Source organism: Rhipicephalus microplus, chromosome 6 (assembly GCF_043290135.1).
Source record: "Rhipicephalus microplus isolate Deutch F79 chromosome 6, USDA_Rmic, whole genome shotgun sequence".
In the NCBI taxonomy this organism is placed as follows: Eukaryota; Metazoa; Arthropoda; class Arachnida; order Ixodida; family Ixodidae; genus Rhipicephalus; species Rhipicephalus microplus.
This window is the reverse complement of record NC_134705.1, coordinates 133302520-133372069: the sequence shown is the minus strand read 5'-3', so window position 1 is coordinate 133372069 and position 69550 is coordinate 133302520. Positions and strand designations below refer to the sequence as shown.

The 69550-nt window shown below is 47.1% G+C and overlaps 2 protein-coding genes and 1 non-coding gene across 3 annotated transcripts in view; all 3 read left to right on the top strand.

The window, feature by feature from the left end:
• Window positions 1–8928: 8928 nt before the first annotated feature.
• Window positions 8929–39622, top strand: LOC119168447 (uncharacterized). The gene is made up of 10 exons (XM_075866632.1): window positions 8929–9020; window positions 10309–10364; window positions 13910–14098; window positions 14944–15009; window positions 16358–16626; window positions 18684–18793; window positions 29041–29134; window positions 30974–31150; window positions 32393–32512; window positions 37986–39622. Exons 1-10 carry the CDS (start codon window positions 9010–9012, stop codon window positions 39402–39404), a joined length of 2511 nt encoding a protein of 836 aa, XP_075722747.1. The 5' UTR covers window positions 8929–9009; the 3' UTR covers window positions 39405–39622.
• A 12428-nt stretch (window positions 39623–52050) lies between these two features.
• On the top strand, window positions 52051–52123 carry TRNAR-UCU (transfer RNA arginine (anticodon UCU)). The gene has a single exon. It is a non-coding gene; the product is annotated as a tRNA-Arg (tRNA).
• Window positions 52124–66861: 14738 nt separating this feature from the next.
• Window positions 66862–69550, top strand: part of LOC119167343 (chitinase-3-like protein 1) — an 11535-nt gene continuing 8846 nt past the window's right edge. Inside the window, exons 1-3 of the mRNA XM_037418808.2 lie at window positions 66862–67031; window positions 67284–67342; window positions 69252–69446. Coding sequence (XP_037274705.2) covers window positions 67294–67342; window positions 69252–69446 — 244 coding nt within the window. The 5' untranslated portion in view covers window positions 66862–67031; window positions 67284–67293. The remainder of the gene's footprint in view (window positions 67032–67283; window positions 67343–69251; window positions 69447–69550) is intronic.

Sequence of the window (69550 nt, the reverse complement as noted above, 5' to 3'; positions counted from 1 at the left end):
TGATCTCGCAATACAGCTTGACTTTAGGGCGTCCATGCGTGGATAGTTCCCCCTACAGGTTCATTTTTCATTGGCAGCCTCTCTAGGTTCGGGGATTCATAGTAACCCACGGGTGCTGTGAGTGTGACCCCCGCCGTAATTACGCGCCCGGACACTGCTGAAATCTTTCTGTAAGCCAGCTTGTGATAAGAACGGCAAGTAAATTAAAGGAATCAGAAAATCATAATATATTCTGCTGAGAGAAAAAAAATCACAGCATATTCATGGACTGAATGATGTTGAGAGGGCGAAGCTCCGGAGAGAATCAACGATAAACCGTGAATCTTCCGTGTAATTCACAGAGTCGATCATCATTTAAACACGTGAGAAACGCTGTGTGTACATGCCGTGCCGCTTGGGCCTCCCGCTCTCGTACGGCAGGATTTTGGTAGCGGTGTCGCGACGCTTCACGGCGCGCCAACAGCAAGCAAATTTTATTACAACGCTCCCCTTAGCCTACATCGCCGCATTAAACCGAACGATTGCCTTCCACCGACGACACGCGCTATATGTGACATCATTCTTATTATAACATCTCGCATCTTTCATTATCAACTACCACCATCTAGTTTTATAACATCTCGCATACATTCATCAACTACAAGTACCGACATCTGGTGAACACTCCAAGTGCCACCATCTAGTTTTATAACATTCCACATCAACTACCACCATCTAGTGAACACTGCAAGAACTAAACCAGAGGTCGCGACCTACTACTACTACAACTAAATAACTCAGAGGATGTACAGACCCACGCCTTAAGAAGCTTTGCCCCTAATAAAATGCCGAAGGCGATTGAACTTCGTCTTCAAGTGTGGAATGCGATAGCGTCCTGAGACCCTGTTCGCATGGTTATTTTAGACGCTAACCTCGCTCTGATTATCTGTGAACCCTTGAGGCGTTCCGTAAGGAAGAGCATGTCTGCGCACTTGTAAGCTGGCCCCTTCGAACTATAATCGAATGTCTGCTGCAATAGCAGTTGCGAAGTGCGCACAACGGCGCAACTCTTCCTTGTGCGAACTGGCTAAGTACTCATACACGTCCGCAAGGCAACATGCCCATTTACGCAGCTGCGCACGTTTTTGACACCTCGGTAAATATTCATTGGAAGCACAGCGTAGAAATAGTTGACAAAGAAAACAATGTAGGACTCCGTCGATGTACTGCTCCATTGATCGCAGCCCAGCATACCAATTGTCTATCTATCTATCTATCTATCTATCTATCTATCTATCTATCTATCTATCTATCTATCTATCTATCTATCTATCGATCTATCTATCTATCTTTCAGTCTTTTTTGTTTGTTTCTTGATACAGCACATTTATCTTAATTTCTCATTATTCCTTTAACACTTACATCGCCGCGTTTGTTCCCCTCGGTGGATCAGTGACTAGGGTGCTCGGCTGCTACCCGAAGGTTGCGGGTTCGATCCCAACCGTGGTGATGGCATTTCGGTGGAGGCGAAATGGTAGAGGCCCGGGTACTGTGCGATGTCAGGGCACGTTAAACAACACCAGATAGTCAAAATTTCCGGCGGCCTCCGCTACGGTGTCTCTCATCATCATATTATGGTTTTGAAGCGTAAAACTGCGATGGGATGTGCGCGCGAAAGATTGGCAGTGTTCCCGTGTGGTGTGGGATAGAAGACGACGGTGGCGGTTGCTCTCGTGTGAAATGGCTTGAACGCGGCGAGCGGCGGTAAAAAAGAGAGAGAGGCGACGGGAGAGATGGTGCCAGGCGTTCGACGGAGCCAGGTTACAGGTACCGACGGTCGACGCCTGGGACACGGTCCACGCGTTGTTGAGACGACGTCACTATGGCCACAGACGTGCCCTGTCTGCAACACCATTCTTCAACACTTCTGGTTCCTTCACCAACACTTCAGCTGCCAGTGGCCTCTTCAAGCTAGAGTTATGTATATGCTACCTTTTTATGCTTAAACGTAGCAAATACAGAAATTCTACTCCAATCTAGCCTGAACTGCTCACATCTGTGCAGCGTCATCGTATCGCCCTAAGTGCTCGACTCCTCAATGGCTGAGCTTGTGTCAGCCTAGAAGCACTCTTTCAAGACGCTACGTTTGTGAGGTATTCTTAATAGCTCATTGGTTTGTGTTTGCTTAGCTTGCTGTGTACGTCTGTGTGCTCGTTTATATTTATTGTTTTCATGAAGTGTAACCAAGCACCTGACAGTACTCGGGTATTGATGTGGAGGTCGCACGTTTGATCCAAGTCACGGCGATCGAATTTCGGTGGAGTTCAAATGGTAAAGGCCCCTGTAGTGTGCGATGTCAGCTCACGTTAACAAACACCGAATGGTCATATTTTCCAGAGTCCTCCCCTATGGCGTCCCCAATAAATATAGTAGTATTGGGATGTAAAAACCCAGATCTTATCATTATGTTTGTCGGCAAAAGAACCAGCACTGTGGCTGTGATATCACAAACCCCGCAGTCTGTGTGTCATTTTGCGCCTGCATGAGCGTCGTATCTCTAACAATAAACAATAGGCCCGAGATGCAAAAAGTAAGTAGGTCAAGGCGCTCACGCACAAAATCAGAGCTGCATACAAGAAAAGTCATCCAACAAAGTTCTCTCGCGCAAGACGAGATGATCGAGACTTCTAAAATGCAAGCACGGCTATATTTGGTCTGAGGAGGCCACCCACCTTAGGGTTGAAGTACATAGAGCCTTGTTCAAATAAAGTTTGTTTCATTCGTTCCATAAGCCAATATCACGATACAATGGCGAAGCACACCATAACACGGGGGACACTCACATTACGGCCCCTATTTTAACACCAAAGTGCAGAGTCGGAGAGAGTAGCCATGGTTAGCCTCCCGGCCTTCTTCTTCCTCTCTCCCTCACACTCTGTCTCTCTGTCACTCATTTGTCCGCAGGGTTTCTTTGAAAGCAGCCCGAAGCCTTAGTACACAAGGTTTCTAGCATTTCGCAGCATGGATATGCTCCCGCCACGGCTCTGAACCTAACCCGCGTCGTCTGCTAGCAGTCACAACACTGCTGCCTTTCATCCACCAGTAACCAAGTCATTCGAGCTCCTTTGAACGCGACAGCGTTAGTGAGCTCGTGTGGCAGAAAGTGTGCCGTGAGCGTCGGCACCGTTGCTTGTGAGGGAAAAATTGTCCGTGAGCGAAAAATCGAGAAAGAAGCAAATCAAATAAAGAATAAAACTTTCGGTCCTAATGAGGATTGAACTCGGGCCGTTCGCGTGACAAGCAGGTGTCCTACTACAAAGCCAAGATGTTACTTGCAACTGCTTCTTGAAAAAACTCTACATAAATGCCATGTAGTGGAAGGAGTCTCCTTAACGCATTTATTTTGACAGGTTTCACGACAAAAACGAGCCCGTTAAGCGATTTGTAGGCTCATTTGGGAGGCCATCAAACTACGTCAAAAAAGGCCGGGATAGTGCGACCATCGTCGTTAAAAAAAATGGCAGCATATCCACAGGGTGAATGATGGAGAGTGGGGTGAAGCACCCGTTTGTCCATTCTTTCTTGCTTCTCTCCGTCCATGCGTCCATCCGCCCGTCCATGCGTGCGTCTGTTCGTGCGTCCGCACGTCCATCCGTGCGTCCGTCCCTGCGTTAGTCCATGCATCCACCCCTGCGTCCGTCCATGCGTCCATCCGTCCGTGCAGCCATCCGTGCGTCAGTCCATGCATCTGTCTGTGTGTCCGTTCACCCATCTAGTCAACACTCCAAGTACCTCCATCTCGCATCTTTTCATCATATATTCCTCATATAAAGCACCGCCATCCAGTGGACATTCCAAGGACTAAATGAGAGGTGGCACACGCACACTTTCTTATGGCTTACGCTTCGTGCCTACTTCCCACATTTAACCACCTTGAGTTGATGGTATATACTAGTTCACTGTATTCATGGCACTGCGGCCAAACGCACGCTAAACCTTTCTAAAACCAAGGAGGTTACGCCCAGCGAGTATAACATAACAACCCTTTCTTGTCAGATAGGGCTCAATGTACATGCTCAATGGCTGCCAATGGGGAATGAGCGACAGGAGAATTCGGCTTTTAGTTAACGCGCAGGCTGCGAATTTTTTTTTTATTGTTGAACAGCGCACAGGATAAATCTCCCACTGGCACCACCTTGCAGGTCAAAATGTAAGACTGGTTGCGCACTACGACGAGGGACGAACAGGTATCGATTTCAAGAGTGTCGCCCCTAACACACGGGAACTTTCAAACAGCTCTAAAAATGCACAACTATGTTCATCTAACGAAAATCATATCATGTCTTTCCAGAAGCATTTATCAAGAACACAGAGAGAAAGAGAGAGAATGAGAATAAAACATTTATTTGCGACCGAGGAAGGAGTGTCGGTGAGTGAGCTGCTTAGTCCGGGATCCTATTGGCTCGATCCGCTGTCCTCACTGGTCTCACAAACAGCAAACGCTAGATAATGTGCTGTCAACTGTGAGGCATTGTGAGATCCTTTATGGCCTCTAAGATGGCAAGCACGCCGCGTGTATCTAGGAGGCCATGCGACTCTTCCTTTAGATCAAAAACCTGTGCGTACCATTCGCACGCGCTCACGCGTGCGCGTGTGTGCGTCTGTGAGCCAACTGTGAGGCATTGTGAACGACGTGTCTCGACAACAGCAGAGCACCGTTCTAGCAGAGAGAAATTGCCACACTACACAGTCTCGCTCTTCAATGAGTGCCTGCGGAACATTCATGTGAAGTAGTGCCCCACTACAAACGAGCCATAACGATGCTAACGTTCAAGCACGAGCAACTGGGAGCACTAACCACACTGCCTTATCTGCGGCACTTATTGCAGCATCTGTGTCAAATGGTTCTCGATTACGAGGGAGGCCACACACGACCGAGGTGCAAGGGCGCACTAGGGGCCGGATTTCGCTATCGCGTTCAACGCTTAAAGGCGAAGTTTAGGGTGCCCCGGCTGTCTTTTTTGTGTTTTTTTTATTTCGTGCGATAATGGTTACGGACACCGGCGGTGGCAGCGGCGGACAACTTGCATTGTAAAACAAGCGTTTTTAAACCTGACTGAGCTTTCAAAGATGAATTATGCACACCATATGAATATGCACAAAGAATGAACCTAGAAGCCTGATTTTGAACCGATTACAGTTCATTTACGGCATATCTGTTAATTGGGGTTCAAGATGAACGATGTACGTTGGAGCGTCAGCCTGACAAGTGGTATGTACGCTAGCATTATGACATAACGTAAGTGCCGCCTAGGAAATCGTAGTGGTTGACTAGCAACCGAAATGGTGCTAGTATAGTGTGATGGCAGCATGGTACGTCTTGAGACAATGTGCCAACAACAAATTAGAACGACTGAAACGATTGAACTGGAACAATAACGACTGAATAGGTATGCATGCAGGGGTTAAGATGGCGAGAAATAGAGATAATGTTTTGTTTGTTAGACTGTACATTCAATGGCCAACTAATAAAGCACATTTCTACATAGTCAAGGTAGTGCCGAAATAATGTGTGAACATGAGTTTTGGCTACTGTACGGTACATTGCATAGTCATCTTCAAACATGTGTAAGGAACATTATCCTGGCTTCGGTAGACTGTTAACATTGTTTGAAAAAGGAACCGTCCTAAGGCATACCCTCGCTGCATGACTGGCACGACAGGTATACCGTTATAAGAGTATTAACGCACACAAATCGATAACCTTAGTCAGGGTTGCTAGTATACATGCAGCAACGTAAGTAAGTTTATTTACAACAAATAAGAAAGTTTTCTAATGAGAGCCGCAAACGTTTTTGGGTTGCCATAATTATCATCGAGGTCACTGCGCATGCGGGAAACCCAAACAGTGCTACAGTTTTGCGTCGGGGATGCTATTTCTCGAATTTAGCACGAGCCTCTAGACCTTTCCCAAAATCGTTGCTCCAAATAAACATTACGGCATTTAATAAAGCGAAAGCTCTCATCTAAGACGAAGTCGACTAGATTTATGAGCACCTGACTGGGTTATGTATGAATAAAAGCTGACATAGGCTATACAACAAAGCTCACACATACGACAAAGAATGTCCGAAGACTAGTCCGTCTTTTTACCAGATGTCTATCTCAGAACACGTATAGTTTAGCGCGGCAAGGGTGGCTACAAGTTGAGTTGTCTTTGCTGATAACTTCAAGGGTGTGGGCTCTCAAAATTGATGGAAAATACCACTAAATTAATATCCACTAAACCTGGCAAATTGAAAATGTGAAGAATACGTGCAGCAAAGGTAATTTTCTGTAAAATCTATTCGTTATTACTAAATCTTACTTTGCCCTTTTCGCCACCGTGGCGCTGCAAGAGCATTATGCCAACGCTGAGCGTGAAACCCTATTCGGAAACTCTTGCCTCCTCTTTGCCCAAAGCCAGCACAACCGAAGCTCTTTGGCGCCCCAAACTTTTAGGGCCCCCACATATTTGAAAACTCTAATTTCTGGATTTATTGTTTGAGCGGGACAATATCATGTGCTTTAGAAAGATAAAAAAAGTGCATCAATATGAATACTACAGCCAAGGTGAGAACGTAGATCGTAATGCAAAATATCGAGTTGAGCTTCACAAGAATACTTTTCGGAAAACCCATGTTAGAAAGGGCGGAAAACAAGTATTCAGTTTAAGAAGTTCTTGATTAGGTAGTTATTGACATGCTTCATAATTGGTTATCGCATTAGGTAGGGTTTCTGCACAGCGCACTTGTTCATTTAGGCTTCTGTATTAGACACTACTAAAAAAATCCACATAGACACGCTACATGCAGTAGGTTTGTAGTGCACGCTCTGGGTGTACGCTGGCATTTACGCAAAGCGGTCATAATTGTAAACAAGGGCGTATGACCTTGTTTTCATCTGCGTTCTTTGCTAGGTCCCATCGGTAGCACACACACAACGACGCCCGTGTCTTACACAAAGAACACTTCGCCAATAATGTCCCGCAAGAGCATTACGTCATGCTACGAACGTAGATCAGAACAATAATAATATTCACGATATGTTACTAAACTGCTGTATCGTTACAAGGCACGCTGCAGCGAGAAACCACGAAAAACTTGACCGCCTCTTATTCATTACCGTTCCCTCACATCGCACAGCACACAGGTTTCTATAGCACTTCGACTCAATCACAATGAGGCTGCCCTAGCCTGGATGTCATTCCGCTACCTTCAGGTTAGCAGCCGAGCATCGTAAACATCGTGTATCATTGTAACTACTTTCACTGTTGAACCCTGGCTTTCCCAAGTAAAAAAAATAAATGCCATAGCAATGAATTGGAGTGTCACGCGAAGAAGGACAATCACATTGGAACATTCAGCGCACAGCTGAAGCAAGAAGCACGCAAGAACACACAGAACGAGAACGAGCCCGAGATAACTATGTTCACAACTCGACATTTAATGCACTGCTCAAACACAAAAGACGCACGAAACGTAAGGGCAGGTATACACAGGATGAACATGAACTATAACAAGTCTCACAGATGTCATTTCGCTGTTTGAACAACGCGCACCCTACGCAAACTGGGCCTCAGCAGGGAGCAAGATGACTGTAGTACGGCATGTAACTTCAACGCGACCTTTCCGGTGGAAGTGCAAGACGTAGAAACCACTCACCCTCACGAGATAAGCAAACGCCCACGTGAGACCATGCCTCGTTGAACCAAATGCACGTCCAAAACGAGTGCACACGTGGCATCGAGCGGGGCACCGAGCACGCTATTCGCGTCTCTCGCTGGTAGTAAAGAGACCACGCAGGAAGCCCAGCGAGGTTGGCGTACCACCCGCGGTAAGTGGTGCACGTAAGTACCTCGCCGTTAGTGGTGGTGACGGCAAAATCCAACCGAGCGTGTCCCTGCCACTGGTAATGCAATAATTAATCATTTTTACAAAGATCTATAGCTTTCCTATACTCCTAAGTTAGCGGTTTATTTCCCTGTAGTCATATGTTCGTCTGTGCAGTTTACGTGTAATATTAGGATATATTATTAGAATAATGATGGAGTGAACTTTATTGCCCAATTACTAAAATCAACAAGGAACACTCCGCTTCACTGAATTTTTTCGATATTGAGAAAAGTAGCGATAAAAAACACTGCATAGATTTCAGCGTTGCTTGTAGTATATCGGACATTTAGACCCAACACGGCGGTCCCGTGGCTAAGGCACTCGGCTGCAGACCCACATGTCGCGGGATCAAATCCCGGCCACGGCGACCACGTTTTCGACGGAGGCAAAATTGTTGAGGCCGGTGTGCTTAGATTTAGCTTAAAGAGCCCCAGGTAGTAGAAATTTCCGGTGTTCTCTACTACGGCATTTCTCACAATCTTATCGTGGAGACGCTAAACACCAACAAACATCCTTATACATATTAATCGGTTCCATTTAGACAACCACAATCAAGTGCGTTTGAAGACCAAGAACTGGCACTTCACATAACTTTTTGCTTTAAAATAATAAATTCTTAGCGCGACCTAACATAAAATGAAGCCTTGCTTGTACAGTTTCAATAGATTCAATTTTAATTTCACCCTCATCAAGCTTCATCAAATAAACACAATAATCAGCAAGAAAAAAGAATGGTGCCTCTCTTTCAATGCAATTATATGCGCCTTCCTCACCCTTTATGACGTCTAAGCTTTTTCCCAGAACAGCGTGCATATGCGAGCTAAACTGATTCATTGATGAAACACTCTACGTGTACCAGATAGGAATTCGAATCCTATCTATAAGAAGAGCCGATTGCACGAGTTGCCGTCGGATGAGCCAGTGATAAAGGTTCGATAAGAGAACACAACAATTGGCACTGGCGCAAGTTGCAAAATTTCTTAGAGCCCTGTGCAATAAATAAGGTGAGTGTCAGCTGATTGTGCGAGCTGCACCTTTTGGGGGCATTGCCCAATGTTTCGTCCGTGGTGAGCACTTCAATATCCTGAAGGTAGCCATGCCGTGCAGGTGAGCGCATAGAATTCTACTCTGGGGTATGACACTTAAATGATTGATTGATATGTAGAGTATCCCGTCCCAAAACCAGCATATGATTATGACAAACGCTATAATGAAGGACTCTGGAAATTTTGACCACCTGGAGTTTTTTAACGTGCACCCAAATCTGAGCCCACGGGTCTACAACATTTCCACCTCCATTGGAAATGCAGCCGCCGCAGCCGCGATTTGATCCCGCAACCTGCAGGTCAGCACCCGAGTACCTTAGCCACTAGACCACCGCAGCAGCGCAACACTTAAATGAGCACATCCAGTCGGACAAGCCACCTATAGAATATTTTTTTTTTCTTCTCTGTGCGGCAGTGATGGCTGGGGGCGGAACTTACTCGTGTTCTTACATAGTGGCTAGCGCCATTATAAAGTAAGCTTATCAAAGTGTAATCGTCGACCAAAGGTCCAGATTCCTCTCATGTACTGATCGAACAGTCGTGAAGCTTGTGCCAGAGAACTGTAATACATCCGAGGCTCTTTTTTTTTCTAAAAAAGCCAAATGCACTTTCAATGAAACTGAGAAAAGGGCACTTTTTTTTTACTGACAATATGATTGGGCCCGCTCAAACAACTGTTTGCCAGTACGCGTCATATCTAAATTTTATGTGTAAATTATTCAAACATACCGTGTTGGAGTGAACGGAGAACGAGATACTGTTGCGCTAAAGTCAATAAGATCGACTATAAGAGGCGGAAAAAAGGGCAAGTCAGCCTCTCACTCTTTACAATCGAGTTTTGTCATTGAACATTATGTCTTTCAGTAAGCGCCAACTCGGGCTAGAAAACATAATTGTGTAAAGTAAACAAGATTACAAAGCGACTAAGACACAAAGGAAACACATTGGGTGGGACCATTCTGGTTAATTTGATCACGCTTGCTTGCGCAGTGCTGTATTAATGAATGTGGGTCAATTTCATTGAAACATTTGGAGTACTTGCCTCATTTTTTATTAGAAAATACCTTTTTGAGCTCATGGTACAGAAAGGCATTCCCCCATTCTGATTCTAACTGCTCCGGAAATTACAGATACTAAGGCGTGCCTTACGTCCCATAAAACTTAGCATAGTTTCGGTTTCTTAATTGGGCTCTTTTTAAAAAAAACGCCTCAAATTATTTATTTGTTTTAGTCCACTGTTATGTAGACTTTTCCGAACTTATTTTGAAAGTTCAGTCATGTTTGGGCCGTGATTTTCACTCTTTCAGAGCAATGCTGTCTTACCCAGTCATCGCTCTTTTATGTTTCAGGTCTTTGTGTGCGGCCTTGATATTCTTCGCGGTCGCGTGCGCCAGCTGCTGTCATGGTACGTTACAGCTCCCGTAGAATAATCCCGGCTGCGGCGGCTGCATTTCCGATGGAGGCGGAAATGTCGTAGGCCCGTGTGCTCAGATTTGGGTGCACGTTAAAGAACCCCAGGTGGTCAAAATTTCTGGAGCCCTCCACTACGGCGTCTCTCAAAATCATATGGTGGTTTCGGGACGTTAAACCCCACAAATCAATCAATCAGCTCCCGTAGAAAAGAATTATGATAGCGTGAACGGTGTAGCGATCCTTGATCGTGGGCCGCAGGTCGGGTGAATGAACGACCACGATAGCATTTGGCCTGCCTTTATCGCATCAATACAGATGTTTCTCAATCACCATCACCTTGTAAACGCTACGCCCACACACTCCGCGTTTGCTTCTACGACGTGTTAAGCTAAATCAAATGTTCGTCCATTGGGTTCACCTTACCAAATTGGCTCACACTAAAAAAGACGCCATAGTGGAAGGCGCCAGATGATTTCGTACACCCGAGATTCTTCAACGTTCTCTCACATCGAACATTACCTTTGATATATGACATGACATGTCATCGCCTCTAGAAATTCGCTTTAACGAAAATGTGACCACTGCTGCCGAAATCGAACCTAGTATGTTTGCTTTCTTTAAACTCCCGTGCGAAACCAAGATTATCTGGTCTACAAGGACAGAAGGAAGCGTGAACTGAGGAGCATGTTTCTTCAGGCACATTAAAGTCTTGCAGAAACTAAACTTCAAACGCAAACTTCCGTTTCATTTTGTCTTTTCTATCGGTGCTCTCTCACGCAACCTTAACTTCAAAATCGTCCGTTTGTGCGTACGTTTTGTGCGCCAATGTGCATGAGAAACGCGCGTCATGTTCCCATTTGCTTGCCATTATGTGCGTGACTTTCCTACTAGTTGCTACAGCATTCATTGCGTCGCCTTTGCAGCAAAGCTGCGACTTTTTTTTTAAGAATGAAGAACTCGACATACACACACCCCTGTTTTACGTCATGCAGTTGTAGTCAGTGCTAATGAGTCAGTCCAGATGTGTAAGTCAGTGAACTAACCAAGACGTGTGTGTAAGCATACATGCTTATCTTGGCTAACCAATGTCCTGCCGAGGAGAAACGGCACAAAGCCCCCACAACACTGCAGTGTTTGCTGCTATCGCTTAATAATTAGAAATGCTTTAAGTAAAGCTGGGACTCGTCGATTGTAGAGTCTCTCGGAGCAAGTAAATCGCAAAGTAAAACGTATACCGCAAACCCCGTGAAGTTCGTGGTACCGTAGTGCAATGCAATGCGCACAAAAATCCCATTCTTCAGTTTTGTTTCCCGCTAACAGGTGGCACAAAAATGACAAGCGTGTCCTGTAACAGTGACATCAGTGGTCAACAGGCTGGCGATGCAGATTATGAAGAAAAGACTGCACGTATGGATAGAGGATGATGGGGTGCTGCGGGAACTGCATAATGAGTTTAGGAAGCACAGGAGGTTGGAAGACAATCTGTCCTCATTGACGCAGTGCATCGAAATAGCAGAAAAGGAACACAGGCTCCTGTGGCTAGCATTTTCTGATATCAAGGGAGCGTAAGATAGGGTGGTTCCACAAGAATTGTGGGGAATACTGGTCACACTAGGCGTGGAAGATGTAGTCACTAATCTTTTAAAGGATATTTATAAAGGTAACAAGGTAGTTATAAAAGGGGAAAAACAGGTATCCAAGCCTGCAGAGGTAAAACGGGGGCTTAGGCAGGAGTGTCTGCTGTCACCCTTATCGTTCATGATGTACCTACAAGGATTGGAGGTCAAATTAGAGGGAATTGGACTGGACTTCAACCTCTCTTTCGTCAAACAAGGAAAACTTATTGAACAGGCACTACCAGCATGGATGTACGCAGATGATATAGTGCTAAAGGCCGACAACAAGGAAGATTTGCAGCGGTTGGTGGACATCTGCAGTAATGAGGGAGATAGGTTAGATTTCAGGTTCGGTAAGGAAAAATCAGCAGTCATGATTTTTAATGACAATGAAGGTAGTGAGCTTAGAATACAGGAAGTCACGCTAGAGATAACAGATAAATACAAATATCTGGGCGTATAGATAAGCAATGGGGCCGAGTACCTAAGGGAACACGAAATATACGTGACGACTGAAGGTAACAGGAATGCAGCGGTAATCAAAAACAGGGCACTGTGGAAATACAATAGGTATGATGTTGTGAGAGGAATATGGAAAGGGGCCATGGTTCCTGGTCTAATGTTCAGCAATGCGGTCTTGTGCATGAGATCAGAAGTTCAAGCAAGATTAGAAATTAAGCAACGTGGAATAGGTAGGCTTGCCTTAGGAGCTCACGGGAATACACCAAATCAGGGAATACAAGGTGATAAGGGATGGACATCATTTGAGGGCAGGGAAGCTGGCAGCAAGATCAATTTTGAGAGGTGATTGAGAGAAATGGGGGAGGAGCGTTGGGCTAGAAAAGTATTCAGCTACATGAAGAATGTCGATATAAAATGGAGGAAGCTAACCAGAAAATTGACTGGTAAATACTTAGAAAACAGCAGGGGGCCAAACCAAAAACAATAATCGTTTAATAAGAAGGTGAAGGAAGCTGAGACCGATATGTGGAGAATCGGCATGATTAAGAAGACCGCACTATAGATCTATCGAACTTTTAAGCTCGAAATTGTCAAGGAAAGGATGTATGACCATACTACGAGCAGTTCTCTACTGTTTGAGGCCAGGACGGGAAAATTGCGAACCAAGACATATCGGGCCAAATACGAAGGGGTAGACACGGTATGCAGTGCGTGTGGAGAGGAAGAAGAAACTGCCGAACACTTGATAATGCTCTGTAAAGGGCTTCACCCTATAGTTCAGGACGATGGCAAAGAGTTTTTCAAAGCACTGTTGTTTAGAGATAGGAAGGGCAAAATAGACTTTAAGCGGGTAGAAATAACTAGAAGGAGGTTATCTGATTGGTGGCTAAAGTCAAGGCACGAGTGAAAATTAAATCTTTCGCTGCAAAGTACGAATCCTCAACCTCACTATTTAAAGGGAAAAAATGAATCTAGTTTTTGGTTCATTTAGTATTACGGCTTGGTGGCGCTAGCCACCGCCCCATCTAAAGGGTACAGCCATATCCATCCATCCATCCATCCATCCATCCATCCATCCATCCATTGTGTACAACTGGGCGGAAATAGCATACTTTTAAGTTTTACCAACGTCGGGTCTGATTCGCATACCTAGATCGTAAGGGAAATTTCGCGATGGGTGTGATCAAAAAAACTCTAGGCGTAACAACCAGAAAAAAATATTTGGCAATATTGGAATCGGCATTACCTGGACGGACGTTTGCCGGCAAATCGCTGCATGTTAAGGCGCCGGGATTTTCTCTGTACAGGCCGCTGTTGCTTCCTTCCCCCGGGACCAGATTTTTCTGGTCAAATGGCAGACGCACCCAAGATAGTACAAAGAAGAACCCCTCCTTTAATTCCTATGATCATTGAAATTGTCTTTTTTTTCTTCAATGTGTTTCGTTTGCCCCTGCTGCAGCACAGACCACAAAGCATACGTTCTACACGTTTTGCTTCTGGGACGCCTTCGCACGGTGGCGGCCAGCGCCACACAGCTTCAACGTCAGCGACATTCCCGCCGAGTTGTGCGATGCAGTGATCTATTCCCACGTGACCATCGACAACAACACCGGCTCGGTAAAGCTCACAGAGAAAGAACTGCAGCTAGGTAACGACCCCGCCTTGTTATTACCTGCGCACCTCTACGTATTCATTCTTCGCGCTCTATGTGTGTTGGTTTGCGCTGCCGTTCGAGTACGTATCCTAGCCGACTATTTCGACTACTAGCGCTAACTAAAGTTGTGTAGAATTCATTTTCTAGTATAGTATGCAGTATGGCAGGGACACAGAAGTACATGCTGAGGCATTCACTGGAACCTGAATGGCACCAATGCACGTTGATATTGAGGTATTCCTCTTTTATTCCGTTAGTTAGCTGGTTAGTTTGTTAGTTAGTTCATTAGTTTGTAAGTTAATTGGGTAGTTACTTTGTTTGTTTGTTTGTTTGTTTGTTTGTTTGTTTGTTTGTTTGTTTGTTTGTTTGTTTGTTTGTTTGCCTTCATGAACCAATGGGGCGGTGACTATTAGGTCGAAGGCCTCATCACTCACAGTAAAGTGAACAATCTACATAACAGCACATATGTATCTCGGCAAAGGAGCAAACAAATACCGACGTCATGCACAACAAAAAGAATGCGTAAATCAAAACATCAGGGGAGCACTGCAAGATCTCAAGTGTACCGGGCAGGCCCTATACGTCCTATGCATTTTGGTCATTCAAAACACTCAAAAGAGATGTTGATAATACCTTCGTGGTGCACATACATATCTATAAGGGGCGGGGCAGAGCTTCGTGACAACACTGCCCCTTTTTAAGTCAGATTGTGGGGCAGAATTCGACCCCCCCCCATATTCGTGCGCACACCTATAGACACATTACGTAAATACAGGGTCTGAATCCTGTCGCCAGAAATTTGGAAACATGCAGCCGTAAGCTTTTCTTCTTTTTTTTAGACCCAGAGGCCAAGGCTTACTCAAAATCTGGGATGTACAATCCCATATGGATGCTACCCCCACATCGTAAGTGAACGCACTGTCTCTTCTATGAATAGTATGAAAGTAATATTTTGCGTATGGTTATGGTATTCACAGCAGCCACAGGCTGTTTTCTTGATTAACAACTTTTCTTTTTCTATGACCAGCATCTAAAGGCTGCTGTGAGAACTATCTCAAAAGTTTAATCTTCAATGTACCCACTGCAGGTGTCTTAAAAGTGGTTCGACGAACGCTTCGAGAAACCAGCATAGCATAGTATTCGTTTTTTTTAATGGGCGCATGAATAGAACAGATATTCTTCTATTTAACCACAAACGTAGCCTTACAACCTTCCAATACCGATTTTACTGGGGGCACCATTGGGAACAGAAACACGAGTAGAGTTTACATTGGATGTCGTCTGCATACATGCGCCCTTGTAGGTTACTTTATGCGATCTTGTGAAAACAAATCTGCCTCATCACTTGCTAGTACTATGTCACGTGAGGGGAAAAGGTCAAGGTACCTTAGCTAAAATTTTGATATGTTCCCTGGTCACAACGGGTAGCGCACGTTTTATTATCTTGAAAAAATGAATTGCTGCACAAACTTGAAGAAAAAACAAGAGAGACAGGAAAGAGCGCAGCTCTTTCCTGTCTCTCTTGTTTGTCTCTTGTCTCTCTTGATTTTTCTTCAAGTTTGTGCAGCAATTCAATTTTTCAAGTATGAACCAACTAGTCTGCAAAAAAGTATTGCTTTATTATCTTTTTGATGGAATTATTTATAACTGAGCCACTTGTTTATAGTCACCAAACTGGACAATGCTGCATGTTCATCTTGTTAAATTCAGTAGTACCGTTCGTTACTCTCAAAAACCATTGATGTTATGTTTTTAGCTTATTTTTAAAAATCAGCAGGGCCATCTGTAGACTTTCCCTTGAAGTTTCGATAAACTCGGCATCAGACGGTGTTTTATGCGGCAAAATTTTCAGTCTTACTCGTACCACATAATGGCCTTTGTTGACCGACTGCCACTGTGTTCTCTTTGTTTATCTTGCGTTAATACAACAAGTATATATAATACCTGCTTGAAAGAGCAAACAAAAGAAACACGCCCACGCAGTCTTGCACTAGCGTGCGTATTTCAATAAAGCAAGTATACGTACTTCCTCTTATCTTAATCTGCTATGAACTGCTGCTCGAGGCTACTGAGCAAAAACTACGTGTCATTCTCTGGTGAATTGCAATCGATTGCCAACACGTCCAAGTTCCAAACTTAAGCTGCTTCCCGCATTACACGACCTGGTCATTTCCGATTCTTCTGTCGTGGTTTCGCTCAAAATGTTTCAGGTTCCGGTTTGCTTATTTCTTTATCGTTTTTATTCTCCACAAGGCGCCTTCCGCGAAATGAGCGAGCTGAAGAAGCGTAACCCGAAGCTGAAGCTACTGCTCGCCATAGGAGGCCCGCACGAGACGATAGATCACTACTGGCAGTTCATACCGCAGATGCACCTCTGGCGGGACATGGTGATCAGCATCGCGCAGTGGGTCAACACGTACGGCTTCGACGGCATCGTGCTCGACTTCTTCTCGGGCTCGAGGACAGCGCACGACCGCGAGTGGAAGTGGGAGACTGCTAGGCTGATTGACCCTTTCATTTGGGTAAGGCTTCTCTAAGACTCAGAGTATGAGGTTCACATTTCTAAGAAACATGCAAGGCTCTGGCGTGTTCCAACACGAGAGGTTGCTACGAACACGGCTTTTTCTCTACCTAACAAAGACGTGAGCAAGAAAAGGACATGCAGTTTCCGAAATTTTGCGACCTGCATGTTTGCTTCAAACTCTAACGCCCCACTTCAAAGTTGCATTACTTGGCATTATAATAATTCCTCTTACTCATAAAATGAATACATGACACGCTAAAAAAGTTTTGTGTATTTAATCAAAAACGCCGCTTAAAAATAGAAATAAGTGTGTGTTAATGCGTTACTTTCAATTATTGTTCCATGACAATTGTGGGCACTATCCCTGTGATTGCTTCTATGATGTTGTAATAAGCGAGCTTTTTTTGTCATTCTGTTTTTGGTTCCTCTAACGTGATATTTTGCTGTAACACTTCGGATTTACATTTCTTTTTCTATTTCATTTTTCTGTTTATTCGTTCTCATCGAGCCTTAAATATACAATAAAGGAAATTGAACGGCTCTGGTACCTTTGGCTTCCACAACACCAAGAACACAGAATCCAAAAATAGCACCAATGCGAAAAAAGGTTCGCAAGATGATTTTTAAGGGTTATGTCAGCAGCTAAACATGACGTAATGCATACCTGGTGCTAAAATAAGGGGCGTACGTAATCTTATTTGTCGCACAATACGTAATGTCTTAAATTTTGAAGGAGAAAAATATGTAAGCTCTGAGGACAGTAGGAACGCATGCAACAAATTAACTTATGCAAAAGACCCAATGTACCATCATCATCAGCCGCAGCAGCCTGACTACGTCCACTGCAGAAGACAAAGGCATCTGTCATGTTCCGCGTTAACTCGGTCCTGGGCTTGCTGCTGCCAATTTATACCCACAAACTTCTTAATCTCATCTGCCCACCTAACCTTCTGTCTCCCCCTAACCCGCTTGCCTTCTCTGGGAGTCCAGTTAGTTACCCTTAATGACCAGCGGTTATCCTGTCTACGCGCTACATGCCTGGCCCATGTCCATATCCTCTTCTTGATTTCAACTATGATATCTTTAACCCCCGTTTGTTCCCTGATCCACTCTGCTCTCTTCTTGCCTCTTAAGGTTACACCGACCATTTTTCTTTCCATAACTCGCTGCGTCGTCCTCAACATAAGATGAACCCTCTTTGTAAGTCTCCAGGTTTCTGCTTCGTAGCTAAGTACCGGCAAGATACAGCTGTTAAATGCCTTCCTCTTAAGGGATAGTGGCAATTTACCTGTCATGATTTGAGATTGCCAAATGTCCTCCACCCCATTCTTATTCTTCTAGTTTCTTCAATCTCGTGGTTCGTCTCCGCAGTTATTACCTGCCCCAATGTGCCATGAAGCGCCTATTTTGAAACACTTGAGAATCGTTTACCTTAAAGTGGTGAAAGCGTGTTGGTGCTGTGACGAAAACTTGTAATTGAAAGCACAAATGTTTGACGCTTATTTGCTCTTGAGGTATTCTTTCTTCCCGAAATGAAATCTTAAACACTCGCCCCGCCGCGGTGGTCTAGTGGCTAAGGTACTCGGCTGCTGACCCGCAGGTCGCGGGTTCAAATCCCGGCTGCGGCGGCTGCATTTGCGATGGAGGCGGAAATGTCGTAGGCCCGTGTGCTTAGATTTGGGTGCACGTTAAAGAGCCCCAGGTGGTCAAAATTTCCGGAGCCCTCCACTACGGCGTCTCTCATAATCATATGCTGGTTTTCGGACGTTAAACCTTACAAATCAATCAATCTTAAACACTCAATTTTAAAGAACAACCTAATTACAGTTATGAAATCTAGTATTTAGCAATAACGCTTATAATAATTCTTGTCGTTGTTTTGTTCAGCAGTTAACAGAAGCTGCATCTGACAATTACCTTAATTCTGACAGTTATGACAACTACCATCCTTCAATATTCTTCCCTTGCTTGCGTTCATATCTATACTGCGCACAATTCCACTTCCCGAACTTGTGATGCGGCTTCACGTTCAGTCACTTACTCATTTATTTGCAGGAAATACGCCAGAGGTTCAAGCAATATTTGCCAAACTGGCACATCATCTTGACGCTGCCCGCATTCGACAGTTCCAATCACTACCTGTTCGACATCAATAGACTCTCGCAGTGAGTAGTGATCAGGCTTTCTTCAGAGGGTGTGGCGTGCAGGATATCAGCAATAAGAAAAAGTTTTTTTTAACAGTGGCATTCTTGGCCGTCCCTATGGCGCATTTAGTCTTCGTTTTGTTGTTAGCTAATAGTGCATATTCATATGACTGTTGGTTATTCTGTTCATTATTTGCTATGTGATGACTGTTCTTCATGTTTTCAGGCGCTGCCAAATATGACGCAGACCAAAAAAAAAACTGCGCAGGCTATTGCCCAATACAGGGTGTCCGAGCATCAACCTGTGTTGTTTGTCATGTCTTTCTTGTCTAAGTCATGTCCGAGCATCAAAACATAAGACGTGCCAACTAGCTCTATGCAGTTTTAGTAGATTGTTCTTAAACTTTTATTTTTTAACAACACATTTGTATACAATATTGTCACGTGCGTCCCGCGAAAAAGACGAAGGCGACAGCGCATACGCGCATCTGCACGCTTTTATGCAAAACGCAACAACGAGAAAGATGAGGAACTCTCTCTCTCACGCGGTTAACAAAACGACCGACCCGCTGCTGTTTTCTCAGCGTCTTCGAGTACGACCTCTCTCTTGACGTCGCGACACTGATGGAGGTGCTGGGGCCTGCAACCTGATGCAAGAAAGCGTTGTTCGGGACCGTACACCCAGTCCGGAGCCTCAACGTCTTGTTGCGACTTCAGTACACCGATTCAGCCGGCGCCTATTAGGCCTAAGCCCAGAACTCTTGACGGCATCTCCTGTTACCAACATGGCGGCCCCTTCAGCGTCTGCGAATCTTCCCCCGGCCCAGACGACTCACCCTTACCAGGTAACTTTTGAGACTCCTCGTGTTCCCGAAGTCTTCCGTGGAGAACCGTATGAAGATGTCGAGGACTGGCTCGACCAGTTCGAGCGGACCGCTGTGGTGAATCGTTGGAGCGTGCAAGAAAAACTTAGCCGTGCCTACTTCGCAATGGAAAATAGCGCTCGCACATGGTACGAGAACAGGGAGCCTACTTTCCAAACCTGGGAGAATTTGCGCCAAAAGCTTCTCCAGACGTTCCTGAGTGCGGACCGACGGGATCTCGCACAACAGATGATCGAAGCCCGCATGCAAAAGCCGAATGAAAGCGTGGCCATGTTCGCTGAGGATATGGCCCGCCTATTTCGCCGCGCTGACCCTGACATGCCCGAGGCAAGGAAAGTTCGTCATCTGATGCGGGGAGTTAAGGAACCGCTTTTCGCCGGCCTTGTACGAAATCCGCCAACAACAGTGGATGAATTCATCAAAGAGGCGACTGTCATTGAGCGGGCGCTCCGGCAACGATGCCGCCACTTTGACCGCCTGCCCGACCAAACGCCTGTTGGTGCCGCCGCTCAAAACGCTGCCGTTTTCGAAAACTCTTTACGGCAAATGATTCGACAAATCCTGCGGGAAGAGCTGCGGGCCCTCGGCCTTCCGTCTACCGATCCCCCAGTTGCTTCTGTTGCAGAAATCGTGCGCCAAGAACTACGGCAAGCCTTTCCTTCACCGGCGCCACCACCCGAACCACGTCCACTGACCTATGCTGATGCCGTCCGCCGTCATCCGCCTGCCCCAGAAGAAGCACCCTTTCAGCCACGGCCCGTTACCTTGCCGTGGTGGCAGCGTGAACCTGTGCGGCGACCACCAGTACGTCGGACCGACTTGTGGCGCACCGCCGACCGTCGACTCCTTTGTTTCCACTGCGGCGAACCAGGCCACATCTCGCGCTACTGCCGTCATCGAGAAACCCGGTTTGGAAACTTTTCTCGGCCCGCTTCTTTTTATTCTGAAGACCCTCGTGACCATGGTGCTGATCACCTACCGACCAACCAAGCGTCTTCACCAAGTCGTCGCTGGCAGTCTCCCTCATCTGCACGAGGTCAGAATTCCCCGAATCGCCAAAGATACGCGGACGCCATCAGAAACCGCTCCCCAAGCCCGTGCCAGGCAAACTAACTGACGCGACCTCCGGGGGCAAGGTTGCCAATTGCCGAGACGCCGAAAAGACCCCCTTGCCTCTACACAAAGACGACGTGACGACGGTGATGACGAAGACGATAACAACCACGAGTACTACTGCCAATGAATTTGTACGTGCCAACCTCAGCGTTATTATAGACGGACACCACGTAACAGCACTGGTTGACACTGGTGCTGACTTCTCTAGTATGCGACAAGAGCTCGCCGACCGCCTTAAGAAGGTTGAGACGTCGTGGAGTGGGCCGAGCATAAGGAGTGCTGGTGGGCAGCTAATGACGCCAACCGGTAAATGCACCGCTCGGCTCGTAATCGATGATTCTAACTTCGTCGCCACTTTTGTCATTTTACCGGACTGTTGTAAAGAGTTGATTTTGGGTATGGATTTTCTGCGAGAGTACGGTGCTGTCATCAACATCTCAGAACGTATCGTCACCTTTTCCGCCCATCCTTACGTCGACGCCACCACTGAAGAACAACTGCAACGTTTACGTGTAGCCGATGATGTGATGCTCCTGCCGAGATCTTGCTGCCTTGTGTCGGTGTTGTGTGAACGGCCGTGCCGTAATGAGGTGATAGCGGAGCGAATAGACATGCTATTGCTTACGCAAGGTGTCTCAATAGCGAGAGGCATTCTGGCACTAATTTATGGGCGGGCAGAAGTCCTCATCACCAACTTCAGCAACGAGCGTCGTCACATCCAGAAGGGCACCGCGATTGCCTACTACGACGACGTGGACCAAGCCAGAGATTGCTTCGCTTTGCAACCGGACGAGGCGACCATCCCAGCCTCGACACCTTTGTTTGTCAACATTTGCTCAACCCTGTCAGCCTCGGAAAAACAGCGCCTACTAGAGCTGATACACCAGTTCAAAAATCGTTTTTCGTGCACGTCGAAAGTCAAGCGAACACCACTGACCCGGCACCGAATCATCATTGAAGAAAATACGAGACCGATCCGTCAAAACCCATACTGTGTGGCTCCGAAAGAACGTGAGGAGATCCAAAAGCAAGTTCAGAAGATGCTCCAAGATGACGTAATACAGCCTTCCAAGAGTCCCTGGGCATCCCCCGTGGTATTGGTTAAAAAGAAAGACGGCAGCTTGCGTTTCTGTATAGATTACCGCAAGTTAAACCAAGTAACGAAGAAAGACGTCTACCCACTGCCACGTATAGATGACTCTCTTGATCGGCTGCGGCATGCACGCTATTTCTCATCGATGGATCTGCGAAGTGGCTATTGGCAAATAGAGGTCGACGAGAGAGACCGTGAGAAAACTGCTTTCGTGACGCCCGATGGTCTTTATGAATTTAAAGTGCTTCCATTCGGGTTATTCTCAGCGCCAGCCACTTTTCAGCGTTTAATGGGCACTGTGCTATCAGGACTTAAGTGGCAGACATGCTTGGTTTATCTAGACGACGTTGTCGTCTTCTCAGCTACATTCGAGGAACACCTAAGTCGATTATTCGCAGTTCTAGAAGCTATACGTTCGGCTGGCCTGACTTTAAAGCCAGAGAAGTGCCATTTCGGTTTCAACGAACTTTGCTTCTTAGGCCACGTGGTCAGCCACGAAGGTGTTCGACCTGACCCGGGCAAAATCGACGCTGTCGCAAAGTTTCCCGCACCACATGACAAAAGAGCAGTGGGACGCTTCTTAGGCCTCTGCGCTTATTACCGACGATTCATCGCCAACTTTTCGTCTATTGCGGCGCCTCTGACGCGGCTCGCACGAGAGGATGTCCCCTTTCTTTGGAGCGAAAAGGAACAAACAGCGTTCAACGAATTACGCCAACGCCTCCAAACACCTCCGGTTCTGGCGCACTTTCACCAGGAAGCGCCAACAGCACTTCACACCGACGCAAGCAATGTAGGCCTGGGCGCCGTACTGATACAATGGCAAGATAACTCCGAGAAAGTTATAGCCTATGCCAGCAGAGCTCTCTCTCGCACGGAAGAGAACTACTCGACTACCGAGAAAGAGTGCCTCGCCGTGGTTTGGGCGGTTCTCAAATTTCGACCGTATCTGTACGGCCGCTCATTCAAGGTCGTCAGTGATCACCTCTCGCTTTACTGGCTCACTAACTTGAAAGACCCATCCGGCCGTTTAGCACGCTAGAGCCTTCGGCTTCAGGAGTTTGATATGACCATTATTTATAAATCAGGGAAGAAGCACACCGACGCAGACTGTCTCTCGCGGTCACCCGTTGAGCCTGCCGCTATTAATGACGAGTCTATGGACGCCGCATTCTTGGGAGTCATCAACGCAGCCACTATCTCACAAGAGCAGCGCCGTGACCCTGACCTGCTTTCGCTTATCGATTTCTTAGAAGGACGACGGGAAGACGTGCCGCGAATTTTTGCGAGAGGAGTGCCATCTTTTTGTTTAAGGAACGACGTCCTATACAAGAAAAACTTTTCTCCCACCGGCAGCCCATACTTGCTCGTCGTCCCTGCATCACTGCGAAAAGAAATTCTGGAAGCCTGCCATGATGAAGTCACCTCTGGTCATCTCGTTTACACTCGAACATTGTCCCGTCTGCAAAACAGTTACTACTGGCCTAACCTACCTGCTGCTGTGAAACATCACGTCCAAACATGTGCCGACTGTCAAAGACGCAAAGCACCACCCGGCAGGCCGGCAGGCTTATTACATTCCGTTCAAGTACCAGCAAAGCCATTCGCCCAAATCGGGATGGATTTCCTGGGCCCATTCCCAACTTCTACCACAGGGAACAGATGGATCATTGTCGCCACTGATTACTTGTCTCGCTACGCAGAAACTAAAGCCATGCCGAGGGCCACAGCAGCAGAAGCGGCTCATTTCTTCATAGAAAACGTCGTCCTTCGGCATGGTGCTCCAACAGTTCTCATCACGGATAGAGGAACTGCGTTCGTGGCAGAACTTTTGGAGTCGGTTCTCAGGCTCAGTGGTACAGCTCACCGGAGAACAACGGCGTACCACCCACAAACGAACGGACTAACAGAGCGGCTTAATAAGACCCTCGCAGACATGCTCTGCATGTATGTCGACACAGAACACAAGAACTGGGACGATATCTTGCCTTATGTGACCTTCGCCTATAATACTGCCCGGCAGGAAACTACCGGAATGACGCCATTTAGTTTAATACACGGGCGCGAAGTCACTACAACGTTGGACGCTATGCTGCTGCACGAGTGTGACGACACTCACGCTGACGCCGAAGAATTTGGTCAGCGTGCCGAAGAAGCCCGACAGCTAGCCCGCGTACGTATTTGTCACCAGCAACACAAAGATTCTAAACGGTACGACCTACGACATAAATTGGTAACCTACAAACCCGGCGACAAGGTATGGGTCTGGATCCCAATACGTCGACGCGGACTTTCAGAAAAGCTATTACGACGATACTTTGGCCCATATCGAGTCACCCGACGATTGAACGACATCAACTACGAAGTTATTCCCGACGGCGATTGCAGTTCCAGTCGCCAAAACTGCTCACCCGAAATCGTGCATGTCATCCGGATGAAACCCTACTTGTCCAGCTAACCCTCGTTTGTCCTGTGCGTGCCGGCGCATATGTGCGTTTTTATAAGTAGAGTGCCTTGGCTGCGCATCGGGACGATGCCATTTTTGGAGGGAGGCAAATGTCACGTGCGTCCCGCGAAAAAGACGAAGGCGACAGCGCATACGCGCATCTGCACGCTTTTATGCAGAACGCAACAACGAGAAAGATGAGGAACTCTCTCTCACGCGGTTAACAAAACGACCGACCCGCTGCTGTTTTCTCAGCGTCTTCGAGTACGACCTCTCTCTCGACGTCGCGACAATATGGTTTAGTAATAAGTATGTTCATTTGACTGTTATGCTGCCTTAGCTGTTATGCTAAGTTGTAAATTGTGTGCCCTGCGTATTCATTGTGCTTGGAAAATGGGGACACTACATGCTTTGTGTTCTACACCTTAGCATATAGGTAGTAGTAGAACAACTGTATATGCTACCTCTAGGCAGCAGAGTAGCACATTCGTTTTTCAACGCCGCGAGCAATCGTGCACTGAGGAAAAATTGGTGCACAGGCCGCACCACTGAAAGCTGTCACCGTCCACCTGGAATCTATCAAGTCACCATCGTGCGATCGTTAGTCACGAGCTGGTGATCTTATTTGCGCTAAATAAATGTCCTTAAGCTTCGGCAGCAAGGTATTTGCTTGGATTCAGCACCATTTTCTAAAGACATACTGGAATAATCAATGCCGTAGACTTGGTGGGGCACTTCTTGAATCTCGGAGGAGCTATATTTTGTATTTAGGAGTGGTCGCTTATCCTTCATAGTTTGCGACCCTTGGCCATACGGCAGCGGCGGTGCATGTTCTTCGGCACTGCGCTACGCCTTTGTGTTTCGCGTTACCGGACAGACTGAAAAATGCTTTTGAACTCCCGGGGCGGAAACCCGAAAACAGATGTTTATTCTTTCTCCGCCGGTCGTTCACGCGCCAAGCACGTTGACTGGCGATCAGTAACACGCTTCGTCGATCGGCGACAGGCTTAAGCAAGTCGCTTGCAGAAGCAGAGCGTGACTTCCCCACGTAACTGCAGTTGCTAAGCGGGGCAAGGTGGCGGACCTATGTGGTGCTCGGCTCCCGTATGAAGCATATTCACATTTTCATAAACGCCTCCCTTGGCGCCGCCACAGCCCTCCTTGGGCTGTGCAAATTGGCGCGTCCCCTCGAAAATGCACTGACAACGCTGCGCCCTTAGCCTTTGTACTCCCGCGCACAGCCCATCATGGCGGTGCTTTTTTTTTTTCCTTCCTGTGAAAAGGTGTATACTAGCTAGTAGTCGGAGCCACATTTGTGAACCAAGATTTTGCATATTTCCAATAAAAGTATTAATTTTATCTGGTGCTTTACGTGCCAAAAATCCCGATACAATTATAAGGAACGCTATCGGGAAAGGCGCTGGAAATTTTTGTCACCTGTGGTTCTTCAGTGTGCACTGACATCAATCATTGCACGGGCCTCTCGCGTTTCGCTTCCACTGAAATCCACGCGCCGCGGCTGGTATCAAGCCCACAGCCACCGGGTCCGCAGAAGAGCATCGCAACTGCTACGCCAACGCGGCGGGCGGGCAGAATATCAGAATGCGCAATATCTGAATTTCTGCGCAACGTGTACATATGGTAAGCGCTCGTAACGCGGTAAAAAGAGTAAGTTTGAATTGCGACGCTGTTTTGCGCATTTAATAAAGGTGTTTGTTTTGTTGCGTAGTATAATTTTAAATGGCTGGCAAACCTTTTATCCAATATTTCTCTGACTATGCAGGCCTGCATATGCACTAGTAGGTTTTCTGTACACAAAGTCCCAGCCTAAATATTGTGTATTGCGCGTCGGCTTAGGGCATGCACACGCTTATATTTAGGTACACGTTAAAGGAACCCAGGTGGGGTCTGAACCAACGTTGCTAGATTACCTCAGTTTGCAAACTCCGCCGGGATGCGGCGGCGAAACGCGGCCCACTTCGTTTCCCGCTCTCTAGGTGGCGCTTCCGACGCCATTTGACCGGTCATACTGGAATAATCAATGCCGTAGACTTGGTGGGGCACTTCTTGAATCTCGGAGGAGCTATATTTTGTATTTAGGAGTGGTCGCTTATCCTTCATCGCCGCATCGCAACAGAGCTTTCGCGCAATGTTAAACGAAATTTACGCTGTTAATTTTGTGTAATGGGAGGTATTTCCCGAGAGGGTGAGCGAAGGTTATTACGAGTGTGCAAGTAAATCACCAGTTGAGCCGCTAAGGCGATGCCACACGGCAGAGACGTGAGCGCGATGCCCGAATCTTGCGGGACTTCTGTTCATACAGCTCTTTTGCGTTCCTTTTGTTTAAAATTCGATTGCCTATGTAAAAAAAAAACCATTGACAGTGGGCCACAGCATTAAGTCCAAATGCTAGAGGGCTACGCACTTCGATTCAGGTGCACGTTAGAGAAACCCCAGGTGGCTAAAATTTCCAAAGCCCTTCACTACGACGTGCCTCATAATCATATCGTGGTTTTGGCCCGTAGAACCTTCGATATTATTGTACGATGAGCCACGCACTACAGCCATCTAATGACGCCGGATATGTTAAAGTGTAAAGCCCAGAAAAATGTGCCGCACAGCATCTTCATTAAGAGCCCACTTACCACGCGGAATGAGAACTACATCACCATGAACGTGGTGCACGTAGTCCTTCGCAATATCTTCCTCTCGGAAGTGAAGGTCACAAACAGCGCAAGAGCTTGTCAGTTCCTTATCCGATCTCGGTATAGCCCGTCGCCACAGTTGAAGGCGCACCTCGTCAGCGGGAGGCTTGAAAAAATGTCTCTTTTCGGCCGTGGATTTCGTCGAATCGTACCCACCTCGGCAACCAGTCACAAAGCAGCGAGGCATGTTTTCTCACATTCAAGAACCGCCACATGACACATGTGAGCTGTGTAGCTCACAGGGAAAGCGATGACTGAGTTGAAGACATTAAAAAACACCTGGCACCATGCAGATCACGCCAACGCTGACAGCGTCGGTGCCACGCCGGGCACCACGTTGATCGCTACCGTAGTAAGTTGCAGCCAGAGCACACACTACGCGAGTTACGTCGAAATAAATCTTGCTGGGACTCAGTGACAGCGATGACTACGAAGCACACTTGAAAGCAACAAAGCAGCACCCGGCATAAGAACACAACTGCAGTAACTCCGCCGGCGTGGGTCCGGGCACCGCCGAGAGGGGGCGCACTTGCGGCTTTTTGACCGGTACAGGGAAGGGTGACACTCGCGGCGCCACAGTTTGCAAACTGAAAAAAGTATCTAGTAACGTTGGTCTGAACGTCGTCTCGTAATGATGTGGTGATTTCGCGAAGCGATATCTCAGGAAATATTGCTGTTAGACTTCTCTTTTTCTTTTCTGACCTCTTGTAGACATTAGTCCACGCCAGTGCATACGATTTTGTGTCATCTATTCGACTATGAAAACCTGGTGTGGTAAGCCGAAATCATGTGGCATTAGGTGGCGCTAGATGCTTGTGACGCCCTGTGTAAAGTGTGTACTTATTTTTCTCGCCTGACTTTCGAAGAACGCCATAGTTTGAGTAAGACGCATCGACCCGTCACTACTGAAAATAGAGATCGGGTGTATGTAGACGCAAAATGCACCTGATAACGCGTAAGGCTAGGATGAAACAGACAGGTGAAATGCAGTGTGATGCTAAACATGTCATCGTTCTATCTACGCCGAAAGTCGCACTGTACCTTATGCCTTTTGCCAAGACCCCCGCCATGGTGGTCTGGAGAATATGACAATTGATTATTCACCTGTATGTTCCGGAGTTTTGAAGAAGGAGCATTTTTGAAAGATGTGGAAATGCTTGCGGCCTGTGTACTATGTGGGGGCACGCTAAGGAAACCCAGGTAGTCGAAATTTCTGGAGCCCTCTACTATGGCGTCGCTCATAACCACATCGTGGCTTAGTGGTGCTAAACCCACTAAGTTATTAGTATTATTATCTGCTTAAGATGACGGAATTGCGAAACCATTCTTGTTGTTCTTCCTGGTACAGTGTGACCAGCGACTAAGTCAACCGTTGACGTCATCAAGTGGCGTCAAGGTGACGCCACAATGAGGTAATATTGAGCCATGGTAAACAGATCATTTTTTTTACATGACTCGTGCCAGCGCTACCAACGGTCTGAATTTCCGTTTGATGAGGGTAATACAAGGCTTTCACCTTAAAAGTATCCTATTCGTTCAACGAATCAGAACGTATGCACAGTAAACATGGCAGTGCTCATGCGAGCGCATGGTCATCCAGCTTGGCCAAAGCTGTTTGACAACGCGAAACAACTCGAAGTCGTCATTGTGCATCGGGATGCCTGAGGATGGACAGAATATTTGCATAAACAGTTTGAGAAATGCACAATAATGTACACAAAAGCTTTTTGCGTGGCCTGGCGTGAAGTTGCCACTATTTCTCATATTCTCTGGGAGTGCGAGTCACTGGACCGGATGTTCACCGACGAAGAATGTGACATGCTCTTGCGAAGTGCCGTCTATGAAGAACAAATTCTGGCCCCCTAGGGAGCTTTTGATCAGGCCGGTAGGCTACACCTGGCGGTCTCACCGTGGAATGAGCCTGGTGCGCGTTTTACCACTTTTTGCGGTGCCAAATAACACTTTTTGCACTCACTCATTCGCTGAAATACACGTGATGTTATCGTTTTTGTTCTTCTTTCCAGGCAGGTGAACTTTTTCTTTGTGAAAAGCAGTGACTGCCTCGAATTTCCACAGCTTGCCCGGCTGAACGTATCAACGACCATGGACATGTCTGATGTAAGCACACCACTGCCGTCTCGTCCGGTTCAGCATGGGCAGTGAAATACTCGCATAAGAGAAAAAAACATATTAGAAATGAACTCCCATATAACATTTCTCCAACGAATGCACCAGACGTCTCTATTTCATGTTCTCTTGTATTATACTCTCTCCCTTCCTATCACTGCCCCAACCTCTTGCTGATGAAGAGTGTTAAAAATTATAGGACCCTAATTTTCACCCTTAGGAGTTGAATGCCATAGCGATGTCCTGTTTTTGGTGCGTACTTCAAACACTTATTGCATGACACTTCTTTTAACATCCTATGCACCCGCCACATCGCCTTAAGGGCGCAATAACGTGTGTGCCTTTCGCAGTGGGTCAATGCCTTTATACCACGAAGTCATTATGCTAAGCATATGTTCTGAAGCCCGATTGCATGGGCGCCTGGACCGCGCGTTACTATTGCAATATTTTATGCTGTATTGTGAAGCATGTATACGGGACGCGGATGTCTGTAAAGCATGTGGGACTTTCACTGTATTTCCGTGCAGAGGAAGTTATTTTCAATGTACTCACAACCAAACGCATTGCCGTGTGGTAGAAAATTCGTTTCCCACGCAAACAACTTGGGTTTGGTCCCCAAAATCACCCAGGGCTTTCTTTATTTTATTTGTATCGTTTTAGATGCTTCGGCCACGCAGAATTTGATGATTTTTCGCTCACAGCCAACGACGCTGACGCGGAGACCGACGCCGAGGCTGTAATTTTAGCGAAACGAGTTCCACGTTAAAAAAAAAAGCGCAGACGCATATTTTATCTGCGGTATTTTAATGCGCAGCTCTCTTTCGTGACTACGTCACCTTTGGTTCGCGTTCGTAGGTTTTGCAAAACTGTTTTGTATGCTTGTGTATATATTATTGATCTCTCAAGCGAAAACCACCTCGCTGTTGTAATGTTGCTCATACTGTCATCCGTCTAACTCTCGGTAGAACTGTTCGTGAAATTTCTATGTAAATAACCCTTCAGCAGAAATACATAGGACGCATTCAGTCACTACGCAGCTTCACCGTTAAATTGTGCAGGATTTGTTTGTTACGGACGTTCATTGAAGTTATGCGTCATTGTCACGTCCTTGCCGAACAAAATTTCACGCAGAGTGCATTTAGGCTATGGTGTTTTGCTACTTTATACTAATTTTTCTACTGTTTCTTTTTCCCTACAGTATGACGAAATTTTTTTTTATGACAAAGTATTTAAATTTGCCCATTTTCGAGTTCCTCTATGCTGGGCCGCTTATAACAAATTGATTTATACGTAATTTCAATATGCTTCCCGAGATGATGACTGAAGTGATGAATGAGAACTTCATTAAGGGCCAGTGGTGATAAGGTTGAACCATACGCAGGTTTCGGGAACGCTAATCCTACATTGTCATAGTGCGTCAGGCGTGTATTTTTTACGGATTAGCACTTGAATTCGGCCACTGCAAAGAGGTCTCCATCGACGCTGCATAAAGCTATGGTGGCCAGATGTTAGGTTGAAAAAGCGTGTATTATTATTATTATTATTATTATTATTATTATTATTATTATTATTATTATTATTATTATTATTATTATTATTATTATTATTATTGCGTTATGGCCATTGGTTTTTATTGTGATTCCGCATTATTTAAGCATTTATTTCGGCACTTGCCATGTAAGACAGTGTCTTTCGCGTCTGCATTCGCTTGAACAAGCGAATCTCAGTTCAACCAGACATTCATGCAATGAAATAACTTGCCTATCCATCTGTCTTCAATGTATCAAGGATTGGCTACATTCATCACGCTATTGTTCCCCTATCTCGCAGATTGACAGAATAGAACTCATGGTGAAAAGGGGAGCCGAGCGCACAAGAATTGTTCTGGAAGTCCCCCTGTGTGGTCGCACCTACTCGGTCACGGGTGCCGGCTTGGGTAGGCGCACCTTATTCGCCGGGCCACCGGGTAAATACACCAAGCAACAAGGATTCTTATCGTCATTCGAGGTGAGAAAATGCAGAGTGGTTATGCTGCTACATGGTCGGAAGCCTACAATTAAGACACTAGTGGTGCATGTTTTACGCGTAATATGAAGCCCAAGTTGATACCCTTTTATAGTCTTCTTGGCATTGCGCGTGCAATTTACCGTGAAACCAACTTCAAGAAGATAGAAGGTAGCTTAGTTTTTGTAAACTGGCTTACTCACATTATTAAAAAAATTTAAACTGTATAACCGCAATTTTTGTTGCAGTGCAGCATAATTTAAAATAAAAATTTACCCCGATTGCATCTGGTGCAAAATCTGCAAAAAAATCAGAACTGCTGTTCTTCTGTGTTCTTGTGATTACCGCTTTGTCCGCGACCGAGGCAGTTAGGCCATTTTCGGGTGTATTTGGAAAATGGAGCTTCGCCAGCGCTCTCACTGATCTCTCCTCTGAGCCAGCGCTACAGCAGCTCTACTTTTAAAAGCCGTATGCACATATCGCGAAGCGCACAATTCGGTCTCGTAGGTGTTTGTAGTTAGCAAAAGTCCCTGAATGAGCCATACCGGCACATCGATCGCATACCAGCAGCCGTGGTTCTAGAAAAACGTTTGTTTTTTTAAATTACGGTCAGATGGCGTCTATATCTAATGCAGCGCCTACTCACAGCAACACACGCCGAAGGGATCCAACATTAAGGATCCAGCTCACCGATGTACCAGCGAAGAACTTCAAATAAACGTTTTATTTTTTCTCTGAAGACAGAAGGCTATCGTCTTTTGACGACCTTTGCCAGCGAAGGACGCAAATACAAGGCCAAAATCTCTTTTTTTTTCGAGGGGGGGAGGACACACACATTTTGATCTGTATTTGCTTATATTTACCCCGGACACATCTTTTCTTTTGCATGATAGCTTTCATCGTGATTTGTCAATAATCATGAAACTTTACGAATTTACCCATCAATGTAGGTTCCCATACCTTATCACAGTGCTGCAATATAAAAACACACACGACACGGCCACACACAGAGGAATAGTTCATCAAGAGGCCTCTGCAGCACACGTTTTTTTGTTGTTGTTGTTGTTGTTGTTGTTGCGTTCTGGTTAACCTCCCTGCCTTTCCTTGTATCTTTATCTCTCTCTCTCTCTCTCTCTCTCTCTCTTTGTTGTTGCGTTGAGTACCCAAGTGTGTACCAGAATGTCCTACTGAGCCCGAGTACTGAACCATAAGCTCGGCTCTCTGTTGTTATAAAATGTCTTCCAGGTTTGCGACCATCTTCTAAGCGGTTGGCAGCAATGGCGCTCAAGTCCAGATTCCTGTCCGTATCTGAAGGACGACGAAGACTACGTGACCTACGAGGATGAAGAGAGCATTCGCAACAAGGTTAGAATATTTTCCCGTACATGCAAAAACATGTAATGTAATAGCTACAGATGCTTCCGTGAATGAGGAAACGGCAGGTGTGGGCATCTGCCATGTCTGCCTGTCGCTTCGCTGGTCATTCGCCGTGTGGCTACCCGGTTTCACTCCGGTTTTTGAACCTGAAGCTCGTGGCTACCATCCTGGCTGTGCAAAAAACTTTGGACAAATGACGGCCGGGGGTTAAAAGGTGGTTCACTGTCGGTAAGCAAAGCTCTTTCAGCTTCACAAAACTATCGTGCTCTCAACATGTTATTGTCGTTAGCTCCGTCTCAGCTCAAGCGCCCAATATTAGGGCGCATGCCAGGTGACTATGGGTTAAAATTAAGTTTAGCGTGGGAATCACTATATCTCCGAATAGTTCAGGTACTTCCAGTCGTAGAATACTTCACCGCAATTAGATGTAAAAAATTAGCAACTCACACAGATAAGATGAAATCAGTAACAACGTGGAAAAAATAGAAGCACCCGTATTTTTCATGCAATGCTTATTCAAGCCAGTCCTGTCAGTCACAAGTGACGATCGCTAGATTTTGATGCCGTGTCTCCTCATTAAACTTACTTACACAGTGCTGGTTTGAAGATATCACGCTTCTGTGAGATCTGTGTGGTACACCAAAATATTGCACACTACGTTGTGTCCAGAATATTCAAGGAATACACGAGTACCATTGTTGTGTGTGCTCTTCAAAAATTGTCGTTATTAAAATGCGGTAAAGTATAAGTAATCTTCTAAAAATTGGTCTTATCAGGTTATTACGGCAGTCTGAAATACGAACTAAAAGCATATTACTTGTATTCTTAAGTTATCGCAATATGTATTATTACCATTTTAAATACGAAGCATTTCTTAGTGAACTTCGGCTACTTTGAGCGTATCTATTTACCTATCTATCTATCTATCTATCTATCTATCTATCTATCTATCTATCTATATATATATATATATATATATATATATATATATATATATATATATATATATATATATATATATATATATATATATATATATATATATATATATATATACATAGCCGCCTACGACCTTCAGCTCTGCTGGCCATTTTGATAGTGTTATTGATACGAAACTTGGTATGGCATAACATGACTGTATGAAGAACATATTTGACAAGTCCTAACATGAAAATCATGATATCTATGTCCTGAATGTCATGATTTACATTTCGTGGTCTTGCAGCTCTTGCGCTGGTTTCGGTCACATTGCATGTTGCAAAACTGGTATGGTATTACATGATTGCATGACGAGCACAAGCGACAGGCCCTAACATAAAAATCATGACAAGCGTATTATGTAACAACATGACTACATGCCACGCTTATGAAGCGCTCGCGGAAGTTTCGCCAATGTCACATATACCAAACTTGATATTACAGTACGCGAATGCATGACGAAAGTACGTGAATGGTGCAAACATGATAATCATGAGATTAGTGGCATGTAACAACATGACAACCTGTTACACTCATGATACGCTCGCGACCACTTCACTAGCGTCACATATACCAAATTCGGTATCACGGGACATGAATAGGTAACGAAGGTATGATACTGGTGCAAACATGATTATCATGGTATGCGTGTAATGCAAAAGCATGACTACATACAGCACTCTTGATGCACTGGCGCCCATTTCGCAAGCTTAACACATGCCAAATTCGGTAATGTGGGACATCAATAGATGACGAAGGAGTGTGAATGGTGCAAACATGGTAATCATGAGATGCGTTTCATGTGAGAACATGACTACATGCCACAGTCAAAGCGATAATAAATTTCGACATGACGCGGTGCGCGTGCTCACCGGCGTTCACTTCGTCGCGTCACGCCGGCGTTGCGACGCCAGGCGCTGGTCCTGCCATATACTCGCAGGCGCGCGCCACACTGCGTTGCTTTGACACATGCGCGTTTCAGCGCGTCCGGCGTCCCTCTGTCACGAAAAGAGGGAAACGCAGGGTTGTCTGGATAACGCATCAGCGCGGAATGCAGCACGTCGCATTTCGCACCGGTTGCCGTATAGCTGTGCCGACGGGCGCTGCTCACGTGGTCACGCTGTGCGTCAGACTATAGAGTGCTCGCGTGTTGCTAACGTAGCGTCGCTGTGCCCAGCATGCGCGCGTGTCAACGCTACATTGGAGTATACTGGGCCCTTCATAATGCACTCACGGCCGTTTTTCTAGCTCCAGATATACCAAATTTGGTGTTAAGTGGCGTCAATGGATGACGAAAATATATCACTAGTGCAAACATGATAATTCTGACACGCGTGTCATGTAAGAACATGACAACATACCACGCTCATAGCGTGCTCGCGGTCGTTTCGCTAGCTCCACGTATACTATATTTGGTATCACGTGATGTAAATAGGTGACGAAGGTAAACGACACATCCCAACATGATAATCATGACACGGAAGTCGTGTACATCATAATTTACCTCCACCTCTTAACACTGTAGTGATTTGAATTTGGCATATCAACCTTCCTCATTCGTGCTTCACATATCATCGATTCCCACTGTACGTGGGATCTGGCATTATTATAATTTTGTTTTTAAGTCTCCAAACGTAATAAAATAACCTTTCAAGTTTTAATTTACTCTTCTTTGGCCAATCCCCGAGAGCATGTGCGTGTGTGATGGAGTTCTTAGAAATATTTGAATTAGACTGACTTTATTGCGTCATTAACCACAACGTCCGTAAGAAAGACGGCAAGGCTGCTTTCTGTTTCCCTCACTTTATCAAAACAACACACGAACATGAAACACACAACACGTACTAATGCCGATAAAACATTCCACAACCTATTCAAAGAGCTCTAAGCAGTCGCATAAACAAGTCTAGTTCACACTTAACCAAAAGGCTCCGACCGGTGAGAGCTCCTACTAGAAGGCGTCGGAGACGTACACGGGGAGCAGACACCAGCATGGGGATGCCGTCGGAGGAGGAACTCGGCGAGGAGGAGGGTGACGCTCAGGCGTATGCGCCGACACATTAGGTAGGTGTCGAAGACAGGGCCGACGAAGCCAGGCAGTCTTCTTCTCGGACACGTGGACCAGGGGTCACAGCCAGGGACTCGGGCAAACGCCTGACAGTGGACCTGGTGGCTATGGTGACTTCCCGCTCGCTTCGTGGACCATCGAAGCTTGAGGTCAAGCGAAACACCAGTCACCATTGAGTCAACCCATTGAGTCAACCAGCTCAGTCACCAGCTCAGTCAACCACAAGGTGCCTCGGCATCCACTAGACGCAAACGAAGCGACGAAATGTTCTTGTCTAACGCCGCCTTCTCGCAAGCCTTCCTCGCCTCATGCTCTTGTGCACGCACCTCGCGCTTTTCCTGCCTCCATCAGCCTAGTCTTTGGCAACTACCTGTTGCGTGGTGCCTAAATCTGAGCATCTCCTTGATATTCGCCGAATCCCTGTGGTACCGACATTCCCTTGTTTCATCTCCTCTGAGTAGACGCACTCCGCATAAGCTTCAAGCAATCACCGATGAGGCCCTCTCGTGGTGGAACTCATCACGTGCTTTGCTTTTCAAGGTTTTTTTTTTCTGGGTGGCATCGCGTTGTGTTTTTGTATAGGGTATTTGTTGCGTGTCTATTTTGGTGTGTTGTTTTGATGCAGGGAAGCAAACAGAAAACAATCCTCGCCGTCTTTCTCACGGACGTTGTGGCCAATGATGCAATGAAGTACGTGTAATTCACTTATTCTGGAGAACACCGTCAGAACGTGCCAGAGTTTTTGAAGGCAAAACTAACAAATAAAACGGCTTCGTGTATTTGTACGATATCAATATTTTTTTCCTTTTCGCAACCATCATTGAGTAAGCTCAGACCCCTGAAGACGCCAGGAGGAGCAGTTGTGAAAATGAAATAGGTTAGCTTGGTGACACCTGTTTGTTCAGGTCCTGTAACTTTTATAAAAGGCATATTCACTGTAAACACCTGCCCCATCGCTTACCGTTGCGAAATCATTTAATATACAATATTATGCACGCCTATCTTCCATTGGTGTCCATTTCTGCGATAGCAGAATGGCACTACCCAAAATCGAACACCACCACCATTAGGAACACCAAAAGCACAAAACCACCTCATCCGAACCCCCCCCCCCCCGATCCCCTCCACCCAAAAAAAACTGAAAGATTCAAGTTGGGGACATTGTGGGGAAGTTATGCGCGTTACATTAGATAAGGCGGACGTTCGGGGAAACATGGAAGTCTGAACGTATGAAAAGTCTTCATACATGGGGAATGCCGTTGTAGGCAATGTTTCTACAAGGGGAATGCCATTGTAGGCAATGTTTCGACAAGTTTTGTTGCTGCTGCTTCCTAAAAGAAGACCATTTGGCGAGACGGTGGCTCCAACGACAGACTATGTTTGGGGGTTTTTCGTAACTCCAGGCTAAAGACGTGTATTGTGCAACTGACGAAGATAACCTGATACGAACGGCCCTTCTTGGAGACGCAGGTTATAACTTGACGTTCAGAAATAAAAACTCAAGTGCGTCCCATGTTACATTGCACTTAAGGAAAACATTTAAGGCCCAAACATTGGTTCTTTTGACGTGGTATACTTGCTTTTTTTTCGTTTGAACACTCGGATATTCTATAAGTTGTGCATGCGTATCTAGTCCTGCTCTGTCCCGATCATCTATTATGATTTCAAAGATGGGAGCAAGTGCATAAGAGTGCGTAAAGTGCATTACTATGGGCTACGTACCAGTTGGTAAGCTGCAAGAGAATTCGCATTAGTAGATGTGCACTCTAAGAAAGACAGATGCCTAGATAGCTGGGCAAGTTTGTTTGGATTCATGGTAAAAAGTAGTAGCGCAAAAAAACAAGAATGGAGCATTGAAAGAAGACGTGTTTCGGCATTTCTTCTTGTGTGTCCATTTTTTTTCCCGCTGCTCGCTACCTAAAAAAAGACACTGTATGCGTTAGTCTTTTCGATGAGCCTTGATTTTCCACAAATATGACTCCCTTGAAGCCGACTCATCAACTCTTTTTGGGTGCCACTACTCTCCGACAAGAGCATGTTAATCTCCAAAAACAGCCGGTCTGTCTTCTAAAAGACAGACAGGAGTGAAAAAGGAGAAAAAGTACCTTACTTCTTCTTTAAGTAGGGAAGCTCTCCGATCGGCGTGAAATGGTTTGATCCTAACGGAGTTATTCTGCCCACAACGAAGGCCTTATACTTGGATTTTTATTAAAAGTTCGCCATAAGGTGTATTTCTGTTTTATTTAGCTGATAAGTGCCTAATTAAATTCGTCAAGTACATCGTTGTTGAAAGTGAACGGATAATGTTGAATAAAGCATGCCGATGTCGCTAACATCTAGAAAAGTGCCGTAATTTAATGCGTCTATTGTGATAAGTCATCAATCATTGACGTCACACCTCTTGCTACATCGCAGGCAAGCATGATCATCGGTCGCAAGTTCAGAGGCGCGGTTGTCAGGAGCGTCGACCTGGACGACTGCAATTCAAAATGCACGGGAAAGTCCAACCTGGTCAAAATGCTTCGCTCCAGCTTTGACACAGCAGCGCCTGACAAGGACTACCCTTACAATCCACCGACGGCCTCATGGTGGGACGAGGACATTTTCAAACTGATGCCCACCACCGCCCCGCCTCCGAAGGAGACAACGACAAAACCACCTGAGGTGCCGACGCGGACTCACAACAAAGAGCCAGCGAGCACGATGATTCCTACAACAGGCCAGTCAGTGGCGTCATCTATTACGGTACCTGCCTCGAATGACCCGCGAATGATTCCGAGTACAACCGAGAAGGTGCCGCCTGCCGTAAGAACCAGCACGCCCGCTATCGGTGAAGAAGTGACAGCGACAACTGCTCAATTGCCTTCAAAATCATCGACTCTGGCAGCTACGGAGGCAGTGACGTCATCCGTTACGGCACCTGCTTCGAAAGACCCAGGAATGGTGCCCAGTACACCAGAGAAGGTGCCACCTGCCATAAAAACCACCGCCACCACTATCGATGAAGAAGTGACAGTGACACCTGCTCAATTGCCTTCAACATTGTCGAGTCTCGCGGCTACAGAGGCAGCGTCGTCATTCGTTACAGCCCCTGCCTCAGAAGACCCGCGAATGGGGCCTGGTACAACCATGAAGGTGCCGCGTGCCATAAAAACCACCACGCCCGCTATCAGTGAAGAAGTGACAGTGACACCTGCTCAGTTGCCTTTAAAATCATCGACTCTCGCGGTTAAAGAGGCAGAATCGTCAACCGTATCAGTACCTTCCTCGAATGGCCCGCGAATGGTGCCGAGTACAACCGAGAAGGTGCCGCCTGCCGTGAAAACCGCCACGCCCGCTATCGGTAAAGAAGTGACAGTGACACCTTCTCAGTTGCCTTCAAAATCATCGACTCTCGCGGTTACAGAGGCAGCGTCGTCATCCGTATCAGTACCCTCCTCGAATGACCCACGAATGGTGCCGAGTACAACCGAGAAGGTGCCGCCTGCCGTGAAAACCAGCACGCCCGCTATCGGTGAAGAAGTGACAATGACACCTGCTCAGTTGCCTTCAGAGTTATCGACTCTTGCAGCTACAGAGGCAGCGACGAAAAAGAGTACCGATGAGATCTGTAGAGAAGACAATGAAAATGCCCTGATGCCGCACGAGTCCGATTGCACCAAATACTATCACTGCGCGAATTCCAAACCACACCTCCAGAAGTGTGCCCGGGGAACTGTGTTCGACATTGAGCGGCAGATATGCAACTGGCCGGCGATGACAAACCGACCCGAATGCAAGGAATGGAAGGAAAATAGGAGGAAAAGAATGGCAGGGAGGTTAACCAGCCTTTAGGCTGCCAGTTTGCTACCCTGCGCATGGGAGGGGGATGGGGGAGAGGAAAGATAGAGAGCAGAGAGAAATAAACACAGCACATTTGGCAGCACACGTGCACACGCAAGCTTTCTTGATGGGCTAAAGCGCATGAGTGACTGTCTTGTAAACGACACTCAAGCTACTTTGCGAAATCTTGCCCTATCGTTTTCTTAATAAACCGTGTTAGGTCACTGTTACATTCGTTGCACATTTGTACAAGCCGTAGTATTCTTCCAAGCCATTAAGTGGAATGGCTAGGACTCACCAGTACAGTAGGTGACAAATTACTCCATTTGTCCTCATTCGAATTTTTTTTCATTAAACACAAGAAAATGCGGAGTCGATTTTCAAAATCTTTTATCTAGCAGCTAGAGTACTAACCGAAAGCAAATATGGTTATGTCCAACATTATATTCGGGAAGATTCAATCCCCTCCTCCTAGCAGCCCACCATTACAGTAAACTACGAGCCGTGACCGCTTGATCTGTGAAAACAGATTTCGTAAAACACTGCATCTGTTCAAGCACAACGCAGCCTCTACAAACGATAGGTCGGCGAACTCACTCATGACTAGACTCACTCGAACTCACTTATACTAAGGTCGAGCCATTAATCTGAGTGATTGCGAGCAAGTAATATCGTCATGAGTCTGACTCCCAGTAAATCCAGTAGAATAAAATTTTTTGAGTGTGAGTTTTAGTCAGTAAGGCTAAGTAAACTTTTGGTAAACCTGAGTCCGAGTGAGTCCAAAGTGAGATATGTATATCTTGAGTTAGTCTAGGCGAGTTCCACTTCCTTTTGCCGACCTAAGTGTACGACACACATAATATTTGCATATTCGCATCAGTGACTTCTGCCTAAAGGGCAAGTCTTTAAAGCAACAGAAAGTAAATAAGTTAGTTTAATTGCTGAATAGCCAGATGACATCATAATATCCGTACGTTTGTGACTGAGGCAAGATTGTCGATCATGTGTCCACATAGCCAGTTTTTTTTCATCGCAGTACTGGTTCGAAGACCGCTGTTTACGTACATGTCATGCATGAGCTAACCAACAAAGACACATGTTAGCGAATTCTATGTTAATCAAAAAAACAATCATGCACACGTTTGAACAAACTGGTGTGGTATATTTCCACTGACCACGCTCATAATATTTCCATCAGTAGAGAAAATGCTTTTGTCAACTTGTGTCAGCTTTCAAAATAAAGGACTGTTGAAAGAACTCACGCGAAATTATTATAGTCAAGTCTATTGGACTTCTTTGAAACGGTGACATAAAGTGGTCCGCAGCTCCACCAAGATTGATATTCATATCATTTTTCTAAGCTTCAGAGATCCTCATAGGCATTGTCCCCTTTCATTGAATCGCCATTTTTTGTAGAAAATTCTCACTTTATGAAGTGTTTTCCAACTTCGCCAAGAAATAATTTAGCGTAAGGCACAAACGATTCCTCGCGGGAGTGATATTTCATGCACATATCATCAGTAAAGTTGCCAGTGTACGCAAACTACTCACAAGTTTCAGAAAACAACGTATTCAGTGAAGGGACGGCGTGTTTTGTTGTAAACTTTTTGTAAGAATTTCTACGGCCGTCTTTACAGATATACCGGCAAAATTTGTGGCCATCCTGGTAATACTGTGGAGGAGATAAGCCATTAACTACCCCGTCTGTAGCGCCAACGTGCAAGTGTCTAAAGGAGCACACAGATAGATGATTCAATTTATATCCGTTATCCACCCGAGGCGCGAGCATGGGCTGAAATGGTCGCTGCTAATTTCCGCTTTCATATAACCACACAACTAGAAGATGCAAAATAAACAAGTAAATGAAAAAGCTGTTCCCGAGTACAGTGAACTCCGGAGGCCCACTAAATTGGGCTAAAGACTTTCCTTATAGCTGCAAGGGGGGACTACCTTCAGATCTTGGGTACGCCGGTACAAGTACTGCCACCTCGTGAAAGAATTTGTAGCCAAGATTTCCCCTCTCTTTGTATTCTAGTTTCAGTCTGTGTTCCTGTCTCTTCTTTCTCCTTTACCTCTCTCTACTTGTTGTCTAACTCACCAGGTATACTAGCTGGCTAGACACCGTATAGACGTCACCATGTCAAAGACGCAGCGGTGCGTGAAGCGGAGGCTCCGAAAGGCAAGTTCGCGTAGACGAGGCAACATGGTAAGAAAGGGTTCATGGTACCTGAGAGCACCAAGGATCGCCGCAAGGAATGCCTCAATGGGATCATCACGCGTAAACAGCTTCGGTGTACGGTCATTTCCACGCCTTGAATGAGCCATAGGCTTCATTCCTTTGTAACTCTCCCTTTCGAGTCATGAGTAAAGGTGCAGCACGGTTAAGCAATAGCACGTCTACTGCAATTGAAAACAATTTCAGAAACCAAGGTGCATCCCGGCTGGCCCACTTACGTCGCCCGTACAGTAACACAAGACGCACGAAGTATTATGTTATTATTATTATTATTATCATCATTATTGTTCTTATTATTATTATTAATAATGTAATTATATTTGAATCGCTGGTATGGCGCAGTTACTTGACTTAATGGCGTTCACGCTGTGCAGATGCCGGCGCATAGATGAACGCTAAAGACGCATGCCATTTGAGTGGAGGAGCCAGGTTCGACTCCCAACACCGTATGAGAGTTTATTTTTTAATGAACAAAAAACAGTAGGTTTCAAAGTTTTTATTGTTTATTTCCATTCTAGGTGACTTAAACACGAACACATACGCAATTTTAGTCGTTGGTTGCGTTAGGTGCTGACGCTCTACACATCAGCGCTGCTGAACGATAGACCATTCCACAAGGTTTTCAGTGGAGCCAAGGAATGCGACAATGCACCAAGTTCATTTGATCAAGCAAACGTCTGACCATATACCCCATTCCTTAGGGTCCTCGGGGCATTGGTGTTTACAATAGGAGAAACATGAGGCAAGAGCTCCTCTGTATCTGGCTTCCCCGCAGTATATGGTCAAAACCAGCGAAAAAAGTTGGGGTCATCACTCCTGATAAGGCCCAACTTTGTTCTGACGTCACACCTTGTCACGTGGGCGTATTGTACGTTTGTTTCGAACTAAAAGTTCCCCTGAGAAGCTGGCTTCCCCGCAATGCATGGTCAAAACCAGCAAAAATTTCAAGGCCCTTATCACCGCTGATATAGCTAAAGTTCTGTCTGATGTCACGTCTTGTCACGTGGCGTACTGTACATTTGTACCAATCTATAGTGTCCCCTGAAAAGTTGGTTCCGCGGAATGCTTAGTCAAAATCACGGAGAACTGTTGAGACTCTTATCACTCCTGATAAGGCTCAAATTTGGTCTGACGTCAGGCCTCGTCACGTGGGCATGCTGTACGTCTGTTCCGAGCTAAAGGTTCTCATGAAAAGTTGGCTTTTGCGCAACACATGGTCAAAACCAGTGAAAAAGTTTTAGGCCCTTATCACACTTGATATTCAACTTTTGTCTGACATCAGGCCTTGTCACGTGGGCGTATTTGCCATTTGTTTCGAGCTAAAGATTCCCCTGAGAAGCTGGCCTGCCCACAACGCAGGATCAAAACCAGCGAAAATTTTTGAGGCCCTCATCACTCCTGACAAGAATAAACCTTTGTCTTACGTCACGCCTTGTCGCGTCGGCGTATTGTACGTTTGTTTCGAGGTAAAGGTTCCCCTAAAAGCTGGCTTCTCCGCAAAGTAGGGTCCAAAACCAGCGGAAAGATTTGAGGCCCTTATCACCCCTGGTAAGGCTCAAATTTTGTCTGACGTCACGCCTTGTCACGTGCGCGTACTGTACGTATGTTTCAAGTTTAAGGTTCCCCTGAGAAGCTGGTTTCCCTGCAAGGAATGGTAAAAATCGGCGAAAGATTTTGAGGCTCTTCTCACCCCTGACAAGGCTTAACTTTTCTCTGACGTCAGGCCTTTTCACATGGGCGTACTGTACGTAAGTATCGAGCTAAAGGTTCCCCTAAGAAGCTGGCTTCCCTTCAACGCACGGTCAAAACCAGCGAAAAATCTTGAGGCCCTTATCACCCCTGATAAGTCTCAACTTTTGTCTCACCTCCCGCCTTGTCACGTGGGCGTATTGTTTTTTTGTTTCGAGCTAAAGGTTCCCTTGAGAAGCTGGCGTCCTCGCAACGCAGGGTCAAAACCAGCGAAATATTTTGAGGCCCTTATCACCCCTGATAAGGCTCAAGCTCTGTCTGACGCCACGTCTTGTCACGTGGCGTACTGTACTTTTGTACCAATCAATAGTGTCCCCACAGAAGTTGGCTTCCCCGTAATGCATGATCAAAACCAGTGAAAAATGTTGAGGCCCTTATCACCCCTCATAAGGGCCTCAACTTATCACTTTCGACTAACTATTGCGGGGAAGCCGGCATTCAGGGGAACCCTTGCCTTATGTTTCTCCCGTTGGAAAGAACATTGCCCTGATAAACCTGAGCAATGGGGTACGGCCGGACGTTAGCTTGATCATACGAACTGAGCGCATTGCCACATTCTTTCTGTACGCTGAAAACCCTGTGGAATGGTGTATTGTTCAGCAACACAGGCTGTTCTAGCTCAGCCATATTCTTTAAAGAGTTTGGGAGTGCAGGATGTCCCTGTTTTGATCTCGCTGTTGATCCCGTGCTTCTATCTTTCAATTTCTGTCTCCATTGTTCACGCTTAAGGGTGTGTAAGGCGTGTACACTTTGCATGTGTGGCCTGTCCCTTCATATGTAAACGCTTGGTGACGCCAAATCCACACGTCACACACGCTGACGCGTTGTAATGCGTACGTGTGATTAGGGCTTAAGACCACTAGGAAAAAAAAAGATTCACCTGTGCCTCCCGGGCAATACAAGAAAGTAACTGCGAAGGTGCTAGACTGCACCTTGCTAACAGCGATACTTGAAAGTATTATAAATGATAATCAGTACAAATACCCACACTTCACAACTTAGTGAGGTACCAGTGTGCATCAAATATTGTCACGGGCTAAGTAGATGCCTGAGGATGAAGACGACGAAGTGCTGAACGTGACCGTGCTCGGACTGGAGCAGCGTTGTACGCTTTAGCTCACCAGTACATTCGCCAGTACGCATTTGCTCGCCAGTGTATACTTTATTCCCCGTAACATCATTGGTGGAAGGTGCGGGGTACCACTCGCTATACAGCCCAACGAGCTGGATCTTCGGAGCGGACGGCGCATTGCAGCTACCACGATGACTGACCAGGCTACTCAATGTCAACAAGATGCGTCAGCCCCGCAGCCGATCGTTGTGGTGCAACCTCGTGACCGAGGCCCATTCAACGGCACAAGTGGCATAGACGTAGATGACTGGCTGGTTCTATATGAGCGCGTCAGCAGCAGCAACCATTGGGATCCGACGCTTATGTTGGCGAACATCATCTTCTACTTGCATGGCACGGCAAACCTCCAGTACGAGACACATCAAGAAGAGTTGACTAGCTAGGACGTCTGTAAGCAGAAATTGCGCTATCTATTTGGGAAACCCATCGGACGTCAAGTGGCCGCAAAGAAGGAGCCTGCGACTCGTGCCCAGACATCCAGAGAGCCGTACATAGCGTACATCCAGGACGTGTTGGCTTTGTGCCGCAAGGTCAACAAGGACATGCTCGACGAGGACAAAGTCGGACACATCCTGAAAGGAATTGCCGATGACGCCTTCAATTTTCTCCTGTGCAAGGACTGCTCGACAGTGGAGTCGGTCATCGAAGCATGTCGTCGCTTCGAACAGGCAAAAAGTAGGCGCATAGTTCACCGATTTGACCGCCTTCCCAACACGGCGGCTACGTCCTCTTGCGAAAATTTGCCCACACTACATCAACCACCAGCGCCAGAAAACGTCACCAGAATAGTCCGTCGGGAACTCGAGGCTATGGCTCCCGCTATGTCTAGCGTCAGCGCGCCAGGACACAACCTCGATGCTGTTTCAATGATACAGACCGTGGTTCGCCAAGAGATCGCGAATATGGGCATTTCGCCACCTCATCAAAATGCCCCTGCTACTTCCAGCTCGGCTCCAGTCGTTGCGGCTACCACTCCGAACCACACGATCGCGCCACGACGAAACCCAGCTGAATGGCGCACTCATGATGATCGGCCCATATGTTTCACGTGCCATCGGATAGGACACATCGCTCGCCATTACCGCAGCCGTTGGACCTCATCGCCTCGACCGAGCTTCTGTGATTGGCGGCCTCGCTCTGAACGTGCACCTTATGCCCCGTCCTACCATGCTGAGACAGGTGCAGAGCATAATCCAGAACGTCGGACCTGCCGCTCGCCATCGCCCGTGCGTCGTCAGTCCCGCTCGCCCCAACGCCGCCGTTTTTGGTCTCCCTATGACCGTCGCTCGGAAAACTAGCCGGTGCAGCCCCCGGAGGTGACGCTGCATACACGACTCGGACTGCAAATCCTCTAATTACTACCGACCAGCGGTGCAACCTTCTTACAATTCTGGTTGATGGTTCACTTGTAACCCCTCTTATTGATACCGGTGCACAAATATCTGTGATGAGCTCAGACCTCCGCCGCCGCCTCCAAAAAGTTCTGACGCCTACGATTGCACCTACCGTTCGTACAGCGGATGGGAGTACTCCTGCTGTGCTTGGAATGTGCACTGCGCGATTAACGATTTCTGAGCATCAAACTTCAGTTCTGTTCGCTGTACTGCAAAATTGCCCTCATAACCTCATCCTTGGACTCGACTTTCTGACTTCACACGCTGTGCTCATTGACTATTCCAAAGGTCTTCTTCGGCTCGAACTACCATCCTTCTCAGAGATCGTCTCTACCAGCCCACCTCGTCTACGCTCTGTCGATTTCCTCAGCCTTCCACCGCAAGCCGCACTCCTAGTCCGACTCTCGCCATATCCTCCAGTACCCGATGGTGATTACGTTGCTGCCCCAATTTCTGACGTGGCCATGACACGCAATGTTGCACTCCCCAACACGGTGGTTACCGTTAAGGACAACCGAACTTCATTTCCCGTCCTCAATTTCGGCTTCTCAGCGCAAGTTATTCCTCGCGGCATGTCACTTGCGCATTTGACACCACTGGTCGACCACACAGTTTCCGCCCTAACCACCGATTCGCCACCCGATTTTTCATCAACGTCGCTCTCGTCACGTTCCTGTTCCGACCTTTTTCAAGCCAATGCTATCTGACAAGCTCACCTCTGAACAAGTCTCTGCTTTCTGCCGTGTGCTTGCTTCTTATCAGGACATCTTTGACTTCGGCGACCGTAATTTGGGCCAGACATCCGTGGTAACCCATCGCATCGACACCGGTGACGCTCGACCCATTCGACGACGACCCTACCGTGTGTCAGCCCCGGAGCATGCTATTATACAACGAGAAGTCGATAAAATGCTTGATAAGGGCATAATCGAACCCTCATCTAGTCCCTGGTCCTCACCCATTGTACTTGTTAAAAAGAAAGACAATAGCTGGAGATTCTGTGTTGACTACCGCCATCTCAGCCATATTACCAAGAAAGATGTCTATTCCCTACCGCGCATAGATGATGCACTCGATTGCTTGCACGGTGCCAAATATTTCTCTTCAATAGACCTTCGCTCAGGCTACTGGCAGATCGCTGCGGACGACAAAGACAGAGAGAAGACGGCCTTCGTGACTCCTGATGGACTTTATCAGTTCAAGACGATGCCTTTTGGATTATGCAATGCCCTTGCGACATTTGAGCGCATGATGGACTCTCTCCTTCGAGGCATGAAGTGGACCATCTTCCTCTGCTATCTTGACGACGTTATCGTTTTTCGACTACTTTCGACGACCATCTTACCCGTCTGTCCACAGTGCTTGATGTTTTTTGACGTGCCAACTTGCAACTTAACTCGTCCAAATGCCGCTTTGGGCAACACCAAATCTGCGTACTCGGCCATCTTGTTAACGCTGCGGGCGTTCAACCAGACCCTGCGAAAGTCCGAGCAGTTCGCAACTTCCCCACACCCCGCTCAGCCAAGGACGTCCGAAGTTTTCTGGGACTGTGCTCCTATTCCCGTCGTTTTGTCGAGAAGTTTGCTGAAGTAGCCCGTCCTCTAACCTACCTCCTCAAAACGGATTTCGCATTCACCTGGGACCAACAGCAAGCAAACCCCTTCACGTCACTCGTTGACATCCTCACCAATCCACCAGTCCTAGCACACTTCGACCCATCTGCCGCCACGGAGCTTCGTACTGACGCCAGTGGCCACGGCATAGGCGCAGTGCTGGCGCAGCGGCAACAAGGCATGCACCGCGTCGTCGCGTATGCGAGCCGACTGTTGTCACGCTCGGAACAAAATTTTTCCATCACAGAACGCGAGTGCTTAGCTCTCGTCTGGGCAATTGCGAAATTCCGACCGTACCTCTATGGCCGACCATTCTCAGTTATTACGGACCACCATGCGCTTTGCTGGCTCTCCTCACTCAAGGACCCTACGGGACGCCTTGGTCGCTGGGCGCTGCGCTTACAAGAGTACACTTTTTCCGTATCCTATAAATCCGGACAACTTCACAAGGATGCCGACTGCTTGTCCCGTTACCCAGTCAATCCCCCTGACATGATGGAAGATGGACAAGAGGTACTCGTTCTTTCAATTACCGACTTCACCGACATAGCTGCTGAACAACGCCGCGACCCCTCTTTGCGTGCTATTATCAATGGTCTGCACTCCCCCCACCCTGACCACTCCTTACAACCGTTCGTTCTTCACAAAGACATCTTGCACCGCTACAACGCCCGCCCAGATGGTGCTGAGCTTTTAGTCGTTGTTCCTGTGCATCTTCGCTCAGACGTTTTGGCCCAGCTGCATGATGCCCCCTTCGGTGGACACCTAGGGGTGTCACGCACGTATGACCGCATTCGCCGCTGATTCTTTTGGCCTGGCCTCTACCTTTCTGTGCGACAGTACGTTGCGGCATGCGACCTCTGCCAGCGCCGCAAGACACCTGCTCTGAGACCTGCTGGTACCCTCCAGCCTATTGAAGTACCAGATGAGCCATTTTTCCGAGTCGGCCTCGATCTTCTAGGACCTTTTCCCGTATCGGCCACCGGTAATAAGTGGATTGCTATTGCTACCGACTACGCAACGTGGTATGCCGTTACACGCGCCATCCCCACCAGCTGCGCTACTGATGTAGCCGATTTCCTTCTTCATGACATCATTCTGCGTCATAGTGCTCCTTCCTCTTCGGTTGATCACCGATCGCGGCAGCTGTTTTCTATCTAAAGTAGTCGACGAGCTCCTGTGATCCTGCTCTACCCAACACAAGTTCACTACAGCGTACCATCCGCAAACCAATGGCCTTACGGAACGCCTCAACCGTACCCTGACGAATATGTTAGTGATGTACGTCTCCAAGGATCACAAAGATTGGGACATCCACTTACCTTTCGTTACCTTCGCATACAACAGTTCACGTCATGATACAGCTGGATTTTCACCTTTTTTATCTACTGTTTGGTTATGAACCGCCTTTTCCCATGGACACCATGCTCCAATCTGACGCCTCCTCATCGACTGCTTATGCTCGTGATGCCCTGGCCCGAGCTGACATCGCCCGCCAAGTCGCCCGAGATCGTTTATGTGCCTCGCAGCTTAACCAAAAAAGTGCTTACGATCGCCGGCACCGCGACGTACAGTACTCTCCGGGGTCACTCGTCTTGCTCTGGCTACTATCACGTCGTGTTGGTCTCTGCGAAAAACTGATGTCCTGTTACGTTGGCCCCTACCGCGTCATACGCAAGGTCACCAGCGTGACCTATGAGATAGCTCCACTCCATACCACGTCAGTACCAGCTTCAGTCCCGACCGATATAGTGCACGTCTCACGGCTTAAACCATACTACTCACGCCCCGAGAATTGATCGCACCGGGACGGTGTTTCTGCCGCCGGCGGGTAATGTCACGGGCTAAGTAGATGCCTGAGGATGAAGACGACGAAGTGCTGAACGTGACCGTGCTCGGACTGCAGCAGCGTTGTACGCTTTAGCTCGCCAGTACATTCGCCAGTACGCATTTGCTCGCCAGTGTATACTTTATTCCCCGTAACATCATATACGACAAAGTGAACCACTATGCCGTTTTTTTTTTGTTTACGCTCAACCTCATGGAGATAGAACTTCGCTTTCCGCCGGTTTTCTCGAGGGCATTGTCACCGACTCGAAGAGGGGGGCTTCGGCTTTATTAAATATCATTTGCTCAGGACTACACTAAAATTCTTGTCATGTCATGTTTCGCAAAGGAACAATTATGGTTAATTGGTTACGGGTGCGACAAGAGGATACTTTTTTGGTAGACGGGCGGAAGTCCACTTCAAGCGAGTTCATTTGGGAAGGGGAGAGGAGATGGGTTGTTGGGGAACTTTTGTGTTTTGAGAATTTTTTTGCGGAAGGGAGGGGGTCAGGGGCAAAGAGAGGCAGGTAATAATATTAGGGGGATGGCTACCCCTCTGATTGGGAAACACTGATTGGTAACTTCCAGTAAGTAAGATGAGAGAAAAGAAGCTTACCTTCGCAAGGGATTTTCCATTGCATTCGACAATGGCTTCGAACGATTCTGCGACACTTCAGCCCACAAAACATTAGTTGAGAAGCGGTGAAGGTGCTAGAAGTGCTGTAAACCCTGTTAACGTTGTACCCTTATGAATTTCAAATCCTTTAGAATATATCAACCAATATCAACTTTGCTCTCAGACCCGAGGTGCTAGGTTCGATATTTTCAGCAGATATAAAAAATATGCGTAACATCGAACATGGCCCGCAATATCTAAGTATTCAGCTACGTCCAGTCCAAATATATTTTTACTGCTTTACAAGCAACTTTTGTTGGGTACCAGACCTCATCACGGCAGATATGTCAAAAATGGCGACATCGCATCTGCATGTTAAGCTGTAAGATTGCCCACCAACCATGTACAATTATTATTTTAGCAACTGGTGGAGAAACAGAGATTTCCACAAAAGGAGGTAGATAGGAGAAAAACTATTGGGCTTAAACCGACCTTTTGGCAAGCAGTCTTGTCCAAGTCCCTCCCCCACCCTTCTCTATGAAGGTAAGACCATTTGTCGAAACAACTCCGCCAACATTCCGCGTTGAGTATTCACCTTTTGAAATCTTTATCTGCTGCTTTGGGTGGACTTCCATTTTGTAAGCATGTTTCATATGTCGTTCCAATGTCTAGCCAACTATTTTATGAATGAGTTGTAGAGAAACGCTGTGTGCGCCATCAGGCTTGACGTACCAGTCAAGGCAGCAGAGAAGCACTCGACCGGCCGAGCACCAGTGAGCGCTAAGTAAAAAAACGTAACACACAATCTACATTCATCTTTTTATGTATTTCAGTAACCGTAAAGTTTAGAACAAAGAATGTAAACGAACACAACAGCTCAATTCTTTGGACAAATATTCTGCTCAGAAACCTGCACGTGTAGTCTGGTCTGATAATGAATCTAGATGAAAAATTTACTGGGCAAAGACGGCAGGTGGTGGTACTACGAATTGGAGTGAAGGAAGGAAAGAAGGAAAACAGGGGGAAAAAACGGCAGGGAGGTTAACCAGCCTATAGGCACCCGGTTTGATACCCTGCGCATAGGAGAGGGATGGGGGAGATGTAAGATAGAGAGCAGAAAGGGAAGAGAGAAACACAGCACATTTGGCAGCACACGCGCGCACACTCAGTCACAGTCCGGTCTTGTCTTTCGCGATGTGTGACCTTGCTGTTACAGGTCCTATAGGTTCGATTCCAGCTCACGGCTGGATAGTTTTTCACCCACTTTTCTTTCTTCTTATTTACATTTCATTGGTTCTAATAACTTTCCCTGTATATTCGTTGGCATTACTGCCTGTTAGATCTCATCATTATTATTGTGTCAAAACACGGAATAACGAGCCCTTACGTATACACTTCTTTCCTTTATTCATTAACGAGGGTCTCGTACTGGCAGACTTCTTGTCATTAGGTTGTATACGAGGGACTATTGATCAGCTGCCCACTCGTAATAGATTCACGTGCTACGTGACGCCACGCATGCGCATAAAATAGTGTTTTTTTCACACTCGTCACTTGGCTTATAGATAGCGCTGACTGACACTCTTACTTCTAAATTCCCATATAAACCAAAAAAAGTGGATGGAGGGAAGGCCGCTGTGATAGCTCAATGGTTAGAGCATCGAACGCGTTATTTGAAGGTCGTAAGTTCGATTTCTGCTCACGGCTGGTTATTTTTTCATCCACTTTTCTTTCTTCTTATTTACATTCTATTGGTTCTAATAACTTCCCCTATACATTCGTTGGCATTACTGTCTGTTAGATCTCATTATTATTGTGTCATAACACGGAAAAACGAGCCCTTAGGTATACACTTTTTTCCGTTATTCGTTAACGAGGGTCTTGTACTGGCAGACTTGGTGTCGTTAGGTTGTATACGAGAAACTATTGATCAGCTGCCCGCTCGTAATAAGTTCACGTGCTACGTGACGCCACGCATGCGCATAAAAGAGTGTTTTTTCACACTCGTCGCTTGGCCTATAGATGGTGCTGACTGACACTCCTACTTCTAAACTCACAAATAAACCCAAAAAAGTGGATGGAGGGAAGGCCGCTGTGATAGCTCAGTGGTTAGAGCATCGAGTCTTCTATTCGAAGGTCGTAGGTTCGATTGCTGCTCACGGCTGGTTATGTCTTCACCCACCTTTCTTTCTTCTTATTTACATTCCATTGGTTCTAATAACTTCCCCTATACATTCGTTGGCATTACGGTTTGTTAGATCTCATTATTATTGTGTCAAAACACGGAAAAACGAGCCCTTAGGTATACACTTCTTTCCCTTATATATATATATATATATATATATATATATATATATATATATATATATATATATATATATATATATATATATATATATATATATATATATATATATATATATATATATATATATATATATTGTAGTGGGCAATTCGCAAGGCAATGACTAGTGGGACCATCTCTGAGTGCGAAGCGCGAGCCGGTGCACGAGCTGTAGACGCTGGACTGCCCGACCCTGGCAAGCTTCGTGTTGTGGCCGAATTTCCTGAGCCGACTACAGTTAAACAACTACGAAGCTCTGTGGGCCTGAGCTCCTATTTTCGTCGGTTTTTCCGGAACTTTGCCTCCATCATCGCTCCACTCACCAAACTTCTTGCTGGCCCTGCAGATCTTTCGAATTGAACAGCAGCCTGTTACAATTCCTTCGCAATACTGCGCCAACTCCTTACCTCACCACCCGTAGTGCGCCATTACGACCCTACTGCGCCAACCGAAGTACACACGGATGCAAGTGGCGTCGGCCTTGGTGCCGTACTCGTGCAACGCAAACCAGGTTTTACGGAGTATGTGGTCGCCTATGCCAGCCGCGCCCTCACTGAGGCAGAAGCCAACTATTCTGTTACGGAAAAAGAGTGCCTCGCGATTGTGCGGGCGTTAAACAAGTTTCGCCCCTATTTGTACGGCCAAACTTTTGATGTGGTAATTGACCATCACGCACTCTGCTGGTTGGCTTCACTGAAAGATCCTTCCGACCAGCTCGGACGTTGGGCACTACGCCTCCAGGAATTCGACATACGCGTCGTCTACCGATCGGGGCGAAAGCATTCTGACGCAGATGGGCTTTCACGATCACCCGTGAAATCTGATGATACGGATATATCAGCCCTGGACCTTCCCTTCTCGGCTGTCAGCGTCACAGACATGCCATCCGAACAGCGGAAGGACCCTTGGATTGCCTTGCTCTTGAATATGCTTTCTGACGCATCAGCTTCCGGTTACCCGCGTGCTCTTCACCGCCAAGCAACGCATTTCGTCATACGGGATGGCCTGTTATACCGTCGCAACTATCAAGTGGCGGATCGTAAATGGCTGCTAGTCAAACCCAGCCATATGCGGTCTGATATCTGCAAATATTTTCATGCTGAACCGCAACATGCACACGCCGGTGCGCTAAAAACGTATGAGCGGACCCACCAACATTACTACTGGCGGGGTATGTACACGTTTGTACGCAAACACATTCGCTCATGTTCCCAGTGTCAGCAGTGCAAGACATTCCTTGATTCACCCGGTCAACTGCAGCCTTTGCCATGTCCTGCACGCCCATTTGACCGTGTTGGGGTTGACCTATACGGCCCGCTACCGTGCTCTGTTGGTGGTAATCGATGGGTGATTGTGGCTGCCGACCATCTGACAAGGTATGCCGAAACGGCAGCGCTACCTTCGGCTGGCGCTCGTGACGTTGCAACCTTCATCTTGCACCGGTTTGTTCTTCGTCATGGTGCACCACGGGAGCTCCTGAGTGACAGAGGACGCGTATTTTTGTCCGAAGTTCTGCAGCAGCTCCTACATTCATGCCGTACGGTACACCGCACATCAACAGCCTACCACCCTCAGACGAACGGCCTAACGAAACGTTTCAGCAGAACCCTCGGAGACATGCTCGCTATGTATATTGATTCCGACCACTCCAACTGGGACGTTGTTCTTCCTTTCGTGACGTACGCCTACAATACGGCGATTCAATCAACAACAGGCTTTTCTCCATTTTTTCTTTTATATGGTCGTGACCCATGCAACACACTCGACACAATTCTGCCCTACAATCCTGATGCCTCCGAGTTCAGCCCAGGTTCTGAAATGGCCGAACATGCCGAAGAGTGTCGTCAGCTTGCACGGTCCTTCACAGCCGATAACCAAGCCCTCCAAAAAGATCGCCACGACCATGATCTTGTTCAGAATATCTTCCCCGTCGGTTCTCTCGTGTGGCTCCGACTGCCTTTCCACTCTCCTGGACTGACTCCCAAGTTTTCACCGAAGTATACGGGCCCTTACCGCGTCATACAGCACCCTTCTTCTGTCACCTATGTGATTGAACCGCTGAAGCCACCCACGGACAAGCGCCGCCTTGGTCGTGAAACGGTCCACGTCAGTCGCCTCAAGCCCTGTTACGACCCTCCTGTTCTCTCGTCACCTTGAGTCGCCAGGATGGCTCGTCTTCGTCGCCGGGGCATTGTAGTGGGGAATTCGCAAGGCAATGACTAGTGGGACCATCGCTGAGTGCAAAGCGCGAGCGTGTGCACGAGCTGTAGACGCTGGATTGCCCGAGCATTTGTTTCCGTACCGGCTGTCTGCACTTGGCGTCGCTATTAACGGCTGGTTATTATTAAAAATAACCAGCCGTTATAACCAGCCGTCACGGCTGGTTATTTTTTCATCCACTTTTCTTACTTCTTATTTACATTCCATTGGTTCTAATAACTTCCCCTGTACATTCCTTGGCATTACTGTCTGTTAGATCTCATTAATATTGTGTTAAAACACGGAAAAACGAGCCCTTAGGTATACACTTCTTGGAATGTAATGACAAAACTTTATTTGAGTCCTGCAGGACGCGCTTAGCGCGTAGCGGGCGTCTCCCACGTAGGGACCGACAGGGAGTACCTGGCGGCCGCTTCGTGGGCCTGCTGGGCGGCCCATTGCTGGTCGGCGAGAAGTGAGCTCCTGAGGGACCTCTCCCACTTGCTTGAGGTAGAGTCGGGAGGAGTTGTTCTACACTCCCAGAGCATGTGCTCGAGTGTCGCTGTGTGTCCACATGATGGGCATGTGTCACTGTGGTATGCATCGGGATAATAAACGTGAAGCGTGGCAAGGTTTGGGTACGTGTGGGTCTGCAATAGGCGTAGGGTTAATGCCTGCGGTCGGTTAAGTTTCGAATGTGGGGGTGGAAAAATGCGGCATTCCATGTAAAAGTGCTTTGTAATTTCATTGTACGTAATAGGTGCATCCCGATTGGTATCCAACCCAGCAAGATGAGGTTGCCCTGTGGCAGTGCGGTCGGTAAGTGCGCGCGCTGCATCATGGGTGATCTCGTTGAGGTTGGATAGGGCACCCGGCACCTGGCCGAGATGGGCGGGGAACCAGATGACAGTGTGGTGCTTCAGGGCACTCGGGTCCGCATTGCGCAGGATACGTTACGCCTGGTCGGAGATGACTCCGCGTTTGAAGGCTCTGATGGCCGGCCTGGAGTCGCTGTAGATGAATTCACGTTTGCTGTCGAGCATAACTATAGCTATAGCTACTTGCTCCGCTACTTCGGGTTTTCGGGTGAGGATTGTGGCTGAGTTAAGAGTCTGCTACGCGGATGATACCGCGACCACGGCGAAGGCTTGGTTGTTGCGATAGGCAGCGGCGTCCACGAACGAGACGTTGTCCGCTTCCATGTCTATGCGCTTGAGAATGGCGGTCGCCCGCGCAAGGCGCCTGCCTCTGTTGTATTCGGGGTGTACATTTCGTGGTATGGGAGCGATCGTGATAAGTTCGCGGATTTCTCGGGGAATTAGAGTCAACTCTGGGTGGTCCCTGGCCCTCGAGGAGAAGAAGCCGAGCTCGTGCAGAATATGGCGGCCCGCCTTGGTGGTAGTGAGTCGGGTCAATTGCACGCGTTCCTGAGCTTTGGCGATCTCTTCTAGCGTGTTATGTACGCCAAGCTCGAGGAGTTTGTACGTTGGAGTGACGATAGGGAGGCCAAGGGCTCGTTTAACCACCTTGCGAATAAGCGCATTGAGTTGATCGCGCTCGGCACGTAGCCACTTGTGTATAGCGGCAACGTAGGTAAAATGGCACAAAACAAACGCGTGTACGAGACGCAGCAGGTTGTCTTCTTTGAGGCCATGGTGCCTGTTGGCTACTCTACGTACGAGTCGTATGGCATTCTCAGTCTTAGTCCTTAGCTTGTGTACTGTTTGGGTGTTGGTTCCACGGGACTCGATGATCATGCCGAGGACCTTGATGGTGTCTACCCTTGGTATAGTACGACCATCTCTGGTGTGGAGGGTGATACGGCGTTCCGCCGGAGGTTTCCACCGTTTGGGCTTGGCACCCCGGCGTTTGGGCAAATATATCAACAGCTCCGACTTCGCAGGTGAGCACCTGAGACCGGTGTGGTCGAGGTAAGACTCGGTGGTGTCGATAGCCTCTTGCAGGGCGGACTCAATGAAGCCATCCGACCCTGTGGAGCACCAATTGGGACATCATCCGCATAGATAGTGTGATTTAGCCCGTCTATTGTTGAAAGTCGTTCGGAAAGCCCGATCATCACGAGGTTGAAGAGCGTGAGTGAGAGGACGGATCCCTGAGGAGTGCCCCGCTGTCCGAGCTCCACTTCTTCCGACACGAGGTCTCCTACGCGGAGGACGGCTCTGCGTCGAGTGAGAAAAGAGTGGATAAAGTAGTAAAATCGATGACTAGGCCGAGGGCTGTGATCGCTTTCAAGATTGACGAGTGCGTTAGTGTATCGAAGGCCTTTTCTAAATCGAGACCGAGTATTGCACGAGTGTCCCGAGTGTTTCCGCCATCTAGAATTTGATGCTTTAGGAGTAACATGGCGTCTTGAGTGGATAACCCTGGTCGGAAGCCAATCATTCGGTGCGGGATGCAGTCGTTATCTTCGAAGTATCCACCAACCCTGTTGAGGACGACGTGCTCAGCCACTTTGCCTACGCACGACGTGAGAGATATGGGGCGTAGGTTATGTAGGTTCGGTGCCTTTCCCGGTTTCGGTATGAGAACCGTGTGAGCTAGTTTCCAAGCATCGGGTATCTCACCTTTTTTCCATATCTCGTTGATAGTGTCAGTGAGGTAAATGACGGAAGAATCGTCCAGGTTGCGTAGGAGCTTGTTGGTGTGCCATCGGGGCCAGGGGCTGAGCGGCCATTGAGCTCATGGAGAGCTCGGCGCACATCTTCAATAGAGAATTCGGCGTCTAAGTTAGTGTTGTCGCTGCCAGAGTAATCAGGGCGAGGAGTCACAGGGCCCGTGGGGAGCGGGAGATATTTTTCCACGAGGTTCTTGACAATATCTTTCGGTGACACTGTTCGTTTCACCTGATGAAGTATCTTCACGATCGAATGACGCTGATGTGTGCGGGTGTTGGTTTCATTGAGGAGGTGTTTGAGTAAGTTCCACGTTTTCCCATTTCGAACCTGACCATCAATCTAATTACAAATTTCGTCCCACTGCTGTTTTGAAAGGATGTGGCAGTGATCCATCATGGTCTTGTTCAGCTGAGATATGCGTTTGCGTAACCTCCGACTAAGGCGCTGGCCCTTCCACCGGGCCAAAAGAGACTGTTTGGCCTCTAGTAGGTGGGCGAGACGACTGTCCATCGTTTCGGTTGGAAGGTCTGTGCTGATAGTTTTCGTTGCCTTGTTTACATCAGCTTTGAGCTGGGCTGTCCACGTCTCGAGGCTCGGTGGGGTATCGGGAGGAGGTCGTTCTGCGCGGGTCTTACGAAGGAGGTCCCAGTCGACCCACGTGTACGACTTGGTCTTCTTGCTTACTGCGGGGAGGTGTACAGCCAATATGAAGTGGTCGCTACCGAGATCTACCGCGAGGTTGGACCAGTGGGCGTCAAAGATATTCTTGGCGAAGCATAGATCCGGCGTAGTATCTCTTTGCGTGGACGTACCAGTGCGAGTGGGGAAGGCCTTGTCCGTAATGAGAATAAGGCCCATGTCATTCGCACTTTTCCAAAGCTCGTTACCTTTGGGTGTGTCGTACGTGTAGCCCCAGGCGCTATGCGCAGCGTTAAAATCACCTGAAATCACTAGCGGGTTAGGCCCCGCGAGACGGACAGCTTTCTGGAACAAGCGCGTGAATCTTTGTCTATGGTGGTTGGGACTACTGTATACATTGATCATGTATACGCTTTGTTGTGATATGTTGCCAGGGAGAATTTCGACCATAACGTGCTCAATTTCGGGCTCATTGAGACTGTGCGCTGTGCAGGTAATCTTGTTAGCGACCAGGGTGGCGATACCGCGTCTTCCCGAGGGGCCGGGCAACCACTGGTATCCGGCAAACGTGGCGGTTGGTACTACAGTCTCTTGTAATAGCATGATGTGAGGTTTGGCTTCGTGGCTACGGAGGTATTGCTGCAGGAAAGCTTTCTTGTGGGTGAAACTCCTGCAGTTTCATTGCCAGATTCGCAACTCGTCAATTGGCCTCGCCATCTTGAAGCATTTAGGAGTTGGCCTGAGCACCCGGCGGGTGCATAAGGGCCGCGTGATGCGGTGGACTGGGCACGGCTGTACGTTGCGACAACGGCTTATCCGCGGCAACGGCAGGGGCGACGACGTGATCAAGATATCGCTCCACTTGGCCCAAACGATTACCGTGTACCGCGAGAGTAGACTGCACGAGAGCCATGCTTTCGCAAAGAAAGTGAAGGCTTTTCTTAATCGCTGATAGCGTGCTCTTAATGTCGTCTAACTCTGCCTTTAAAGCTGGCTGGTCGTGGGCGACCACGCGTTGGGTGCGCTCTCGCCATCGTCGTTGCCAGCGCCTACGGGTTGCGGCTGCAACGGAGTAACTGCATTGTCGTCGTTGTCGGTTGTGGGCATAGCAGCGCGTGCATTTCTGTCAGTTTTTAGTTCGGCAATTGCGACTGTGAGTTTGCGTATTGTTTCTTTCATCATCGCATTTTCGTGCTTTAAGATCGCTATCTCAGAGGTGTTGTGTGTATCATGCTCTGGGAGTAAACCCGACCCTACCTGTGATGTAGTGTTTACTTTTCTCCGGACGGCGTCCGCCCAAGTGAGAGGTTCCCGCTTATTCTTGCTGGCGTTGCCTGGCGATGGTGGTGCTGATGAGCTAGGCGATCGTTGACGCGAGACCCCGGTGCGACTGGAGTGAAGCCTGGAACCGGCATGAGGCCCGGAACCAGAGTGGGAGCCGGAGCGTGACCACGGCCGGGAACCTGAACGGGCGCCGCGACGTGAACCAGAACGAGACCTGGAATAGCCTCGCGATATAGATCTGGTCGGGTTCCCACTTCGCGCGCTGCGGGAGTGGGTCCGAGGGTGGCTCCGGGACCTCGAAACACGCATGGTGCGGTTCCTGGGACGACTCCGGCATCGGGACCGGGATCGGCTGCCATCGGATCGACCATCTGTAGAAAACTTCGAGGCCTGATCGTCGTCAGCGGTTGCGTTGAACTCGTTAATTGCATCGTAACTGTTGTGTCGCGTCGAGTGTGCTCGCTCCCATCGTAGTCGGCGCACCACTTATGGAATGTGGTAGCGTTCTTTACATTCCCTGTCGGCAGTGAGGTGGGCTCCTCCACAAAGCTTGCATGTTGGTGTGCAGCGGTGTTCTTTTTCGGGGTTCGGCACGCTGCAGCCTTTGCAGGTAACGTCTCCAGGGTTCGGGCACACGTCCGCTCGATGGCCGAGCCAACCACAGGTGTAGCAAATATCAATCTGTCTACGGTATAGTGTACATTGAAGAAGCACCGATCGGTATCGCACAAAATTGGGCACGCAATGTCTATCGAAGGCCACGATCACTGCAGTGGTACTTCCGATGCACTTGGCAGCCAAAGCTAGTGGATTGCGGTCGTTGACAATCTTCGCATCAATGTCCGCCGAACCGTCTTGCACGGGAATCCCTCGAATGACACCTTTGCACGTAGAATGTGGTGCCGCTTCGTAGGCACTAACTACATAGGTCTTGTCATCGATGCGGATTTCTTTAACGCGCACATAGCCATTAGCATTTTCTCTCTTCGGCGTGCTTGCTACTAAGATATTCTGTTTAATGTTGGGGCAGAGCGTGTCTGCTTGCTGTTCCGATGAGCTGATACCTGCCGAAGTCGAAATTGCTTCGGCGATTGTCGTTTGGCCAATCCTAGCGATGTTAAGACCCCCTCTGGGCCTAATCATAATGCGGATGTCGTTCTTTGGTAGGTGAGGCATTCGGCTTGCTCGAATAATCTTGTTCTTCACATTTTCTCTGTTGCGGGGCTTGTACTCGTTGCGTTTCAAAGCGCTATATGATGGCACACGTTTGGAGCCTTCATTTTTTGCTCGGCGACACGAGGCGGTCTGCCAGCCTTGGTCTGGCGTGATTTCCTCAGGGTCAATGTCTTCCCCTGTCACTTGGTACTCCATCGCTCAGCGAGACAGTGCGGCTACGGGGCGCTCGAGCAAGCACGCGCCACGTTAGAGCAAAGAAGACACTCGTCAGGGCTAGCTGTCGGTGGGCGAGCGACGATGGCGGAGGCGAAATAAAATGCAAGAAGCAAGCACTCACTGCGCCCAAATTGTGTCGGAAGAGTCCCTGTGTCTTCTGGAAGTCGTTGCACTAATATGACGTTGAAATCACAAAGTGGCGTCGCAAAAACGTTGAAAAAAGCAGGAGCCATAGTGGAAGCGTTCGCACACTTCGGCTTCTTCTTATTCCGTATACACTTCTTTCCCTTATTTCATTGAACAAGGGTCTCGTACTGGCAGACTTGGTGTGTTTAGGTTGTATAAGAGGGACAATTAATCATCTGCCCGCTCATAATAAGTTCACGTGCTACGTGACGCCAAACATGCGCATAAGAGTGTTTTAACACTCTTCGTTTGGCTTATAGATGGCGCTGACTGTCACTCCTACTTCTAAATTCACATATAAACCCAAAAAGTGGATGGAGGGAAGACCGCTGTGGTAGCTCAGTGGTTAGAGCATCGAACGCAATATATACATATATATATATATATATATATATATATATATATATATATATATATATATATATATATATATATATATATATATATATATATATATATATATATGTGTGTGTGTGTGTGTGTGTGTGTGTGTGTGTGTGTGTGTGTGTGTGTGTGTGTGTGTGTGTGTGTGTGTGTGTGTGTGTGTGTGTGTGTGTGTGTGTGTGTGTGTGTGTGTTGTGAATTAATGAGACAGAGACAGCACTCGATCCTAGGCCAGCTGTTGCATTCTGTATCTTCTTGCTCCTCTGCCTCGCTCGCCTAGCATTCGCGTCTGAGCCAGAGTGGCAGTTTCAGTCTTCGTCATCACACTCGGCCATGGCCGCAAGCGTTTACGATGGGCCACACGACAATGTTCTGGTGGGTGAGGCTAGCTGCAGTAGCTGACAATACTTCAGGTGAGCGGGGTTGGCTGCATCATTGTGGTAGGCCGCAATAACGCTGGAAGTTTGTCGAAAGTGGCTCCGGTGGTCGACACTGACTATGTCGCCTGGGTCGTTCTCCATCTCGTGGTGGGTGTTGAGGTTGTCAGGTATGAGCGAGAAGGCAGGAGGCTGTGTTACGTGGACACAGGCTAATAACAAAACCGCGTTCTACCCTAGGAGCCTTGCCACGCGCACCTCGAGCACACGTGGTCACCAGCTTCGCCTCGCTTGTCCTAGATGGCAGCATTCACAACATCTCCCGATGCAATCGAGCGGTGTTCGCTGCAGCAGACGGCTTCGCGCACCTGCCACTTCTGGTATTCTCGTGGGAAGTGTCCTGGCAACGGGAGAGAGTGTCTATAACACAATAACTGGTACTGGCACTATCTTCGTTGTTGTGACTTCAGGAATGTGGGACTATCTGGGACTGCATTTTGGTTGGTCCCTTTGTTGGTGGTGACTCTGCGGGACGACAATGACAGTCGCGTGGCTGTCTACAATCGTGGCCACGCTGCGACTCTTGGGTGAAAGCAGTTCGACTTCGATTTTACTTTGTTGGACCGACCAGGCATTCTCGTGGTAGTTGAACTTTTTGTGCTAACGTGGTTTTCTTGGAGATGATTCTGGCGAGCGGCGCAGACTGGATCAACATGGTTGCAGGTTTATCACAGAATTCCTTCCTTTGTCCCGACACATTTTAGAAAATAGGGCAGGAACTGGTGTATCCGGCAACGAAACATGCAGCATCATACACGGCCGTCTGCGCATTTTTCGGCAGATTGAGGAAAGTTTTCCGGTGCGATCAGACATCTGCACTAGCGTGAGGTGAACTCTTCGTGCTGACATGTGGCGTGGCTTCTGCGCCGAAATGCGGCTAGTGCGTGATTTGCGCAGCGTTGTCGCTGTGGGGCTCCCGGATGCTATCAAGTCAATGATTCTTGAAGCCACACTGCGTACTCGCCGGGGATACTCCACGGAAGCCGTTTCGAAAATCGGAGACTACCGATTTGGACAGTGCATGCGTCGCATGCATATTCGCTTCTGTCTGCTCAGATGAGATCTTATTAGCCTCAGTGAAGAGACCTGTCTCATTACGTGGTAGAATGTCCAGTAGGATGGGGGCTGGTCCCTTTAATTTGACCAGATTGCCTGCGTTGGGGCCTGTTGCTGAGCGTTGCGCAAAGCTTGCTGTCAGGGATCCGTCGAACACAGTTGCACCGTCGGGCCGGTGCTCCTCAAGAGCTTCAAATACGACAGCATAAATGTCTGTGCAAGGCAGAGTTACGCGGTAATTATTGTTCCATTCACCTTGGTAACCAAGAAGTTACAGGATGGTACGGGGGCACGAATTTCATCCTCTAGGTCGGGCTTCTCTTGAGCTCTGTCTTCAGAGAAGGTCGAGTTGCATGGGCAGGTAGCACAGGGATTCACACTGAAAGTAGCTATGAGCTTGGAGCTCTACTCCGCCCATGACTGCTGCTTCCAGCCTTCATACCAGCGCCACGCCGCTGCACCTTCCCGAAGACGGTCTAGGGCCATGGACCATTTTTGAAGCTCTGTCCAGGCCGCGCACATGGCTAGCGCATTGACGGTTGCGACCCAGCTGTCGGCGTCGTTCCGGAACCCGTCGGATTCCGGCAGTTCGTAGATAGACGGTGATGATTGGGTGGTACGTGAGAATGCAGAGATCACTGAGGCAAAGCCGTCGAGCTGGTCTGAAAGCCGCATGAGGGCACCCCTCAGCTCTCTGCGTTGCTCAGATGAGCATGCTTCAAGGTTTTGCGAGGCGACAGCTTCCAACATGGCGTTGCTTGCGCTCAGGGCCGGCAGGATTGCAGAAAACAGCGCGGCCCGTCACTGTTATGGCGTTGACCATGAGGCGGAGTCGCGCGACGGTATGCCTTAGCTACGGGGTGCTATCCGATGACCCGTACGCGGAGCCAGTGGCAATGTTGGGGAAGTCGGAGGTGATGGTTGTGGTCATGGTAGCGGGTTGCTTGTCCGAGGGAGCTTGAACAGCATCCGAAAGCTGCTGAGAGGTCGATAGAGCATTGAACGAGAGGCTGTCACAACGGGAAGCATGAACAGAGTTCCCGGACCACGGGAGACTACGCGCTGTCTTGGCGACGCCGGGGTACCCCAAGGAAGCCCGACCGGTGTTCCTTGGTGCTCACGTGCTAAAAGAATGTTTCCTAGGGTGTTCATATCATGGAAAGTGTACGTGACGTTTCAGAACGAAACGAACCCGTATGCCTTCTCTGGTGAGGGTGGTAGTAGGGCTCCTGTCAACTGGTGTCGTGGAACCACCAAAGAGGCATTGACGCCGTCCACGGGTGATTCGTTTGGTAGCTGCAGCAGCGGTCGGGTCGTGAAGTCCATGACTTAGGAAGTGTGGACGGCGACACGCAAGATGCAAGTGGCTTCAGCCGCAAAGTTCAGTTGCCGAACTGCGCCATTGTAAAGAAATTAATTACAATGAATTACCATTTCACAAAGCGGGACTTTCTTAGGATGCGAACAAAATGAGCCTTAACGAGACACAGCCATGTTTTGCAGACGCCTCAGACACTAATTTTAGAAGACACACAGACACTCAGTAGTGCAGACACTGGGTTCTCAAGGAATGTCTTCTTCAAGAAAACTGAGATACCTGGCCAGGCTGAGGTGATTGCCATAGACAAGCTGCAAGAAAAATTGTTGCAACGTGATCTGTACATATTCAAAAGAAACAGCCAATGGCCGCAATCGTGCATGAGCAGTTTTTGGCTGGCAGGCCTAGCACCTGGATCACACAAAATTCTCACATGGAAATAAACCGTCCATTTCCCGTTCATACGTCTTTTCACTCGCACGAGTGGCGTGTTCTTCCGTGTTTCTTAATCTTTTCATGCGAAATGGTGACTCAGCCCAGTGTTGCTCGAACACTTTGGGGCTTTTTCCAGTGTTACTGGCATTTATGCAACTGGTTGATTGAGCAATTGTCATGGACCAGCGCTTCTGCTGTTGCCTTCCTGAACACCACGTGTGCACGTGATACTCTGCCAGAAGCCAGTGGCTGAACCATGTCCGAGAGTTCTCTATCGACATTGCTGCCCGACTATGAGCTGCGTCACATATCACGAGGAGAAATGGCTCATGCGTTGACACGGATGCCTCGCAGACCATCTGTCTGCAGCTCGGCCAACCAGCGGCGGTGGGTCAGACACCAGCGTTTCCGGGTTGGTCTCATACCTTGGCAAAACAGTCAGTGTCACCAGCCAAAACTATCGCCGAGATTTCAGGCTACGCCTTTTCATGGGCCACAAAGCGAAACTCGAGCACCAAGAAACTTCCAAATCTGCTCGCTAGAGAAAAACGAAAGGGCCTTTCCTGCAATTTCACAGCTCCCCGCCATGGTGGTCTAGTGGTTAAGGCACTCGATTGCTGACCCGCAGGTCGCGGCATCGAATCCCGGCTGCAACGGTTGCATTTCTGATGGAGACGGAAATGTTCTAGGCCCATGTGCTCAGATTTGGACGCATGTTAAAGAACCCCAGGTGGTCGAAATTTCCGGAGCCCTCCACGACGGCGTCTCTCATAATCATATGGTGGTTTTGGGACGTCAAACCCCACATATCAATCAAATCAATTTAAATTTCACAGCGTGGTCAAGGTTGTCAAGCGCCCCGGCACAGTCAATGCCGTCCGCCAGAGTCGTCTTCGGCAGCTGTCTATGCCGGTGCCAGCGTGGCCGGGACCGACCACCACGATTCAGCCAGTGTTGCTCACCAGAAAAACTGCCAACAGCTCCGCGCGCGCGCAGTCATGGCCGAATGCGGTGACCAAGAAAGACGCTGGGGTTCCGGCGCGCGGGTACCTAGAGCAAGGTGGAAGAGGATAGAAACCACTTGCCCGATTAACAGGTGCTGTGCCTGTCTCGCTGTTGAGTGTGTTGTGCCTATATATATATATATATATATATATATATATATATATATATATATATATATATATATATATATATATATCCTCATCCCCTGATGAAGGGAGGTCCCCTTCCGAAACTGTTGGGAAATAAATATATTTATCCTTGTTGACAACGCTCCCGTTGTGCCATATCTCATATATATATATATATATATATATATATATATATATATATATATATATATATATATATATATATATATATATATATATATATATATATATATATATATAAAGCATCGAACGCGTTATTCGAAGGTCGTAAGTTCGATTCCTGCCCACGGTTGGTTATTTTTCATCCACTTTTCTTTCTTCTTATTTACATTCCATTGATTCTAATAACTTCCCCTGTACATTCCTTGGCATTACGGTCTGTTAGACCTCATTAATATTGTGTGAAAAACACGGAAAAACGAGCCCTTAGGTATACACTTCTTTCTCTTATTTTATATATATATATATATATATATATATATATATATATATATATATATGCGAAAGAAGGTATACACTTTTTTCGCTTATTTCATCAAACGAGGGTCTCGTACTGGCAGACTTGGTGTCATTAGGGTGTATACGAGGATACGAGGGACTATTAATCAGCTGCCCGCTCATAATGAGACACGGAATAACGAGCCCTTACGTATACACTTCTTTCCTTTATTCATTAACGAGGGTCTCGTACTGGCAGACTTCTTGTCATTAGGTTGTATACGAGGGACTATTGATCAGCTGCCCACTCGTAATAGATTCACGTGCTACGTGACGCGAAACATGCGCATAAAAGAGTGTTTTCACACTCGTCGCTTGGCTTATAGATGGCGCTGACTGTCACTCCTACTTCTAAATTCACATATAAACCCAAAAAAGGGGATGCAGGGAAGGCCGCTGTGATAGCTCAGTGGTTAGAGCATCGAACGCGTTATTCGAAAATCGTAGGTTCGATTCCTGCTCACGGCTGGTTATTTTTTCATCCACTTTTCTTTCTTCTCATTTACATTCCATTGGTTCTGATAACTTCCCCTGTACATTCCTTGGCATTACTGTCTGTTAGATCTCATTCGAAGTCCGAAGGCGTGCGCCCTAGCACACGGCAGGCCACTCTTACGATGCGAGAGTAAAGCCGAGACCTTTGCGATAAAATTTTATTTTGCCATTGTTGCAGTGTACAATTATTGCGGAGCGATGGTTGCAGCATTTGTATGGAGAGAGTCTGTTTTTTCACAGCACTGTTGTGGAATGCGGCTGGCCTTCTTATCTAATGATAAGAGCGGCTATTGAAACAGCAACGCAATGCAAGCATTTCCTTCACCGGAAGTTCATTATCTCGAAGTGTCAGTTTATCAGCGAACCTTTTACCCGCTCCAATTCGAACGGTTGATAACATTGTTTCGCAGGAGCACCACCTTCTACGGGGAGCCTGCGTTCCGTGAAATCGCATATACAAAGCGCATTATGTCCTTGTATTATTAACTTCATTTTTCACCTACGCTCATCAAACTGTCCATAGATGATGTTACATGTAGAACTGATTTAGAACGAATGCCTGGCTGTTTCACAGAAAGCTACTCGTGACTTACTTCAAATCAGCGTTGACTTCAGGTAAACACTTTATTATTTATTTACATGAGAGCTGTTGAGATAACAAGCTTTATCTTGTGTTTACACCATAAACCAATTTGCACTCTTCAGGGTGCTTTCCGTGTATACCACACTCCACGATCAGAGTGATTGGTTTCTCAAAACACCCATTATCGTAGGGTGTTCGTTATCAACATGCAAAGCACGCATAGGGATGTAGACTGGTTTACAGTGTACGTAGCCCATTCCTTTCTTTATTTCTTTCTGTTTCAGCACTTCAGCCATGGTTTGGGGATTACGTGTGGTCGCATACACTTTCGTCTTTATTTGTGGTAGGTTTCACTTCTGCTCATTATTTTTCTTCGCTTCAATTAGAGCTCATATGATCTGCTATTGCCATCCCTAAGATTGTGTTCATGCGACGAATCTGCTTTTCTAGCTCTTAAGGGAAAATACTAATTGAAAAAAAAAGTTTATTTCATCCATAACCTAAAAAATGTAATTTTCGCTGGGTACATAGCTTTTTATGTTCATTTGGAATTTGTCATCAGTTTTATAGTTAGTTGAATCGTTTTCATTTTTTACTACGACATTATGTAAAATTAAGGTATTTTCATACGAACTTTTTCTGCCACTAGAGTGTTAACGTTATAAGTCGTTTATGGCTCATATCGCTTCACTATTAGCTGTATAATAAAATAACAACCATTAGATCGTATGTAATATAATGTAATGAATTATAAAGCTCGTAATGTGAGAAGTCTTAAAATTGTCACTCCATACTGCGTGGTTATATTTCATAATAACTACATGGACGATAACAGTTTTCAAAGAAACAATTTGCACTCTTCCTATGCCACGAAATATGAGGAAACTTTTGTCCTGATATCCAATTCGAAGCACCAAAACAATCATGCCCTAACTCAACAAGTCATCCTATATTGCATTTACAGAAAATTTAGTATAAACGTAGAAATGTAGGCTCATCTATGTGGTGAGCATGTACTTTTTAACGTTATTTTTTTTTCATTACAAGAGGTTGAGAATCATGAGTATATTGAACATGTGGATTTTGTAAACTGCTCATGCTAAATGCAATAGCAAGCAGCCGCGTGTGACGATTTCCAGTGAACTTGAGAAAATCAGCTCTGTTTAGTTTTAAGAGCCACTTGTGCGCAGTAAAAGTGACTTTAACGTACTTCTAGCTTCATACCAACCTTCATTTTTTAAGGTCCCTTGCAACTAAACCGAGTAAGTAGAAATAAGAAATTCCTAATTTTAGCAAATACGAGTTTTTCTAGTGGCATAATGTAGAAATATTTGTATATTAGCAGGCAAGGTAGAAGGAAGAGAGCACTTGACAGGAGACACGCTCATATTTTACATATTTGGATTAGCAGCTATCTTTTAACAGCTACTTAACTGTAAGAGGGTTAACCTCCCTGCCTTTCCTTGCATCTTTATCTCACTCTCTCTTTAACTATAAGAGATATAGCCAAGCACGCGGCAGTGAATAATTTTTTTTTCAAACTTGCATTCTGTTGTAGCCTGTTGCATCTGCAGACACTTATTTCCAATTACGTTCAAACCTATTCCAGAATTTTCAGCATTTACTGCAAGTTTATATATCCGAGTATTTGAGGTAATTAGTATAATGGCGTCCGCTTGTTTCTTGGTTGAATGAGAAAGCCTTTAAGCCAGAGATGGCTCAAAGACTTTCGTAGCAAGAGTGGCGAGTGCGGATCACTCACCACCCTTGCATTGGCTATAACTTCCAGGGTGTACGCATACAAAAATATTCTACATATTAGATAGGCAAGTTCGTTGCACCGTAGCTTAACTAGTCGCGCCTTCTATTCGTGATTCGAAAGCTGCGAGCTTGGATTCTTCCAACCTAAAGGGTGACATTTCGTTCATATTGATTCATTTCAGTTTAGCTGCACTACAGTTAGTAGATAATCTTGTGTCCCTCTTCTTTCATGACTTGTCTGGTAGAATAATACGGTTCATCTGACGACGAAACAAGCCCACCAAAAAAATTTCTTCTACGACCTTGTATACTATAAAACGTTCACTTTGTTTCCTTGCGCTATTGTGATATATTCCGCATACGGCCCTGCCCCTTCTCAACGCCAGAGTACTTACTGCTCGATGGCCTGTAAATGTTGAAAACACAACACCGCCACTTCATTCAAACAGTTCACGCCACGCAGTCGAGATAACCAGCTCTGTTGTTTTCAGTTGGTGCAACTACGCAGAAGCCGAACTACTACACGTTCTGCTTCTGGGATGGCTTCTCCCGTTTCCGATCCGGGCCATACAAGTCAAGCGTCACCGACATTCCCGCCGAACTCTGCAGCGCCGTCGTCTACTCCCACGTGACCATCGACGAAACGAGTCACTCGATTAGGCTGACTGATAAGGAGCTGGAGCTCGGTACACGTGACTTTTTAGTTTTTCAGTGATTTCTCATACGCGAACGCCTGTTATTCAAGAACCAATTCAAGGGTTCTGAAAGCAGTGGCACAGTTAGCGTTGCT

Coding starts and splice junctions, on each gene's coding strand:
- LOC119168447 (XM_075866632.1), top strand. Junction 14,099..14,943: donor AGAGAAAGAACTGCAGCTAG/GTAACGACCCCG, acceptor TCTTTTTTTTAG/ACCCAGAGGCCAAGGCTTAC. Junction 15,010..16,357: donor ATGGATGCTACCCCCACATC/GTAAGTGAACGC, acceptor ATTCTCCACAAG/GCGCCTTCCGCGAAATGAGC.